Below are 72,089 nucleotides of genomic sequence, written 5' to 3'. Positions count from 1 at the left end.
TCTGCCGTCACGCCTCCTCTTCGACCCCCAGAGATTGCGTTCGGGGCCCCTCTGGCAATGACTGTTCTGACCCCGGCAACCAGACACAGACATCTCACCACAGCTGCGCATACTCATTCCTCATCTACATGTGTGCACCCACACCACAGGCGAGGGATTTGCGAGCTTGCGAAGAATTTCCTATGAATTCATGCATGCGTGTAGGTTTGTGAACAGAGAGAATGAGGCCACCAATGGGGTTGAATAGATTTCCTCTTCCTCTGCAGACACTCCCCCAGTGCCCAGGGGAGCACTGACCCTGGCAGTTTGCTGGCAAGCCGGGGACTGCCATTGATCACTTCTCACACTGTAAACAAACAAAATCTCAGAGCCAACGACGGACTCCAGGGCAGCGCTGGGCCGTATTACTCAGCTGAGGTTTGCTTTGAACTGATAACACTTTACTACAATATATAAAATAAATCATATGAGGAATACTTATTAAATTCAAAAGGCATTATCAGCACTGAATACACACAGCTTCAGAATCCTAATAGAATTTTTTTTGCAATAGATGAGAAAAGATCTTAGGTCGGAGGTAGAGTAGAGAGGCTTATTTTTTTGTGTATTTAAAAAAAAAAACAGCTCTGGTCAGTAAAGTTGATAATGTTAGATGATGCGTGTGGAGTTGTGAGTTGTGTTTACTTCCCGTGGGTTGCAGATCATGCTCTGCTCTACAGAAAAGATCGGATTTCATGCTTTGAACTCACTGGTCTGTTCCGTCCGCTTTTTCAGAACGATTTATCACCCACATCAGGAAAGATGAAAACCTCTGAATTTTAACAGATTACGCCAGGACGCCTGAGGAGAGACGTACCAATGACGTCACAAGATTTGAGCCATTTCTTCGTGATGCGTCGTGGCTGACATCCCAGCTTCTCCTTCGCTGCTCCCATCATTCCAAAATCCCCCCCCCCAAAAAAAACTCCAATGAAAAACACCATTGATTCAAGCCTCCCACCTACAGGTGGGCAAACTCCTTCCTCAGGGTACCACACTTTGTCCAACACATAAATATTTAATTGTGCTGAGCACCAAGAGAGAAATTCCAACACCAGCTCTGTATTCGGAGCGTTTCTGCCCACGAGGACGAATTAGCATTAAAGTTTCGTGAAACTTTCTCAAAGACTGGAGAACTACTGATAAACAAAACACTCTGTATAATTAAACTGCAAGTAGCTACACCGTAATTAAGACCTATGCTATCAGTTTTCCTTGACAACATGATACGAACCTTTTATTTTATAAAACTGAACAATAAAGGAGCTACGTTCGCTTTGTGGTTCGCTCTATTTCTGGGATAGAGGAAAATATAGTTTCTTTATTTTCCACAGTTTCCTGATTGCAAATGAGGTGACAATGTTCTTTGTATGCTCAATTGCTTCCTGGGTTGCTTATTTTCTCCTCTCACAGTGATGTCTCCCCGTGATCAAGGCGAATCAGCCTTGCAGAGAGAGACCAGCCGCTGTACCATTCACATTATTTGCACTCGCAACTCTTTTGCGTCTGACAACATAATTACCAAAGCCGAGGCCCTGTCCAATTAAAAGCCAGCCACTGCTGACAGTGAGGGCTTGTGTAGTGGGTACACGGCAGGGATGAAACAGGATCTCAACAGAGGTGTTCTTAGAGAGGAACGGTTCTGGTGTTTTGATGGCACTGGCAGCTGCGCAGGGTAGATCAGGTAAAGGTTTGCCATCTCAGCAGGACTTACAGGAATGACATGATGATCCTGAGATGCCCCTGAAATTATCCCTTCTACCACAAACCTCTTTTCAGAAGCAGGGGTGTTGAGAGAAGAGGCTGGAGGAACGAGGTGAGGTGTGGATTACGGGTGAATTTTATGTGTAGATAGAGAAAGTACTCTGAATTGTGTTTTTTAACTTTGCAGTGCCTGTTGGAGATGGCTCAGTTCTGGTTCTGGAACAAAGCACGCAGCTCACAAATGTTGGTCCTTCACAGGGCCAGGCTGAAGGACCAGAGCCTGATGCCAAAAACCTCTCAGAGACTTAAACTAATGATGTTTTCATGTGTCTCTCATTATTATAATTATTATACAACATTGCCAGTTTTTTTTTTTTTGCTTGGAAACTGTCCTCAAACACTGACTATGTAAAAATCACTGTAAAAAAACAAAACAAAAAAAAACTGCTGCAGTCCTCAGGTGCATGTGGAGAAGCACTGGAAATGCTACACGCCTTGGTGACCTGCCATGATGTCTAGAAACGCATACGAGCATCCAGACGCTGAACTGGGACGCAGCTGAAGAGAAACTGTAATGTTGTGTAACAGTCCTGGATAAAACAACAGCAGGACAATTAGATTCATCCTACAGGTCAGATGAGTCAGTTACCAGCTGACAGAAATGTCCCCTGGGTGGGGAGCTATTTAGATAAAGACACACACACACATATGCACCATACACTGAAAACTCACACTCACACAGGTCTGCCTGTGAGGCCAAGTGCATGAATGGACGGCCAGAGGGAAACAACTGTCACCTGCGATGTGTGTTAAGTCTGAATAATTGTCTCCCTGCATCTATTTTTATTGTAGTATGCGCAACCCTTCTGTGCAACCCTTATGTTTTTCTCAACATAAATCAAAAATATAATATTCACTTTTTAATGAAGAAAAATTACCAACTTGTGGCTGCACAGCTTGTTAGACAAACAAAATGACTGGAGTTCCCGTTGGGCAACATGGCTCCAACCTTTCCAAATGAGCTCTCCATCACATGTAATCAATAATTGTCATCCCTGGTTCCACTATTAGAGTGCAGCGGCTTTCAAACTTTGCTCTGTTCTGCCAAGCCGAGTGCCACAGCTACAGATTAATTAGGGCTTGCGTGCCAACAGTGTTGCTCTTAACAAATTATTTAAATGCAAACTCATTGGTCTGTTTTCCGGGTGGTGAGAAAATGACACGAAGAGGAAACACTGGAAGCATTTGTGAAGAAAGCACCTGTGAACAATCAGCTCCATAGGACACCCAGCAAAATCCATGTAGATGCGGCCCAGCTCTAATTACAAGACAATGCCTGAGCTGCTAAAACCCTGCATCAGAACATTAACTGCACTGTTTTCATAGTTTGGAAACTTAAAGCTGTATTTGTTTTCTTCAGTGCAGCTCTACTGTTCCACCATGTCAGAACAGTCCTGAACAAAACAATCAGCCCTGAAATAATATGAATTACAATATTTCGCCCCCTTGAGCTCTGTCTCATGGTGCAGCAAGAAGGAATGTAATAGCATTTTCATTAAGGAGTTTATTTGTTTATTGGCAGTTGTTGTTGAAGAGATATGATATTTGTTTAATTATGAAAAAGCAGAGAAAGGCAGTTTGGGTAGTAAACCAGCTCAAGAAATGAAAAGGGAGGCAGTGAGGCGTTAAAAACAAAATGTTCTGTGTATCAAGTCTGCCACGGTGCTTAATCATCCTCGTGTCAATAGAGCAGCTTTCTCTGAGCATGTTAACTGCTGTCTTCGCCTTTTATTCTCCATTTTTGCACTTAAATAACTTTAAAGTATTTGCTCTCCTCAACACTTACGGCAGAATCTTGTAAACAAAACCACAGAGGATGTTCTTATCTGAAAACCTGACTATCCAAACTAAAATTCCACTCAAATTACTCTAAAAAAGGAACTTTTCAGACACTGCAAATATAAAAGAAGCTTATTTTTTTTAAACAAGTGGGTGACCCGAGTCAAAAACCATTAACCATAAAGCAGCAGCTCAGTCTGTACGATGATGCCTGCTGCTGCTCAACCTACTAGAAAAGTTTGTTCTCTCCAGAAGCAGCGATAAACACAACATTTAACGACCTGCTCTGTGGAGTTAATAGAAATTGTCTGAGAGGTGAGTGTGGTCGGCTGAGCGGTACAAAAACGATGAATTAATAAGAACGAAAAGTCAAATAGAAACAGGGACAAATTCATAATGAGATACGAGGGCACGTTTACTATGTTAAATCTGACCTACAGTCAATTACCTCCATCTCAGTTCACAGCTGTTTATGCCAAAAAAACATACAGTTGTCCTTTGTTTTAACCTTTGTTTATTCAGTGTAGTAGTGTAGTAACAGAAGTAACAGAAGACACCTAAGAGAACAGGCAGCACATTAGCCTCACTTTCAACAGCACAAAACTGCAGCTCCAAGTTTTTACACCCCTCCTTTCACTTTTTCCATCTGACTCATCACCTGAAGGCCACCTGTTCTCTCTCCAGGTTCTCCTGAGCTGACGCTCTTCTGTCAGCATTTTATCCCAACTTGCAGTGACCTTTGAAAGTCTCAGTCAAAGCAGCAGATTGTTTTTTAGATCACAAACATCTGTGTGCTGCTGTGACAGATAGTTACCGTGTGTGAGTGTATTTGTGCAATTTACTCAGTATTTTTTCAGGCATAGTAATGAAACTTCATACTGTACCACACACATCATATCCACATCCAAATCATATGAAATCATATAAGATTTGATAAACTTAAAGGCTTAAATAAGGCTTCTAGGAGTTAGATGACACTAAATAAAAATGCAGCAGTTTTTCAACATTAGAAAATCACATCTAATTATTTTCTACAACTGGTGCCACAGTTCTTAGTCCTCTCTGGAGATGCCATCTCTCCATTTAGTAATTTTAACTTCTATTTTTAAACGTACACCGCCTCCTCTTCCTCCTGCTGCTCTCTTTTCTTCACTTCCTTGTGTTATCTCATCTTAAAGTACAGAGTGGTGATCAACGCCAAGAGATTGAAGCCAGTCTCCATTTCCGCTGAGGAAGCCACTGGCCTCTGAAGAGAGGAGACGGAAAGTGGAATTTATCTTTCTGCCACCCACTCCTCAAATTAAAACTAAGACGTTGGCATCCTCTGCCTCTATAGGCGTCCCCTCCCCGTTTGTCCCCGAGCTACGTGGAGGTTTCAGTGTAATTTGTTTGTACATGATTCTGGGAAATGGTGGCTGGAGAGGTGATGGTGGGGCTAAATGGCCTGGTTATAGTAATAAATATGACACATGTAAGTCAGCGTGTGGGCAGTGAGGGCTACATGATGGCTATAAGGTCTAATCGGCTCATCATATGTCTTGCAGATAGGCCAGAAGGCTGATCACGTGTCAGCTTCAACAGCCTATTTACCATAATAATGCCCAGTAATCTGCTATGTTCTCAGGGGTCAGAAATCTGCATGATACTGACATGTTCCCATCAATGTCATATGTCCACATCATGCTTCATAATTGAGGTTAGCAGTATAAATAAGGGTGCGTTTGTCATTAAATTAACCTTGGCACACTAATTCAAGTGAGCATCAGCTTCCCCAAGATCCCCGGGATAAAAACTGGGCAGAAACCTATGCCTGCTGTTCAGTTTTCCCTACCACTTGTAAAGATAATAGCCAGATGGTGGGACCATGAGGAATTAATGTGAGGTTATTTTAGAAATGAATAATCTTAAAGGAGAAGGATGGTTGGGAAAATAGCGTCTCATCCCTTCTGTTGGAGTCACTCTCAGTGGACGAGCAGCACCAAAGTGAGTGAAAGTTAACGAAACACCATGAGGGAGGCGTGCTGAGGATGGACAGAAAGCACAGTGAGAAAGTCCCCTTCAAAAAAAAAAAAAATAAAAATAAAAATAAAAAAAAGGGTCAGCTGCACTGCAGCTTGGTCTGTTGGAGTTGGAGGAGCAATAAAAGCTTCTGTCACACCCAGTTAGTTTCTCAATACAGGAAATGTGACCGAGAATCTTCTGTCAACAGTCGTCAGAAGTTCAATCAGTTTAAAGTTACTCAAATCTCTCATCAGTGTCTTTTGGTTCATCAATCTCAAACTCTTTGATTAAATGAGATGGTAAACTGACTTATCATCTCTTTATTTTATTACTCTGATCTGATGTTCCCCCGGCCATGGACATCCTGTGAGACTGACTTAGTTTCAGTGTCAAACACAATAAATGCCTCTTCAACTGAATACTTGATCGCAGCAACAAAACATTCTGACATCAAGTCAGCGTCATCTCAAAGTGACACAGTTTCCCAGGTGATATATACCTTCATCAACCCATGTGACCACTGAGTCAGGTGTCCTCAATCTAGGCAATCAGGGGAGTTAATAGCTCTGCCCCAGTTCCACACTACATTTCTAACTCTAAGTTGCCTCTGAGTATGTCGTGTGTTTACACTTGAAGAGTGACAAAATTACGTATAATCAGAAAGTCAGCGTGCATTCTAAAACGCTTGATGTTTGAGTGATGAATGCAATGCACCAAAGAAATAATAGGAGCTACTCACAGCTGCACAGCATGAAAACAAAAATGTGGATGGTGGTGAGGAACAAGGAACATCTTGAAGATCAAACACATGTATTAAGCCCTAAAAAAAGCATTCAATCTAAAATAATAAAAAAAAAAAAATCTCATAAAATCCGGCTGCTCACACGCAGTCCGGACCTCATTAAAGAAAAGGTGTAAGGATTAAATCTTTATTCATACCATTTGGAGCCTTGCTGTTAAACATGTAAGTCCATCTAGCCTCATGTTTCAAATTTCAAAAGCACCACCTTTACATTTTTAACACCATCTTGTCTGCGCCTTTGCATTTCAAGTCCTTTTCACTGTGGATCTTCTTTATGAAGTGCTCTGCAAGAAAATAATTAACATCACATCTTTTTATGCTGCTTCCGTGTTCTTTCAAACAAACTTTTCTTGAAGTTTTTCCTACATTATACATAGAGCAGTGAAACACTAGTCCATTAGACATTAGTACAGGAGTTCCTTTGACTGATGCACAGTGTTTGATTGAATCTTTTTCTTTAAAAAAAAAAAGTAGTTTTACAGTTTTTGTGAGACAAAGTCGTGTGACAAACGTAATATTTCCAGTCTTAAGAGTACTTAAAGAGAAGTCAACAAACAAACACATTCTCAGAAATACATTTCTGATTTGCATATGATTCATTAAAAAGTGATTACCGGTTTTGCAAGCCATCAGCCCTTCACTAATAACACTCCTAAGCCTCAGTGATGATAACAAGAGCAAAACACAGCAAAACAATGTGATTAGAAACGGCAGTTCTTTTAAATTAAACAACTGCATGCATAGTGGTGTCTGAGCCAAAAACCAAAGTAAAATATTCCCATCCAACAGCCAAAAGCATCGCATTTATTTTACTGTCATCACACCCAAACCTGAGGCTCCATGCGAAGCAGATGTGCTATGAAAGCAGCTGGATTGACTTTAATTACCAAGCAAAACATTTAATTCCTAACCTGCAGACAACCTTTCCATCAGTCGCTTGCAACAAATGAACCTTTTGCGTTCCAACTGTAGTCATTCTTCTCTTGTTCCTCAACATCCATTAGTACGAGACTGCGATGAAGGCAAACACCGAGCTAGGATGCAGCATTGATATTCATAAAGTGTACAGTAAAAGACTAAGGGACTGAAAAGGTTAATGGAGTGCACGTAATCTATTCTTCTCAAAAGATTGCAACTGAATTACCCTCCAAGCCTGGAGGAAAAGCTCAACTCTCAGTGAAAGAACAAAAGGGAAAATTAAGGTGTACAGTTATTTGCACCGCTGTCACTTTGCACAAAGACCATTGGAGCGAGTAAATACTTTACTTCCTCCTTTTAATTTCTACACCCCAAGCCTGTGCCATCAATTGGGCTTGACACTGTAATTTCAGCCCACCGTTTGGTCGCCCGCTACTGCACCCGTGATACGTCCGTATGGTGGTTCCCTCTAATTCCATCGGCAAGTAAAACACAAAGAAGACAGATGCAAACAAGCATAATCAGTCCCCCCGAGAAGCTTTTGCTGATGGGTTAAACAAGTGCCCTGGCTGCCAGTAGCCATTAGCCACTGCAGCTAGTGCCAGCTCTGACAGATCACGGGGATGGTTAGGACTCAGAGATAATTTGAAAAAAGCCCTGTAATTGGCTGCGATCTGTCTGACAGCTTTGAGAGGAAGTCCCCGGGGCCTCTGTATCGATGAATCTTCCTGATTTGAGACAGAAACCTCACTACCTTCTGCCGGCGGTACGGGGATCTGTTCCAGAAATCTAATGGTCATTGCTGGCAGCTGCTTAATCCTCAACTCCCTTTAAACTTAAGAGGCACTCTGTATCTGGTGAGGTGATCTGAAGAAGTTTCACTCTGTTTTCTGGGTACAAACAATTAGTCTACAGCTTACTTGACTTCGTATGTCACACAAAACCCAAATTAACCCCAGACTTGGGCAACTTGCGGTTATTCTCCCTAATCAGCAGTGATGGAGCCCTGATCCACCAGCCTCTGTAATGATCTGCTTCTCTCTCTCTCTCCCACAATGGGTCTTAGTTTCAGAGCTTGGTCGTCAGCCAAGTTATTCTCTTTGTCCACTGCCGCTGTATCCCTTGGAATTGTGTTGATATTAATTCAGCATTCAGCATCACTGCAGGACGTAAAATGCACTTGAAGTGGAAAGTGTGTGTAACTTTCCAAACATGGGACCATGATCAAGTGTTTTAGTTTCCTTATCCTTTACGAACTAGAACGAATGAGACAATAGGAAGGAAGGAAAGCTTGCTGTCGTGGAGACACAATAAAGCCACACTCTGAGGCAACAGGCACAGAAAGCGAAAGCAGCTGTGTAAAAAAATAAATACTTTCTCACCTCTGAACATGTGGCCAATTGCAAAAAATTAAAAAACAAACAGACTCTGTGGTTGACCATGGGCCCTGCCAATCTCTGGGGAAGTCAAACAACATTTCCCCCCCAAATGTTTTCTTCCACCTGTCAGTGTGGATCATATCCACACTAACCTCCTTGGTTACTCTTGGAAATAATCTGCTTTATAGAGCACAGATGTCCACATTTGCATGTGGAGACACAACAACCATCCTTCTACAAAACCACAGGACCCAGACTTTGGCAAGGGAGAATATAAACCTTCCCACAGCTGAGAGACCAAGTCCAGCAGCAGTACCACCTTTCCTGGCCTGTGGATCGCTATGAAAGTTGCAAGACCAGAAACCAATGAGAGTTCCACAGAGTTAGTATCTTTCAACATGTGGTGTCACTGGATAAATGAGTAAACAGACGTCCCACAACACGTCAGCAGACTGTCGACCATTCACCAGATGACGAAGCACTCCTTCCTTCGCCATGCTTTGCTCGGCCTCCTCCCCGAGACAGCTCCCTGCCAGCCTAACAGCACCCTGTGCGATAAAAACCTTGGCCTTGCCACACAGTAAAACCGGTACACTTTATTAACAGAATAACCCAGACAAACAACACTCCAGTGACTGTATAATGACTCGATCAATGCTTTGACATACAACCTGCCTGAGACTGCCAAGGAGGCCTCACCGCCTCTTTGGCCGTCTGCATAAAGCAAATAAAACTTCACGCCAGCTGCGACACACGTCGACATGTTAACGTTAGCACCCATGGGTACTCAGTAGTCTTTGAGTAGTCTTAAAATCCTTAAACTCAGCCTTCATTTTGCTCTCCAGTACACACCTGTAGCGTTTCGTGACTGTATCCTGCACAGTTGTGCTGCTGTCGTGGTGACAAAATCTTTACACAGACATATAAACACCAGGCAAAGTACTCAACGCCTCTGTGGTGGCTCCCGACACAGTAGGTGTCTCCAGGACCCCATTTTGCCGTGATGACACACACGCACACACACAAACAAACACAAAGACTCACAAGGTAAAAAAAATACCAGCCGCACTGTCATGGCTGGTAAAAACTCTCCACACACACACACACGTTGTGTGAGCACTGATCAAGCTCTTTTCTTTCACCCCCTGAGGGAGGTTATAAAGCTTTATGAAATTCTCTGTTGTGTATATGTTGATTTTTCACACACACACAAAAAAATCCAATGTTCTTTTGTTGTGTTTGTTAGTGTCCCATTACAAGTGCTGCTGAGGAGGAGTGTTATCAGTGTCTGAAGGACATTAATGTGCTTACTGCGCTGCTCTTACTGAGGCAGGCCTCTGCCACTGAGGCCACAATGGTCCTTGATGATTAAGCTTCTCAGAGTTCTTTGTGTCATGCTGTTGCATGTCCTTAAGAGTGCTCCCGCTCTCTCTCTCTCTCTCTTGCTATGAGTATCTCCTCCGTTCTACAGCTATTGCTTTGTGTCTTATTCACAATGTTGAAGACCACAGACATCAGAAACCCCCGGATACACAGGGACTAGAGCGACCTAGTGTGTGTGTGTCCTTCTTATTCAGTCCTCATTGACTCCTGCTAAGACAAAGGAGAGGATGGAGATGTGCTGTCATCGGATGGCAAGAAGAGAGATGATCATAATGCATGGAAGCATGGCAGATTCTGACATTAGTCAAAGGGGGACGACATAAGAGGAGACATCAGCCCCGTCGTAATAGACTTGGTCTTCGCCTCAAGTGCTACCTGTACTATTAGTCACCCAGTTCCCTCCATCACTCTGCCAAAGACAGACAAACAGCGCCTTGAGAAAATAAATGAATCAATAGGAAAAACAAAGATCTTTCAAAGATTTCACGGCACCACAGGCTACGGAGCGACTCGCACTTCATCTGGGCGCTCAGAGGGTACGGTGTCCTCATTCACTGTGACAAAGAGGAATGGCTGACAGAAGTCCTTCTTAAGACTTTGTGAAAGGATATGGTACAGCAAGTCGGCCCGGGAAAAAAAAAAAAACCTGAGAGGAAGACCTGTCGACTATTTGGTGTTGGGCAGAAACTAACAGTGGGTCTTTCTGACTGCCTGGCTGCCTAAGCTAATGTCAATTTATTTTTTTTCTCTTAGTATAAATAGGTTTGGCAAATTATTTCGTTTTTGTGGCGACAAATTAACACATCCCATCCGCTTCCACCGCCGTGTTCTTAGAGACACTTTGATCACTTGGTGTGTCGTCTTGACAGAAGTGACTGTGGCCTGTGGTTCCACATGGTCAGCGACAATGTTAAGGTTTCTATGGTGACCGTGCTCTACAGGTACAAGAGGATCTAATTTGTGGAAAGAAAAGCAACACCTACAACCCGCATTGTTGGCACCAGACACTGCAGATCCATGGATTTGTGCTGTTTACACCACATTCTTACCCTGCCGTCAGCATGTCACAGCAGAAGCACACATTAGGACCAGGTGCCCCCCCCCCCCGTGCCCCGTACATCCAGTTGTAGTGACAGGATTGTAACTCAGCCACTTTAGCCTGATCTTTTTGTTTGTGTCTGACAGAAGTGTAACTCAGGACAGTCTGTCACATTCTGCAGTCCCTGTATTTCTATGCTTGATTTCCTGAGGTGCCTCTCTTACTCCGTCTGCAAACCGCATGGAAGCAAAACACGATTGTGAGGAGCGAGCTGTAAAGCAAACACGATAATGGAGTTCAGCGAAAAAGCAAAAAAAAGCAAAACACTTGTTCAGAATATTTTGTACATTATACTGTGCTGTTTGTTTTACATGGAGCGTCTGTAATAAGTAAACCAAACATATCTAATTGCAGATTGCATCTGCCTATTGATGCCACATGGAACAGACTGTCTTGTACTTTTGAACCGATTACATAATTTGAGCAGGCAGCACAAAGGTTTCAGAGGTTCATTGGAATCATGATAATTTGCAGTGCTCTCTTTATGACTGTGGAGGGTTGAGATACATTTGCAATCAGAGCAAATGACGATGGATTAGTTACATTTAGGAAAAAAGCACCTGGAAGATCTATTATCTACCAGCTATGGTTTTTATTATGTATTATCCTTTATCATGTATTTAGTTCCATTTTTCAATATTTATATTCATATTCCTGTGAATCGTGTAGGCACATGTAGATATCTTTAGTGGCCTGCACTGCCATTCCCCATGTCATTGTTTATAACATTGTGTGGGACCCGCTGGGTGCCAAAATGGGCATCTCTTTGTTAAATCTCCAACTGGCTCTGCAGAAAAGTTTATAAATAGATTTATGTGGGCAACAGGAATTTTTCAAACCCACTGAAACGAAAATGTCAAAATGCAAAATGTTTCTTCAGACAAATTAGTCAGGCTGTCCCTGTGCTCAGCGCCAGACACAACCATGGCTGGCAGCCACGCTGCATTCGACGTGCTCAGCCGTCATAACGGTAATAATGAATCTGCTTTTATTTCCAATTAAAATGTTCCTAATAGCGTTGTGGTTGCATCGATTTCTCTGCAAATGGCTGTTCTGCTGAGAACATTTGCACTGAGGCATCTAGAGGGATTTGGATTGGGCTCATCACACACTGGCTCCGAGTACAAACAAAGAGGGACTGATAAGTAAATAGCCCGTAACAGATTTATGCTTATGCATGTGTATATGAGCATGTCAGAGCACAACTGCCTGCTTTTAAATGTCTGCTGCCATTTCTATAGCAGCCCAGTGGACTTTGGAGACACCGATAACGATGCAAATCTCCAACCCAAAGTGCTCTCAATCTTCCCCTGTCTAACTCCTGTTTTCCTGACGTACGGAGGTGTGGAGGAGATGGGTAGAGGAAAGGAAGGGCCCCTATCACTTCTTTTATTTGACAGCTGTTAGGGCCTGGCAGTGACAATTCAAAATGCAAGAGAGCTTATTCTCAGAAGACAGTCTTTATGCTATCAGATCCTATCATCCTCCAATCTCATTTTATTCAGACGGGTAATGCACACGGTACACACGCACTTGTACATGTAAAGACGCAAGAACACGATGCATGCACCTGCATGACACCTGTACACACCCACAACTTTATTAGCACAATTTTGCTGTGTGTTTTGACTGACATGACAGTTAGTCGGCTAAATTCTAAACTTTCCTCAGTGAACAGGATGTTCTAGCCCAGCTGGCTGTATCTTTGAATGACTGCTTCATCTGTGAGACATTGGGACGCAAACAGTTTTAATGAGCAGGCAGTTACATTAACGTGTTTAATTCACAGTAAAGTCCAGCCGTACAATACACCACGATACTCTGCATTCACAAAAGAACAAAAAGGCTGCTTAGCCCCCCGCGCCACTTCATACATTATTTAAACATCCCTCACTATTACCCTGTATACTTAAGCTACACTATTAAACATAAAAACAAGCAGTTGGCTCCTGTGGTCATGCAGGTTTACAGCCAATTTATGTCCACTTAGAATGGGCCACATGCAGGGAATATATATCAATTCTGGAGACTCTGGTTGGTTACTCTGGATCCATACAGAGCAGATACAGAGGTTCAGTGTCTCCAGTATAAAATCAACCTGTGCCGCATGGTTTGTATTGCTCCACAACATATTATGATTTGCTGATGGCTGTTGGGGATTTACTATAAACAAAATATGGTAACTTGGTTGTGGAATGAAAAACAGGATTTTTTTTTTTTTTACGGGAGAGTTTTGCAGAGGAGGTGCAGAGGTGCTGGCAGAGCCAACAGGTTGACATTCTTGTGTGTTTTTTAAAGTGACATGTCTTGACAAGTACTGAATGGATTTCCAGTTGTCAACAGACAGTGAACCATGACTGTGACTATGGAATTACAGCTCATCTATATTAAGGCTGCTGTATCCAGCATATTTTGCAAGATGAATTATCTCTTAGCCAGGGGTTAATTCATTTTTCAAAATTAGGAGGACCAGTGAACTGATGAACCTTAAATGTCCATTAAAAGCTGCCCCCACAGCTAAACGTGTCTTTTCAGAACAACGTACACAGAACGACCTACATTCAAACGTTTAATCAAAATACATATTTACTCAGTAATTTTCAATTTGTTCGTCTCCTTTTGATTTAATGGTTGATTTCACGGTTGGCTCACCTTCAGGTCACATGACTGCTGAACTACAACTCGGGAAATAAGTTATAGATTTGCTGAAAATCAGTCATAAGCTCAACTAATGCACAAGACAAGGAGTCAATAATAGATTAGAGAGAGGGGGAGCGAAGCAGGGAGAGATACCCAAAAGGCAATAAGGAGTCCATATTAATTATGCTAATGATTTGGATTTGCTACTTCATTAACCACCATTTTGAGCCGGTTGATCACAAGGGTAGCTCCGTATAAAGTCTCCGTGGCAACAGTGTGGAGAACAAAAAACACAGATGAGATGCAAAGTTTGTGTGTGCATGTATGTGCATGATATTTCTGGGCATGCATGTATGTGGGCACACATGCTAATTATTGCATCTGGTAATTACTGTAGAGACACTCTGCAATCAATTAAATCGATGTGAGGGGATTGTGCTGTATGTCTTTCAGCTGACTAACAAATAATCATTTAGAATCTTTAAAATTATTTTATATAAGTGTTATTTTCTATTTAGATAAAAAAAATGAGGTTGAATGATCATTTGTGGAACATTCCTTCAGATTGAGGAGATAATTTTCCGCAGTTTTCTTTGGAGAACAGCAGGTGGGAGCAGAGTTCAGCTGAAGTTACGCATGACTTCTCATCACACTCATCATTTCTTGTCAAAGTCTGACAAGATCCAAGAAAAGCTGATTTTTTTTTGTGACTTTTGGGGCTTTATTGTACATTTTTGTGGCGCAAAGAAAAAGAAAAGGTTCGAGAACTGCTGATTCGCACAGAACATGACCGCCGTGCCACATAAAGAGCGTAAACATGATACTAAACTAATGATCCTAAGCAGGATTAGTGTCTTCTTGAAAGGCCAGGAATTATCCAGGGAGCCTGTACAGCCTGTGGAAAAGCAATTGACTGACTAAATGAAAATGCATTGCAGAAAATCATTTCACATTTATCATCAGCAGATATCAAGATTATTTGCTGGCTCTACAAAGACAAAGGGAAAAAAAATGAGGTCTTTTATATTCAAGGAATGTCACTGTCAACCAATAGTGTACCTCGGTTTTACCCCGGTTGTTCAATTTGAAAGTAATTTAAATGAGCAGAAATAAGAAGGTATGGCCGATGGTCGGGGGGTGGAAGCGAGACGAGGCTGTCAAAACGTGGCCAAGTCATTTTATCTTGATGTTTGCCCAAGCTGCAATAATTGATTTGTCTTTGTTCTCCGGCATAGAGTATACAAACATGGCAAGTGGCCTAGAGAGGCATGTGTCTGTCTGATTAACCAAGCACTGCAGCATTCACCGAGCACTTCACAGACCTTTCTCGCTGTGTCTGAGTCTGCAGCTTCCCTCTGGATGTGCTCGTTTGACAGGACCTGATGCAACTCTTCACCACACACTACAGCTCAGTTACATGCTTCTATTGATTTCTCCCACTCACTTCTACCCCCATAGACTTTTGGCAGGTCCATCATTACTAACTCACGTCATGTGGACAAGCAGTGTTTAAACCCGCGGTGTCCAAACCTTGCATAACTTTATTTTATATTCTAGTCGAGATCCCAAGGTTTCCAAAGATCCCAGATGTGTTGGGATGAATTAAAGGGAAACGTGTGTGAAGCGGCTCACGAGGCATCTTGAATTTTCCAATCTGATGCAGTGGTGTCGCCATGAAATTCTCAATTTGGATTTAAAGTTCTGACTCAACATAACATGTTGTGATACAGCCTCAGTGAAATGCTGGGAAAAGTCGATACTGAACATATGGGTGTAATGATGTTATGCAGAGTAGATGTTGAGCTTTAAGGTCCTTGTTCGAACTGACTGTCCTTGATCCAAATCCAACGAGGAGTTGAGTATTTTACTGTGAGACTGGTTTTCTCAACCTGATTTCTGGATGGTTCATCAGCTGAACTACAAGGCCACATCACGCTGAGATTCCCTTAATGTACAGGGCAAAGCCACGGTACGTGTCTCGCAACAATAACACTGCTGTTCCTCTTGGTTTGTCAGGTCAGAAAAAGTATGTTTGACCTGACATGGCCCTCAACAGTCCTTTGTTTTTCAGTGAACTGTGGGCTGGAAAATACAGCGGACAACAGGTGCCAACTACAAATTTTGCAGCTCGTGATAATTAAAGTGCAATTTTAATGACTTTTTGACAATGTTCACAATGGTTCCACGTCACTAGACATGAATTCAATTTGTGATGCAGCGGCCAAAAAAAAAATGAACTGTTGAAACAGACTATGACAATACAAGGCATGATTACAATAATTTCCTGTGGATACCTGTGGATAGTGCAGCATTTTCTGTATTAGAACTGACTGTTCCATTAGAATATGGAGCTTATTTGAATCCAGACATCCAGACAAACCTAGTGGGAGTCAAAGTCAGTCTGTGATTCATAATGGAACAGCTCGAGGCAGTAGATTGGTATGACAACAAAGATTAAAGTCTGCAGTTGTTTGTTTGTTTGGGACATAGTTGCTTAAGTACAAATATACTGATTAGATCACCCACGGCTACAAGAATACCAAAGGTAAAATTTGTCAAACAGCATGATGTTCCTTGTACTGAGAAATTACCTGAGTTATTCAGTTATTCATCTGATACTATGGTAGACACTCTCGTTATGAGGGCTCAAATTAAAATGGAAAGGTCTGAGATGGTTTTCAGAGAAAACATGTTCAGAATAACAGAAAAAAAAAAAGAATTTTATAGATATTTTTATTTCTGTTTTTACAGACTTTTTGTCACAACAAAGTCAGCAAGAGCATCTTTTTTTTTTTTTTTTGTCCATTACATTGTAGTAATTCATTTGAAAGCAACCAAGAGAGGACAGCGACCATTTCATAGCGTAAAAGCAGAGGCAGTTTTGACATGCAGCGAAACAGGCGGGGCTTCTAACCAAAGGCAAGGGGAATACCAACAGCCCCTACCATCCAGTTTCAACTCCAACCCCCATTTATCCCTCATTCAGAGCCACCAGAGCCCATCAATTACAAAATACACGGAGAAGCTGCAACGAAAAAGAAATCTCACTCCAGGGGTGACAAAATGAACCAATTTCTAAAATTCCTCATCCTACTACGTGATGGTTAACGTTGCTTCAAAAAGGATTCAGTAACAAATTTCTAAGTGGTAACATTCAAGTCTTTTTCTAGTTAGCCAGCATGGTGATTGGTCAGAGAATACAGAAAACCTTTTATGCATTACCAACGTAAAATCTGTCAAAAAACACCGTTTGATATGTAAGTGATTCAGGGCCAAGTAGAAAAGGAAAATCGGACCTTTGGATCTCTCTCACCCAACATTCCCAAAATTTTAATATTGGACTGGAGGGACAGTTTGGTCTATTAAAAAAAAAAAAACTCAAGGTAAAGGAAGAGGCCACACATGATGAAAGGTTAATATAATGAAATAACTTTACAACCTTTCTTTTCAATCTATCTAGTATAGTACAGTGCAATTACTGTTCATGAGATTAAGCCCTGGCCACACAATACTTTTACTGAAGTTGTAAAAAAATATTAACACACTATTGATCTTATTGTCATTTGATTACTTTACAGTTTTAAGAGACAACTGCAAATGAAAGAGGTGTATTTAAGTGATAAGCTTTGTGTTTACGTTACAGAATTTGATTTCTAGTCTGCAGTGTTTTATTAGGATCCAGGAATGAGAGCACTCCCCCGGTGACTGGTCCCTAAGGGAGACATAACTGACAAGTCCTTCTGTTAAATGGCTAGAAACAGAGACCAAAAGAAGAGAAAATCCTATCCCAAAAAACTTGGGGAAAAGAAAAAAAATAAAAAAATAAAAAACAAGGTAAAGAAAATCACCAGACAGACAACATGACCGTCCAGCAAACAGACAAAAGCAGTGTTAAGACAGAGGTTGATAAGGGTAAAAGGAGTGAGTCCATCTTCTGTCAGGGGACCACTGCATCCATCTGTCTGTCTGTTCACCCACCTGTCCAGCCACCTCCCACACTGTGGTGTCTCACTTGAGCAGAGCCTTTATAGCATCGCTCTCGGCAGCCTCAAAGGCACTGATGCCGTCCGGTCCTTTCCGGTCTTTGTCAGCTCCCTGTGGAGGAGAGCGAACATGAATATGAAATATGCTGAGCAGGTGCATCAGGACCTACTCACATATGGTCAGGGGTTAAAGTGAGGAGCAGATACCGAAGTATCCAACAAAATAGTTCCAGGCCCAGGCAAATTAATAGGATAATGGGTTAAAACCAACAGCAGGCAGACAGCAGAGTTCCTGAAATGGTTCCTGGTTTACATGGGGTGACTGTGGCTCAGGTGGTAGAGCGGGTTGTCTGCTAATAACAGGCTTTCTATAATGCTTCCTACAAATATTCTGCTAATGGTCACAAGCCCTTTTGGGCAGCCACCCTGGCATGCTACAAAGAGTACAATATTTAAACTTTGGTCACTTTTACTTTCCTACAGCTCAGTCACTAAGCACTTCAGCCTGTCTTCACCCAGACAGGACATGCTAAACAAAGTAACAGACACAGAGTCACAAATCCATTTCAGCTCTGAGGGATAAACAGAATGAATGTGAAAGCGATGGGAGTGGATGCAATCATTCAGATTACTAAGGACTAAAAAAAAAAAAACAAAAGTGTAAGAGAGGGATGAGACGTGCAACATGTTGAATGTACATATAGTGACAAGATATTTAATGGGCAACGAGGGAATGGAGGCGCATGTAGTGGAGAAATGTCCCTTTGTTACGCCTGCCAACTTTAGCCTCTTAGCAAAGGGCTTAGAGAACCAAGGCAGAGAGAGTCTATTGTTGCGTGGAGAAGCAGGGCATCAAAAACAATGTGACCCAGTTCAAGTGCCCTGCAGCGTGAGGATGATTGTCTGGGTGCAAATTCCATGCCACGGGAGCAACAGAGCGCATCCCAAGCAAGAGACTGGGATGCGCTCAGCAGGCAAGGCCTCAATTATATTCCCTTGTGGATGTGCACACAGACGGCTACGGATACGTAGTTATTCTTATTATACTACCTTCTAATCTGCTTGGAATCCATGATTTGGTGCCCTTGTAGCGTAATGGCTGAACATTCACAGCAGATCAGTGGGTAAACAGACCTCACAGACCTTGCGTACGCCCTCTGAAGATGAAACATGGACCACTTGCTTGTTCGTTTTTTTTTTGTTTTTTTTTTGTAAAGAACAACTACAGAAAACTGGTTACAGGATCATATGTGCATGCTGTATACTTTAAAAGAGAAATGTTAACAACTTATTGGCTTTTTTTGCTGAAAATCAGATAAGAAGATACCACCTTCAAGTCACACTAAATATAAAGCTGCTGTCAGCCGCCGACTAACTTAGGTTAGCACAAATTAACCCTCTGTATCTTCTTTGCTTAATTTGTACAAAGTATAATAAAACCTGACATCAAGTTTTCAAAGTAGGTGTGCAGTAGACTTCATATTTCTCAACAGACACTGTGGTGTAGCAATAGATTCAAATCCATAAAGTCATGAGAAAAGTGTGAAATGTAAGCTTTTCTCAAAAAGGCTGTGGTGTTCAGGTCTTCAAATTTCGAAGAGGAAGACATGATTGTCCTCCCTTATTTTATCTGCAGATACACAGAAGGTTCCTTCAGTGTAATTCATCCTGTCAGATACAGGACAGATTCCTGGAGGAAAACCTGAATCCTTCTCCTCTGATAATGTTTTAATGTTTCTCTGATATGAACTGTTGTTTTATCCACGTGTAAAAAAAAACTGCGCTGAACCAAAGTATAAATAGTGAAAACGCTTTTGTAGTGTCAGTTTAACTTTTCCAACAGCTGCCGACTCATTCATATCAGGTGTCTGGTAACCAATCATTGTGCTCTCCATTCTGCTGGGTGCACGGTGGGGGGAGGACAGGAGGATAGGAGGAAGCCCCCACCCCCCTGACTCCTTTCTTCAGCTCCAGCTCTGGGGAAGTCATTAGAAGCTGCTTCAGGACCATACCAAGCATACCTCGTAGCCCACTCTACAGGCCTCATTTAGATGGCAGGAAACAGCGTTACACCTTGACCCTTTCACCATCAATACCATGCCTGCCTGGGAGCAAACAAACCATCCATCTGACAGACACAATTATATATCTTGGGTATACTACCATTTCTGAGGTAAAACAGTCTCATAATGATCGTTCCCTTCTGGTCACCACAAATCTACGTTGTCCTAAAAAAGTACTGTAGGGGGTCTGCCACAGATGGATTCCCCCTATGGGTATTTATGATAGAGTTACAATAACAGCCCTAGGCCTGACTTCTCCCCGTTACTGACTCTCAGTATACACCACGATATCCCCAGTGGCCATCCAGCTCAGCGGCATCCTCCTGACACCACTTACAGTAATGAGCTTTCCCCAACTTGAGTAACGACCCCTTATGAACACCTCAGTGTCCAAACATTATCCAGTCACAGAGAAGTTAGTGGCCAAGTGAGACACGACCTAATGAATAAGAATAGATTCCCAGGGTGTCTCCAGTCAAACTAAGATGCATCATCATCCTGGATTACAGAGCCATACAAAGCAGCACTGGGTCAGTAATGTAATGCAACCGACCTGCCAAGTGTCCATTAAGTTTTCATTATGCCACCGGTGAATGGAACTGAAAGGTCTCCCATGCATAAGTCTTCAAATATTGGGCCAGAGCATCACTCAAACCCTATTTGAAATGCAATGCTTAGATCAGACTATTGACCTGCTGGCAGCATTCAAACACTGCCGACCTGTAAGAGGGAAAAGTTTATAACTCCTAGAAATATATATATATCTATATGTATTGGAGCAGGCAGTGTCTGCTAGAGTACTGGCTGAGCTGAAGAAACTAAGGATGGGTTAGGCATCAGCACACTGCGGTCATTTTTAGGCTAACTGGAGTTTAGAGCTGCAATGCTTAGGAGATTAATTGATTAGTCTATCGTCATATAGTTCATTAGCAACTATTTTCATGATGGATTAATCAGCTTAGTCATTTTTCTAGCAAACAGGCTGAACATTCACAGGTTCCACCTGCTCAAATGAGAGGATTTGATGCTTTTCTTTGTCATACATGAAAGTAAAAACTGAGTGTTTGCTTTTTGGTCTGATAGTTGAATTGAACAAGCAATTTAGATGCAGGACGTTACAATGAGCATTTTCTTTTACTGTTTTCTGACATTTCACAGACTAAACTATAAATCAAGAAAATATTCTGCAGATTCATCTTGTGATTCTGCAAAAGTAGTTTATTTGAACAATCGTTTTCTAATAAACTAAAAATTGAGTTTGTGAAATCTTTTATATAGCCTTTTTGTGTGAATCACAAAATGCCTGTTATACTGCACATTATAGAGCAGAGCTGAAATCTAATTTTACTCACCATTAGTATCCCTTTCTTAGGTATACTAATCTAATCTAATACAATGTGCAGAAGACACAACTACAGGAGCAAAACAAACAAAATATATAAGCGAATTTAAGCCAAGTTAAATAGATTAAGTTGGCAAACTCCATGGGAAGATGATATCTACTAACCCGTTTTTTTTTAAAAAAAGAGAGACCAATTTCTACAGTGTAACATGAACACACTCAATAAAAGGAGGTGACTTTATAGTGTAAAATTTCAAAGACAAGGCAATAAACAGAATCTGACCTGACAAAACAATGCCTCTTTTCATCCTAGGTATGTGTTCATGTGTATATGCCGCTGTGTGCCCTTTTATTGTTGATTTAAAATTAACTGGCTGGCCTCTGCAGGCTGTAGTCAGCACTCTTGGCCGGGATCTTATGGCTGGGTCACCTACTGGGGTTAAAATGGCCTTTCATAATCCACTGCCACCAACAGCATAGCATGCAGTCTGGGGACACTCGGTCCACGACAGGAGAAAACCCGTGGGTTTGTTCATATCTTCACCTCTCACCATAATCCCTGTGCAGATGAGCTATGGCTGCCTGTCTTGTTTCTTACAATACCACAGACAAAGGATTTTCTTAGAAAGGTCAACCCAAAGGCCTTTCATTTCCAATGCAGAAACAGCACTTGCATATCTGCCTATTTCAGGTGTAGAGGAGTTTCTGGCTTTCAAGAGGATGTGCTGCAGCTGTGGACATTTAACCTGTAGCAGGGGAAATAGAGGAAAATAACCGCAATCAATAATGAAGTCTTTTAACTTTTTTTTTTCATAAAGAACAGTATGCTGGTTCTAAACCCAAAACCTATCATTTTGGGGTGGCAGCGACATGTGACAGTGTGATATTAAAAAAAAAAAAACAACAACAATAAAAAGCATCATCTGTCAGACAGCTCAGATATGAAATTGAACACCAGCCTGCATTTTCTCATTTTTGGTAGACCATAAATCAGACAATCAAGGAATGACTCTACGTCTCGTAATCACAATAATAAACAAAGTAAATACAGGTTACAGACAATAGCTGATAGTGACAGACCAGAGCCTAAGACTGAAAAAAAAAAAACATTGACAGAGAAGCTATAGTTCTGTGTTAAGAAGCTACAGACAGAACCTGCCCGTGCTCACCAACATTGTGCCAGCAGATTTTTATAGCAAAGTACTTGCTGAGTAGTAAACTGTTGTTTTTTTTTCCTGTTGGCACTGGCTTCTTCCTTCAGTTTATCTTTGAGCCAACAGCACTGACGGCCAGCTGACTGCAGTAGCCAGCTGCCGGCCAGCTGCTGGCCAATTGCGAGCTGCTGGCCGATTGATGAGAGGGCTGGGGTGAGCGGCTGTGTTTGTGAAAATGGGGAATTAGTACAGCCAATGCCAACAGGAATAAGTAAGCAGTGGAGCATCACCTAAATATCTCTCTAACCTAATATCAGTGTTTCCCGTACATTATCACTATTTCCTCTTTTTAAAAGTCTACGTCAAATTGCATTTGAAAAATCTGCCTGAATTGTGTAAATGTGACTGTACTGTGTGTATAAAAGAAAAAACAAACTTCCCTAATCGGTGGTGTGACTGAGCTTGTGAATGCCCCCTCCCCTCTTCCCATTACTTTTGCTGAGCCAAGATGATGCTACTGTGAAACAACTCTGTAGAGGAGCTTTCATTTACCCTGCCTCATTTAGCCTGGCTGGGAACAGACAGCTGCTCACTCACCCTCAGCCCTCAAATATCTATCTCTCCTTCTCATATCCACATCTTGGTTTGCAGCAGACTTTGACTGAAAAGCACCGCGTCACACTGTCCTTTAAGTTTTAGGGGTTTCTTTCACTGTGGCAGACCTCGTGCCATTAGCTGACTTTCTAGTAAAAGAGTAAAACTAACCAGTGATTCCTGTAAATGATGTGAAACCTGAGATTATGTTTAAAGCTATGCCGTGCCCACACCTAAGCTCACATTCTTTGCATGGATTGTGCTACAGATATAAAATGAATAAAGATTTAAAATCAGGACATTATCAGCTATACGCACATTTTATCCTACTGAAAAACCTTCAGTTTTAAATGACAGATGAGTGCCAGACACAAAGGCACGACTGAAGGAGGTACTGGAAGACAAGTAGCTATTGTGCGCCCCTTTTGTGTGACATTCATCGTTCACGGGGGCATTAATTCCACTGCAGTCTGGCTCATTTGGGCTACAGAGAAACAGAACTCCACCAGCCTACATGAACAGGAAATCTGTCATTTATATGCATGTGACTGGTGTGCACGCACTTCTGAGTCAAACGTTCAGGTAAGATGTGGAGGAAGAGGCACTGACTTTCCAAAAGAAAGCTCCTCCATCTACAAATGAGGCTTTCTATTTGACTGTAATGGAACAATACAAATCTGTTTTCCACTGCTGGATGAGGCTGGCTTGATTTATTATGGTATGCTTGTTCAGTTACATTACAACAGCCAACGCCAGCTGTGCCTGACACCGTACTGTTTCTCTGCTCACAGCACTGACTCTGTACGCACAAGCCCGTGTGCATCTATCTGACAGAGGTAGCATTTAAGATAGTTCCAGAGCTAAACAACTGGGGAAGGCGGAGATGGAAGGACGGGGCAGAGATTTAGATGGAGTACCCATGAATGAAACTGCTTAAAAACACAAGTGAACACAAAACAAGTGAACAGCAGCAATACTGTGCGATGCTCTATGAACATTCCAGCACAGCCTCCACAGGACTGTGTTAAAGGGCCTTTTGTCCAATGAGTTACCTCATCAGCACTCATGGCTCACATGGAGCCTCTGACACATCAACATGCACTGATGGGTGAAGGACACCGGGACACTTCTGTGTGTGTGTGCAGATGCATGTATATGCATGCACGAATGCATGCTCAAAATCGGAGTACCAACCTTTTCTAGCAGGACCTTGACACAGGAGAGGTGACCCTCGAAACAGGCAGAGATCAGAGGAGTGAGCCCATGTTTGTCAGGAGCCTGCAGAGGGAGTGGGAGAGGTGTGAGTGGGAGACATAAAAACAACAACAAAGCAGGAAAAACAAAGAGAAAAGCTTCATATATCAGCGGAGCATAGGCAGAGCCCAAATCTTACATAAGGGCACATACATCTTTTTATCAAAAATAAGAAACTAGAGACTTATGGGGTCACACTAGCCACAATGCCCATAAGTTCCCCATTGAGTGGATACAGATCAATCTACTACCACAACATAAGAACAAGTTACTGAGGCTCAGGGGGGCAATCAGGCTAAATGTGAGGTCTGGCAGGTCTAGACAACTGTCTCAACCCGTTCTAATAGAATGAGAGAATGGACAGGCTGAAATAGCATAGGACAGCCAGTTTGCTTTTGTTTAAACAAACTGATAATGTTCAAATAACATGAAGCAGTTTGACAATGGGCTCTGATGATGTGGGGAAGCAGACACTGTTCTTCTTTTTGTGATCACTGCAGCCCTTGGGCAGCAGGCAAATTAATGCAAAGAGAATGTGATGTGAGATAGTTGCTAAGGTTCTTACATTGACATCTGCTCCCTTAGAAATGAGGAACTCCACCATATCTGTCTGACCAGCATCTACAGCGTAGTGCAGAGGCTTCCTCCCACCCTCCAGGGTCCGGTTTACATTCTCAGCCTGAAAGAGAGAAAAACAACATTGACAGGGCTGAAATGAATAACAACACCAGTATTAAAGGGAGATGGGAGAGCTCCCTTTTAGTTAAAAGAGGAACAATCACTATCAATACAAAACTGAAATTTAATGTCACACAATTACACACATGCCATCATCTCCCCATCACTTCCCTGTTGAGGTGATGTTAGACCTCAGGCTGTCAACCTTAAAGCCACAAAAAGACAAGAACGCTCACCACTACCCTGTGCAATTACTTTACCACACTAACCAGACACACACACACACACACACACACAAAGGAGTGTGCACCAGGTGGCCCTCCAAATTTCCGACAATACCTTATGGAAGGCATACCAATCAATCAATCAATCACAGCTGTGGCTGTCAGTTCCAACTTTTCTCAAAACTGCATGTGATTAAATAATTGCCTGCATGAAGATGGAGGCAAAAAACATTAATTAGCTCAAGAAAAGGGCCTCTACAAGAGAATATAGGTGCAGAATTTGCTGAAAGGCTCGGGAAGGTACGAGTATATCTTGTTACACAAGACCCCCATATTAAAACACCTGATCTGGGGTTGACAGAGGAACCTTGGCTATCTAGGTCCCCTGGGGCAACTCAGAGCAAATGTAATAAAGCTGAGATGCCAATCAAATGAAGGAATGGGCAAATGAGTAGATTTGGGAGATACTGTGTATTGTTAATATAACACTGATGTGAAATAACATATGATCTGGAATTCTGGTTATAATATATCTTAAATATTGTCCTTTCACACAGAACCTGTTCATGTCTGCACCACTGCCTGCCTCTGACTGCCACTCTCTCACCTTTATCACTAACTCCACTGAAGGTCAACTGCAACACACTGACGACAATTCTTCATTTTACACTCATTCCCACTGAATCCATTAGCAATGATGGATATCGAATCTCAACCCGTTCTAATAGTGTTTAAATGTTACCTCCAATGGCTTCAGTCCCAAAGGCTCATAAAATTGAAATTGTTTCATTTCCACCATAGAGAACGGACAATGTGCTGCAGTTGTTTATAACCAGACCTCTGTAGATAATGAAATGGCTATGAGTTACGATAAAACCACCAGAAATGAGAAAACAATCCTTGTGGATGGAAAATTCACAGTCTAATTCACTAAACATTCAAACATTTTAATCTCGGCTTTTGATTAACTCTCTGGAATGATGGTTTATAACTCAGGTAAGACTCAGACTTCTCCAGGGTCTATGTGTTGAACTAGCTCTAAAGTGCAAGAGTGTCCTGTGCCTGGGCATCTTGTAGTGTGGCTTAAAAACAACTCTCTGTCTCACCAATATGTATTTCTCATGCCACTTGAAAGTTTCAAAAAGATATTTCTGGTTTTTACAAGAAGTATACAGGCGCGTGACAGGGGAACTGTGAACCGGTAAAAACCCAAATGTGAACTCTCAGTCTCAGTGGCTTTCTATGACCTTACTGTGGTGAAAATGTGGGTCTTTGGAACAAAGTGTGCATGTAATTGAAGAGAATTGGATTACACTGCTAGAGTAGTTTTTACAATTTATGCCCCACATTGGGGCATCAGACTATTGGCTGAAGAGGCTGATTGGCTGACATAGTCTTTGGTTAGAGTTTCCACATAGTTATAAATTAAAACTAGAAAGAATTTAATTTTGATTAATTTAGAAAGATAACTGGCTGCCTTAAAGACATGAGGTATTGCACTGTTGTATATATGAATTGTATATCAGAGCAACATATGAAGCATGACTGAGGAAGAATCCAATATGCAAGTAAAACTGTTATTTAACAGTAAGCCAATATCCAGTCAATGCTGACAATGAATGTAGGGCTGTTTGTAAAAGCAAAGATGGCTTCCTCCTACAGAGACGAGCACACCAGCTTGTAATCTTTTCAGCAGAAGCAGGGGACACTTTAACCTCTGTAATGAAGTCTGCATGGCCTAACAGCCACTTATATGTTAAGACGAACAGTTTTCTGACAATCTTTTCCAAACAGATTATGCAGGCTCTGCTGGATTTGCTGTAGTCGTGCCACCATCTCCCTGACTACAGCTGAGACCCCCGCCCACCAACGTTAGCTAGACACTGCCGGAGCCCGGGCCCTTGTTAGCTGGCTAGCAATAGGCTAGCTAGCCACTCTATTGATTATAATAGATTTTGTCCAATAATAAAAGCGTTGTAAACAACCATTGTCGCTGCTGTTGCTGACATAACAAAGGAGCACAGCTGCCCATGGTGTGTACCACGTACCAGCTGATTCTATTGTTGGTTAGCTAACCAACAGGTTGCTCTCTGCGGAAAGTGATGATGGCTATCCTACTAAACATGTTTCACAGACCAGGCCACCACGTTCAAAGTACAACACTAATGACTAAACATTGTACGGCTGGAGCCGTGACAGCTAGCAAAGCACTCATCCCGTGTCTGTTCTCCAGGTGAGAGTAGCGCGGAATGTCGCTAACTATGCTAACTTGGCGTTGTGACTTTATTGTAAGGTCCGCTACACAACGCGCTACGCCTCGATGTGTTTCGACACGAATTCGTGCTCCGTCAAAGCTCCGCAAATACAGTTAGCAAATACACTGCCAAACGTAAAATAATTACATTGCCTAACTTAACGTTGCACAACTCAAGCGACGGTTAGCTCGCTAGTTAGCCAGCGTACCACCTGGCGTTAGTTTCCTTAGCTAAGAAGCGAGAAAATTGTTGCACACACGAATAACCAGCGGGTGTCTTACCGTTACCAGTTTGGTTTTGACCTCGTCCAGGTCCCCGTTCTTCAATGCCCACATCAGTTCTTTATCTCCCATCTTCCTGTGTTTGCTCCGGTGCTGTCTCTCCCCTGTGGTGCTGCAGGGCAGTTGTCAAGTTGAATGCTAGTGCGTTAAAAGTTAGCTAGCTAGAGCTGGAAAACTCTTTTAGTCGTCGGGGGCGAGGACGGTCGTAAAACTCGTCTGAATACAATGTCGTTTTAATACTTGATAGAGCTATCTGCGTTGGATTTGGCGTGTAACTGGGCCCCGCCGAGGAAGAAAAATAGGTTGTAAAGAAGTTCTGAAAGGCAAAGTAGCAGAGAGGGATCCGCCTTTTTGCAAGCGAGAAGTGTTTCCGATGCCGTTACCCGGAAATTGACGTCCAAGGGGGAAACCGGCGTGTTGCATTTAGGTGCCAGTGTTCAAAAGAATAATTTTCACCTTTCCACGGATTTTTAATGCAAAGCAAACGCCACACTAATAGTAAAGACATTACTTACAGTTAATGATAATTATTTGTTTTTATTTCCGATTTAAAAAAAACTATGCAGTCAACAACTGGTCAGTAATTTCGGGCAGTTTAGGAAATTTCTACTCTTATATGGGTCATGACCGCATTATTGTTTTCCATGGCCAAAACAGTGGCCAAAACAGTGGCCAAAGCATTTTATTGTCACCACATCAGTCCTCCACTTCTGCCCTCCAGGACACACCCAGCGCGACAGTACAAACTTTTTTTTTTATTGCTTTTCCTGTTTTTTATGTTCTTCCTGTTCAAGCCGCAGTCAACACATCAAACTCAACACGAGATATGAAAAATAAAAACAAATTTAAATATATTCTTCACTATTACGTTACATTATATTAAGATGATATATTGCCAACACAGTTTGTCTAAACAGCTTTTTTTTTTGTGATAAGTATGTATATATATATTTACACACACACACACACACACACACACACACACACACACACACGCGCGCGCGGTTGTTACAAAAGACAAATGCAAACCAGGTTGACCCAAAAAGGACTTCACATGCGACACGCCATGTTACACCACAATAACATAGAAAGTCTTTAAATAGCTGTGACCAAGGAGACAGTTTTGACACTTACAAAGTTTGGTCACACACACTTCCGTTTTTATTAGGTTTGCTGCTGGGTTTGTGCTACATCATCTCCACATTAAATCAAGAGGAAAATGACTTTTTTTTTTTTTTAATTAATCAGCTGTCGAGGTATATTTTAATCATTTGGATTTATACATTTATTTACAATAAACTGTTTAGACTTTTTTTGGTCATATTGTTCTTTTTTGTCCATTAAAACAAATAAAACACTCTTAGCCAAGTCAAAAGAAAAAAAATCTTATTTTGAAATTTAATGCCTGTCACATCAATCTAAAACCATGCAATTTAGATGCTAATGAACACAAGTGAGAGAATCATTAAGTCAGTTTAAAAATTATTTCATGTGCATGTTAACCATGTGGATAGTGAAAAGATTTTTTTTTTCAGATGACCTGGATGTAAACCTTGTGACAGCTCATCCCACAGTAACATTCTTGAACAAGATACTGAATGTCTTCAGGTCCTGAAGCCGCACCTTCGACCTCCCAGCAAAGATCAATGAAGTACGCTCATACATATGTATGAGAGAGTATAGGCCTACCTCATAGAGCCAGGGGTCCTTATGACTGATGATGTTTTAGCTGAGTGTGGCATGTGCATCATTATTTTCAAGGCACTTGGGAAACCAAAGCATTCAATGCATCACCTGTTGGAAGCACTTTGCACTCTCAGGGCCATCTCCATTGTCATCCACCATTAGAAGAACTCCTCAATCAGTCCCTGATAAATAGCGGATCAGCCACAGCAACACAGCAGGAAACAATCATGACTTTGCCTTGATCTGTAAAGGATCAAGGGCAGAACAAACAAGTTCAAAGCCACGTAACTGTTTTGTTTTGTTTTTTTGCCATGGTGTCGCCACTAGAGCCTCCCACATCCACTCCCTCCCTTTGGAGCCGCTTGGAAAAAACAATCTGTCAAGAGGATGAAGAGGACAATAAAATACACCATTTCAAGAGAATTCAATATGGCAGAATGATGAGGATAAAAATGCTACTAATGAGATTCAGCCCCTCTCCCATACTCCTCCTCCTCACATTACAACATCCCTCCCCTGGACACCTCTCACCTCTCTCTCTCTCACACACACACACACACACACACACACACACACACACACACACTCACACATATTACAGACTGAGCGGCTGAAGCACAGGTATTAAAACTCTTTTATGTGATGGTAATAAACTGTCCTGCATGTGTACATTGAAGATTTTGCACCCAAATGGTAATAAGGACACAGATGATTACTGCCCAGGCTTCCTCTGCTTGTTATATATGACTGAAATGACTCTCAGAATGGGTAATCACTAGTTCATATATGGCTTAAATCAGTTGCAGTTGAACTACTTATGCCTGCAATAATGCATAATAATGTAGTTAGGGCTTTTTAGGTTTTACTGCTTTAGTATTACATATTCTCAAAAGCTATTTTGATCAGAAAAAAAATCTGTAAAGAAGGTTTAAATTACACTTTTGCTGTCCAAATAGCACATATTATAGCTGGTAATGTGGCAAAAGTAAGCACCTGTTATGTGAGTGAACAGCACAATGGGATTTTTTTTTTTTTTTTTTTAATGTACGGATGCCAGAGTGAAAGTTTTCCGCCTGACAGAAATGTTAAAGTAATTCTATCCACAGGCATGACAGCATGACACCTCCATTTTTCAGTCTATTAGCGGCGCTCAGGCAGCAGAACAACAGTGTGCTACTGTGTCCATTAAAAAGTCCAGAGGGGGCTCAACTAAAACACACCCTCTCCTCCCCAGACATTCAAAACATTCCTGAGGATAATACTCAATTGACGGTGCACATGCACTTTCCCATAACCAATAGAACATTCAGGTCCTCACCGATGATTTCAAAAGAACTGATATAATTAACCTCCGCAGTAAGTCAATTAGATATTTTTGCATAGATCAAATAAAACCGTTTCATGAGGATTGAGGCTGTCTGTGCTCCTCAATTATAGATTATAATTGATGCTTTAAGGCTGAAATGGTACATTTTGGGCATGAATTGCACTAATTGTGCACGAATGAGAAAGACACATTGTTGAATGATACCCAGCAGAGAGTACGCAAGACCTTCAGTGAGCGCAATTTTAAAGCAGCAATAGTTTATTAAAACATTTTGAGGCTTTGAGGCTTCATTTGCTGTGCTGAGACTTATCTGTCAGCTGTAATCATTAATTACTTTGCAGATTAACATCTCACATGCAAATCACATAATGAGCTCATAACATGATGTGTTATTTAAGTTGAATATAGTCACCGGCATATGGAGTCATCAGACTAGATACGGTATTAAAATGCTGCTCAGAGGAAAAGGCTTTGATCACATATGACACACTTTCTGCTGCTCAAGCTGAAGGTTATAGAATCTGTGCCAACAGATACTCAGTGCTACAGTTTTTAAAATTTGTGCTCGTCTGTTTGAAAAAAAAAAAAAAGACACAGTCCCGTGTTTTGAAAAAAATAAAATAAAGTAAAAACTTGTTTTTCTGGTTGTGTGTGTTCAGCAGCAGTGAAGACAGTTCAGTGGTGAAGTACGCCACCTGTGGAGCCACATGAGAATGTGCTAATGTGGGACTGAATACCACTGACCAACAAATATGCAATACAATATCAGTATATTTGTAGATTTTATGTTTTTTTAATACAATAGTATGCAACACATCAGTGCACGAAACTGATTTTTTTGGCCCCTTGAGGGCAGTGCAACAAGCTGTAAATACAACACTCACATATTATCACCAGCTGGTCGCTATCATTTAAACATGTCTGACAATTTTAACACAGCTTCAGCACATTTTTCTTTCTCGTTTACTCACCGTGAAGTTGCTGCTAAGATCTGTGTTGCGTCACAGGTTTAATGCAACAGCACCATTACCAAGTTAGGGCTGAAAGCAATTTCTTTGACTCCCAGTAAGACGCCACCCATGATTGATATAGACCTCCATCCTCTCAATCCCAGCTGGCCTCTTGTACTAGGATATTACAAAGGGAGCAAATATGGTTTCTAAACTGGGAATGTATTATGACAGGAAAGGTGAGCATCATCTGGTTTTTCAACTTCACGATTTAAAAACTTTTGATAAAGGGAGTACAACCACAACTCTTTCTGATGAATTCATAGAGCAGGAAGAAAAAAAAAACTCAGTTTGGAAAAGTGAAACTAGAAACTGCAGGAGAGCGTATTATATTTTGAAGGCAGAGGAAACAATAGTTAATAATATTCCATCCAATAGGCCCATAAGCTACGGAGCTCAATCTCAGGAGAAATTAAATCTCTGTCAATGCCAGCAATGCAGAGATAAAGGAGTATTATTTCACGAGGTAATGGACAGTCTATGGTAGATAGTTGCTAATGTAACTACTGTAGATTATACTGTCGAACAGAGCACCCATGGAAACACCAGCACATTAAAGTTAGAGGTGAAGAGCAGCACTCTCACACACTGCTGTCACTGATTTTCCTGAAAAAGGCTGCCTTAGAAAATGTACACACAAGCTGTGATTGGATGATCTGAAGGAGGACCTGGAGCTTTTAAAGACCTAAAGCCATCTGGGTCTTATTTTCAACAAATGGACACCACTAATAGCTAATTCTCTAAATATCCTGTTTGGCTGATCTATCAGAGGCTGACTCCTCTTTGTTAAAGAAAGCAGAATGTGGCCTCTGTGGGCAGACGTGCTGCTTCCTCTGACTCCACATGCTGCCTCCATCCAGAGGTCAGGCCATAGATACTGCCTTCCATAATGGGAGTGTGGGCAAGAGGAAATAAGCAAGGCACAGGACAGGACCTGTCTTCAAGCAGAGACACACTGACATGAACCGCATTCATATCTTCCTAACAGTCACCGTGAGCGTGGGTTTTGAGGCACCGAGGTGCGAAGACACTGCGGTCCAAGAAATGTTCTCAGTCGCTGCATGAGAGTGGACGGATCTCTAAAAATTAACTTGTGTTTTCATGGAGTCTGTGATGAAGTCACTACCAAGAGACCAGGGTTATCGCTGTAATTCTCGGATGCTTACAAGCTCTAATAAATCGAGGAGAAACCCCCGTGGCTGTCCATTGTTCACCCGTATCACCCCCCATCATCTGGCCCTCACTTCCATCAGGCAGTGCTCGCTCCCACCATCCATCACTCAGAGGTGTTGTCCACTACCAGCTGCCCCTGATCACCCCTGACTAGCCCTGACTGGGGGCCTGTGCTTTCTGTTGTAGATGTGAGTCCTGATAGGATGTGACAACTTTATTAGGCACAAATCAGGCGGCCGCGGTTTCATTCTCTGCTGGACGCGTGAGCGATGTGCGCCCCGAGCTGTGGTTGTCGTCACGGGTGGGATTCACTCTGTCTCTCTCTCTTTCGCTTTTTTTTTTTTTATCTATTTCTTTTTATTCAAAGCCTCCTGGCCTTTATCAGACAATGTCAGTCCCCTCCCCCATGACCATCAACTACTACTTTAGAGGACATATCGTAGGTCGCACTGTTCATCCTGTCATTGGTGAAAAGACAGGAAATAACGGAAACAACACACATGTCAGTTCTGACCATCGTTAGCTCCGAGTCACACCCCGTCACATGACATAGTTCATCAACCCATCCACACTGCACTGCACATTTGAAGCCAGCTGCAGAGGCTCATCGTAAAATACTTTTTACTCCTAATAAATTCTTTTGACTGTCATGGATCAGGAGGAATAAATCTGAAGGCGGTGAAAACATGATTGGCTTTAATGGTAATAAATGAGTACAAGGATAAATAATGGTTTCCCATATCTCCACTATTTTCCATTTGTCAGGTGAGATGATTTATTTCGACGCAACAGAGAAAGGAGAAATCCCCTCGTCAGTGTGTCACAGCGTTGGGTTAAGCAGAGGGAATCCAGTGGAGATTAACACAGGCATGTTCCCAAAGCTCCTCACTTGAGAGCAAAATGGAAATCATCCAATTTCTCTGGGAAAAGTTCAGGCAAATTGAACAGTGTTATGGACAGAGAGGGAAGGCGAAGAGGATTTGGTGCATAAACATTTTCTCTGCACTTCAGCAGCATTCACTCTGGCTTTGTTAACAGTTCATCCCCCAGGGGGAGATCAGAAAAGAGAGAGACGTGAGGACAGAAGGCATGGACAATTTCCATAAGTCTCTTCTTCTCTTCACATGTATATTCAAGTGAAAGGGTATTGTTTGAAAACAGGCAAATGATAAGTCCTTTGTACAGTTACAGTGTTGGGATGTTCTATTTTCAGACCTTGAGAGATAGACGTTAGATTGGCTTGTTGATTTCAGATAAAGCAGGAAAAAAACAACAATAACACTGTTCAAAGAGGTAAATTCATTGCCAATAAACAACAGGTCTCTAGTGAAATTTGTAAGAGACATTTACCCCACACCTCCAGGATTTGTTAAGCTGCATTGGAGGACAAAGCACATTTTCCCTCCACTGCCTGATTAAAGCAATGGATCTCACCTCCATCACAGGGGATGAACTTTGTTTTCCATAAAATAAACAAGAGGTCAGTGCATTGTGATCAAGAACACAACCACATATGGAATATTTTGCAATCTTAGAAGGAATATAAAGTAGGTGTTTTATCAAGCGGTGGCAGATTTCCAGAGATAAACTATTCCATTTATCAGTTGTTGATCAGCAGAAAGAGGAAACACTTGCGATATAAAGTTTTCCCTCATTTTTTTTCTTCCTAAAACAGCAGACTCAGAAATGAGAGCAAATAATTTTCCCAACTCTGTATCTGTGACGTGTTACTTTTCTTTTGGGAATGAATGAGAAATGATGAAAACTCTGAGGACCCAGTTGGATTTTGAAGGGATGTGCTTACATTTTCTGTTTCATTCTTCCCTTGTTTTCAAAGAGGCAACTCCATTTTGACACATCAGACTTTTTCCTTTTTTGGAGGGGGGACTAATTTCTGATATAAGTATTAATTAAACCACACGATTTTATCATTTTCTCTAATCTGGTTGAGATTTCTTAAATACTGAGGATGAGAGTATTGTAGATTTTTCGCATGTGACCTTCATGTTGTCATCCATCTCAGTTGTCATTTTTCAAGGTGACCCATATTGAATTCCCCTCTGCTGATTCGGCAGTGACTCACCAGTCCACAGACAGATGATGAAGGCACAATGAAAGCGATAAGGGAAATGATCAGTAGATAAGGAACATTACTTTTGAAGGCTGTGAATAAAAAGGGAGTCTGTCTTATTAAAAATAAAACACCTTTCTCAACATCTTCCCTCTCTTGCATCTCTGCTGAGATAACTGAACATAGCCAGATCACACAGTAGTTCATTAATGAACTGCAAGTGTAGCATTCTCAGATGATGTTTGCTCTTGTACTTTAGATATTAACATCTGTGCCGTGTTTGTTGGGGGAGGGGCTCGTAGATGAGTATCTTGACTGTGCAAATCAGTGTTCCTCCGTTTACGAGGAAACACAAGGGTGTGAAGTGTGAAACTGAAGAGATGGGATGTGTGTAGAAAATGTGGGCTATATCTGCAGCAGACTGTAGAGCTGCATACAGGTTACACACCCTGCAGCTGGGAGCAGTGGCACAGCCATGCAGACGGAGCTGAGGCTCCATGGAAGAGCCCACGCTCTAAATTAAATTAGCAGGAGATGGGCTCATTAGCACTTGGCTGGTTACTCGGGAAGCCTTCCGGCATGTACATGTATATGCTGTGGGCAATACAGAAAGGGCAGTCAGAAAGCAGGACTGTCAACCACCGAAGCAGATCATGCAGAGTGGACTGTATTTAAATTTCATAGTGAAAGTTGTCTAATCCAAACCTCTTGGGAACATAGTGAGACAGTTTTATGTTTATCATGAATAAAAAAATGGGTCATATTTTGGAAATATACAAAAAAATGTAATTCATATATTCATGTGAGGCTTGCCTATTAGATATACTCTTATAGTACACACCAAACTAAATATTCAGGGATTGCAAAATGACACTGTAAAATAAAAGTTCAGTTCCATTAGGCCTTTTTCACAGCAGATATTCAGACTTTTCATAGTGTGAAAAGTGTGTTGCTAATGACATTAACAATGGCTCTGTTCTTTTCAAGTGTCCCAGTGAACCATGAAAGTGTGACATTGGACCAGCACACACAATATCAGCACCCTGTAAGTTAAATGGATTTCAGACATAATTAATTTCATTACTCACACCTGTGCCTTTCCTACTGTGACGTGCCTGTAGTAGGTATTTTTGAGGGAAGGGGATATATAGCCCATAGTTCTGCAATTTTTATTCAATAAATACGTGGAAATACGTGGGAAATATTAAAAAACTGGGTAACAATTTCTTTGAATTCAAAATTCAGATTATATGAATGGAACAGGCAGTGCCCTGTACTGTATTTTTGTATCAGTAAGCTGCATTGTTGCTGTTCTCTTTGCTAACGTAAAATGTAGAAAACTAGCAAACTAGCAAACCTGCTAGCAAACTAGCAAACCTGAGAAGTAATGTAGGGAAGTATTTTGGATTTGTTTGCTGTTTGCTGACTTTGTAAACTGCAACTCCCCCTAACAGTGACGTTAGGTGCGGCGAATGAACAGAGCAAAATCAACCCAGTTTAGCATAAACCCATTTGGGCAGCACGTGACATTATTTTAAGAAAAGGTGTGTTCAGTTTAAAAGGATTCAAACTGGATTTTTCAACTTACATGTTTCTAGGCAATAACTTCAGCTCTTAGGAATCCTATACAGACAGTTATACCCATTAATTAGTATTTTTATTTTTAGCTGTGTCTGATGACAGGTGTTTATATTATTTCTGAGGTAGTAGGAACACTGAACATTAGTATTTAGCACTGTATTATATAATAACTGTGATTCACAAAAAAAAACCCATATATATTCATATATAACAGTGAGCGGTGGCAATGTGGCTGCACGTTGTGTTCAGCACGTTCACCCTTTAAACTCCACGCTCCATTGTATTCAGCGGTGCCATCGGAGCACACCTCATTGCAACTTGCTCTGCTCACTAATGAATTAGAGAGAACACTATCCTTTCATCAGCTGAGCCGCTCAAGGTTCCAGTCCAACACTCATCACCTCCTCCTAGCTTTCTCTTTTTCCTCCTAATCTCCACTCCCACCCCTCATTCTCCTGCTAAAGCAATCTAGTAGACTGATGCCGGAACAAGAGCGAGAAGATTGCAGGCCATTCAGAGAGCGATTCCTGGGAAAGACTCATGATTTCCCCCATCTGTCCATTTGTATTGGTGGACCATATTGTTTATTACATTGAAATGATGATTAACCCGACTTATTGGGTGCATTAGCATGATAATGCCTGTATATCTGCTTCGGCATGTATTTAAATGTACAGGTGAACCAGCTTGAGGCTTTCAGTTTGCCTATGTGGCATTGCTTTTGCTCCAGGGCCTGCCTATGTGCTTCATTTGCATAATTGTAATTGCCTGTGTGAGCAGAAGACCGGCTGCTGCCCCAGGTAACCATCAGATGAGTCCTTTCTCCTCCTGTCTTTCTTGTTCTGCTGTGAATCCCTTAAATTGCCCGGTCTAAACACTTTACACATTCTGGGTAAGTTACAACTTTAGAGGCCCTGCTTTCCTTAATGACACATTTAGCTGACTGCTACCTGAACAGGTTTTGGAGGAGGAGGAAAAATAAGGAGAGAAAATCAGCAATGTTTTATTCCTGCTGACCAAACACTTTTTCCTCTGAGTTGATGCATTGCTCCTGGTTTTCCTCCCGTCTGCTCCGCCGTCGGTTTCCAGAGAACATTCTTATTGCTGGCATGTACCGAGTTAATCTCATGCTAAGGCTAGTCCAGTCCCAGCCATTGTGGCTAATGAGCAAAATATTTTCCTAACAGATAAATCACAGTCACTAACTTCAAGTTCCAATATTTTTTCTGGAATTATTGTTTTTGTGTCACCAGAAGACAAAAACACAATAGTTTATTGTGTGTTGAGGCCCTTGCTGAACTTTCCAAACCTCACATTGTTCATTTAGCCTCTGTAGCATGGATGAGCCAACCAGACTTAACAAGCTTGTCTCATTTATGCCTTTTCTCCTCATGATTAAGCACATATGAAAGAGAATGATTTACATCATTTTCATGTGAAATGTGCTGATTAGAAGAATCACTCACTGTGCGTGGTAATAACCATGCAGCATACTCTGACTGCCAAAAACTACCAGCGCTTCAAAAATCACCTCTCTTTCATTTACTTCAACCTTCCCAGGTGGAAATTTAGAAGCGGATTCATCACGGCTCAAAGTGAAAATCGGATGAGACCAGCGTTAACCTCTGGAATGCAAATCAGGAACTTTTGACGTGAATTAATCCGTTAGAGCACTACAGAGCGAGGGTGCTCATCATTCAGCCGAGCTCTGAAAATGGAGAAAAACACTGTCATCTTTTTTCCTCCGGAATATGCCCACCCACTCTGAAAATGAGACTTGATTCATTGGCAGAGAGAGATCTCAAATATTTACTGTGCTCTGCGGTGTAACAGATACCTGGAGATGGGAGAGGATGAGATGATGAGAGGGAGAGACAGAGACTAATGGACAGATAAATATGCAGGTACATCCTTCTCTTGAGGCTCGGGGAAGTCTTATCTGGAAAAGTGCGCTGCTATCAAACGCCTGAACTCAATCAGAAGGTTTCTCATAACAGCCTTAGAACCCTCAAATGTCTTCTGCAAGGTGTGTCTTCGTGCTTCAATTTATTCACCTCGCCGACCCTGTCACCAAACGCTCTGAAGTATCTGGAGAGGACGATGCCTTTGCAGCAACTGAAACCAATTAGACTTAAAATATGCGATGAAGGCAATCTCTAAGTCTTTGCTTTTTACTTAGCTCTCACATGCCTTTGTTGAAGTTGCGTATGTTTATGTGTCTCCATAGCTCCACAGGCTTTGAAGTGTAGTTGTGTTTCATGGCACCTCCACTAGGAGGTTTGTCGTCATGGGTGTTGCTTTGTCTGCTAAATTTAGCCGGATGAGAACACCCAGTATCTCCACTCCCTACATACAGTGCATATGCTGCGTTTCTGTGGGGATAGAGAACTCTACTCCCAAGCAATCAATATTGGATGCACCTACAGGGACTAACCAAGCAAATGGCTCCAGGCTAGACCCAGTCCCTTCCCACCCATTTTCTATATATAAAACTGGCCTGGCATATAATGAAAAACATTACCTGCCACCAGGGCACATAACTCTACCAGCAGCAGATGGAGGAGTTATGGAGTGCAGGCCAAAGAATGATCCAATTACACAAATAGTATTTTTACACCGGAGGATCATTTATCATGGCACTGTATAGAGATAAATCATTGCAGCGCTTTGGTTTGAGATAAAATTCCCAGAAATCACTTGATAATGGGAGGTAAAGAGCCCATCGTGAAATAACTGAACCTGGCCTGGCCGTCGTGGATTTAGAGAACAGTATGTGTGTATTTCTCTGTGTATAAGCTGGTGTGTGTGTGTGTGTGTGTGCGTTTCCTGGTTCTACAATGCAGCCTATATGTGTAGGCTTGGGGTCTGTATAAAACAACAGCAGACTTGCTTTCCCTCCTTGAGACAGAGAGTAGGTCTCAGCTCAGTCACTCTCTGGAGAGTATCTGTCTCTCTCCTGTGGTGCTGCCTTGTTCCTGATAAACAAACACATATGACAGATGTCAGCACGTTACCAACCAGCCCTGCCGTGTGTCTGCTTCCCCCTGACACCTCGCTCATATGCAGGCACTGCAGAGTGGAGCTCCCCAGCACGGTCATCTACATAAAGAATAAGCCCTCACAGACAGTGGAGGGCAGATAGAGTGCGCAGACACAAACCTACCAGTGCTGGAAAATACAAAAAGTAATTTCTGTTTATTACAAACTCAGACTTAGTTTTGTACTTTGGGCCATCATTTCTGTAACAGGATTGTATTCTTTGAGATAAAAAAAAAACAGTCCAGAAGAGGAACAGGAACAGTAAAAAAAAAAGGAACAGTAAGGTCCCAAAACATCTGACAGGTTTTAAACAAACTTCCAGGTGAAAAGAAAGGCAAAGTATTACCCAAAGAATCAACTGTGACTAAACATACTTGCTGTGGTTGTGCGCAGTCTAGAGATGTAAATAAATACAAAAACACTTTTGGGATATGAACCGATAATGTGCTGTGAACAGAATTCAAACAGCATCTGTCAGAAGACGAGCTGAGATCATCAGTGCATGCAAAATGACCAAGAAAGCATTTCAAATTTTTGTCAATAGCTTTCTCTTTTTTTTCCATAAACACAGCCTCCACAGTTTTTAAAAGAAAAATCATGCAACATGGCAAAATGCAATTACTTCTTCTATTTTCCCAGAGTAAAAACCTGTGCTTTTTCCACTTCAACCTGGACTTTAAACAGTTTCACAGCTATTTTATAGACTCAGATTTACTTTTTTCTTTATTCTCAAATAAACACAAACACACGTAAAACTAAAGGTGCAATGAACTCAAATGATTCTTAAGCCTCAGAAAAACACCTTTCTGTGTATTATTCATCACACAACTATGAGTCCTAATGTCTTTTTTTCCTTTGTAGAAAAGGAACTTAAAAAAAAATCTTGAAACATTTGGAAATGACTGCACTGCAGAATGACATCTAACCCCAATTCACTAATGAGCCAATAATTGCAACCGTATTACCCTCTGTTAATGGATGATGAGGTGCATCTAATGACCACGTCTCAGCCATGTTCATGGGTCTGATGCTGTGGGAGCTAATCAAGAGACCTTTGACCACCAAATGCATAAGTAATAAAGCTGTCTTGACGCACTGATCGATACAGACTGAATACATTGGAAAGTACAGCCCCCTTTTAATAAAATTCTTGGAACAGAACCAACTTGAACGAATGTGTAGTTTAAAGGGTTGAAAAGAACATTTAAGTGGATGCATGCTGTTATACAAAGGTGTTCTATCTTCCTCAGCCATCAACATTTCAGTCAAAGCCACATGTCTTATTTTCCTCCTCAGGGCAGCAGTGCCTTCACTGGATCAGCATCTCTTTGCCTTTGCAAGTGCTGCTCTCTCAGCATGTAGCTAGCAACCTTTGTTGAGTTATGATCATGCCGCTGTAATGAGCAGGAACTCAAATCCTGTTGAACACACATCATTCTCCAGCGGTGGTGGGGAGGAAGGGGAGAGGGTTAAATATTCTACAGCGTGGTCCGATCTTGCCAGGCTTCAGAGAGTAATGAAGCAGCTTCGCAGATCCGCCACATACACCCCTATCTCTCTGCCTAATGAACGAATGAGCCGCACCCAGGTGAAAAATGAGCTGGCTCAAGCAGCCCCTTAAGAAAAAAAAATGGGACTCCTCTCCCTCGCTAAGCAGCCCACATCCCTACCTACTACTGCCTCCCCACCCCCTCCTCCAAACTCTGATTTCAGTGGGGGATGATTGATTAAACTCAAAACAGCACCCCCCCCCCCCCCCCCCCCGAAAACCCCAATCCTCTCCACTGCTGCATCTCTAACTAATTTGGTTTGTGCTGTTGCAGTGGGCTTTGTTTACAGCTTTGTGATTTCACCCACAGAGACATTTTTTGCTACCTGGTGCAACACAGCAGATCAGGTATTCACCAGTGAAATTAAGGTCTAATATCATTAGGGCACAGTCAAAGGGTAATTTTTGACAGTCAGCTGACTCAGTGTATGTGAAGTGAAACACATACTGAGTCATCAAAATGAGCTGCCAGAAAAGGTAAGTTTTCCAAACCAGACTAAGTCCTGTGCCCTTTAGGTTGTTTGCGATTTAATTTGAACATCATGATGCTAAAAAGCCTGAAGGGAAAGTATTTGAAGCAGCGAACAGAAAGAAAAAGGGGGGGTTCAGCATTTATAAAACCACGGCCCTGAAAGTCAATGAATGCAGTACTTCAGTCCCCTCAGGCTCAGACAGCGCCGAGATGCCCATCACAAGGCTTTGGTGCGTCCTCATGGTGTCCCGGTGAGGTCGTTGTCCAGCTGGTGTGCTGCATCTGATGTAACCTTGTGCGTCTCTTCATGCAAAACACTGCTGTCTGCAACTGCTTGTGTTGCTCTCGGCGCTGAAGAATGGCAACAGTTCAACTCGTCCTCGGAAAGAGAGAGAAAAGATCCCAAACCAGTCAACCTGAAAATGGTCTTTAGCTCTCATATCAGCCTTGTCATCTGGAGCTCAGGTTGACTCACCCCCTGGAAGAACATCAGTCTCTTTCCTTTGATTCCCTCACAGGGTCTAAGTTGTAATGTCAGCTGACTTGCAGTATGTTCTTATGCTGGATGAAGCCTCTGATGAGCCTAAGGGACTGGATCAAAAAAAAAAACAGTGCCAGCTGAAATCAGCAGCTTATCTTCCATCACCAGAATGAATAAGTTTTTAAACAAGGTGATACATTTTAATGCAAATGAAATGTAAATCAGGTATCTCGGTGTATAAGAGGCATCAGAAAGGCGTTGGATTAATCAAAGTGATTTGATTATTCTAAAAATCCAAAGCTGGAATAATCTTCTTAATATTGAGCCACCTTGTCAGGTCAGTTGCTGCATCTTTTTTTAATAACCTTTGTCTGCTGAACAAAAATCTGGATCATATTGACATTTTCAGTTCCCCTCTAAATGTAGTACTGAAACCTGGTTAGAATAGTCTGTATAGTTTGCCCTTTTGAACTTCTTTCTCTCTGTGGTTGAGCTAAGACAGAAACATGGTGAATGATTTATTTGTTCCCAACATTTATGTTACTGTACAGTATATTGAGCATTTTTATTTATTTATTTTTTTTATTTGGCACTGTGCAAAATTGATGTATTGATTGAAAGTCCTCAGGTCTACCTTTGCGGGTCAACTGAGAACTTGAACGATCACAAGTTCACCTCAAAGGGTCAACCCAGGGGCTCCAAGGAGTTCACTGGAAAGCTGGAAACATGCCTTATTAGTTGTGTCATTGATCAGTGCTGGACAAATATACTACAAGAGGAAACTGGTCTATACACTGGGGATGAAACCAAGTCTGGACTGGACTGTAAAATGCATATAGAGTTGTTCATTTATTCTCACTTAATCATATTGGATGTACATCATTAGTCAAGCTCTGTTTTGTGGGTATCACTACAGGGAGGGAGCAATTGGTATTATAGTGTATCTACTCAGACAAGTCACTCTGTGCTGAAAATGATCTACAAACCTTCAATGGGCCAATAAATATCCACTGAACTATAACTGTGCCTTTTATAACAAGCACCTCTTCTTCACGCTCTCTGTCTCTGTGGTGTGGAGGGCAGATGATGGGATGTTTCCGTAAATGAGTTTGGGGAGTGAGTGCAGGTCACAAGTGAAGAGGATAAGGCCGCTCACAGATGAGGCCATTTTTCACGTGAATGAGAGCAAACCTCTGGTCTGCGCTGGGATGCGCTGCATCATTGGTGCCTGATGTGGGCTCGTTACCACCCCACGGTCGGTATTCGAGAGGAAACACCGCAAGTTTCGGCACATTTAGGGGTCATATTTGTTAGATTATGTGGATATGTTTGACTGACTCACAGGAACAATGACTAGTGACACCTTGTTTGCTCTTTGTACACTTCAAATCATATCCTGTGGTGTATTAAGTGTTACTGGGCAAACTAATGCTGAATCTTTTCTCTTAGTTATACCACCTCACTGCACCACACACACTGTGTTCTCATGATTTTCTCATTGTGCACCTGAAGCAATAGGTAGCAACTGTTTTTAGCAAATGTCCAAATGACATAATGCAGTAAGAATATTATTCAGTGCTTTGCATTCATTCACTATAACTGAATTCACATTCAAACTTTAAACCAGTCTCATGGCTAAAGTTCACGTTAAATTACCACTAAAACAAATGGGATTCTGTATTCAAATCCAACTCTAAGGTAAACTGAAATTCACTTTTAAAAATAGAATAAATAAATAAAGCAAAAGTTCATTCTCTTCTTTGAGCTTATAAAACTTTGTATGTAGGCTGAAGGCGTCCTTGGGGAAAGGACACAGATGTTCAGTATCCAAATATCCAATCATAACCTACAGCTTTACTGTATGGCTGATGCATTTATATGACAGGCATAGCCTTCATTATATACATAACATAGGGGTCTATAAGGGTCTTGGACTCCAGCCTTAGCTGAGAGGATATACTACTGACATGCTTATCTGTGCCCTGGCAGCCCTTCTCAGCAACACAATCACACTCCAATACACTCTGAATTACTTTGAACAAAACAAATGGCATTTGCCATTCCAGGAGATAAGCAAAGAGGGCATGTGTGAAATAAACAAACAAACAAAAGGGAGAGTTAGAGGCAGCGGTAGAGTTAATCTTGGTCGGGGGCCAAATTAACGGCCGCGCTTGCATTTTCTTGGAGAATAATGGAAGGGGTCCTGTCCAAAAAGGGAGGCACTTCTGGCTACGAGAGCTGCAGAGAGTCAATGAAGAGAGAAATAACCAGGAATAAAGAGGACAAGCTTTGACTGGTTGAGTCAACATTTTCATTTCATGGCCTGTGGGGGCAGCTGTGGACAGAGACTGATTTCTTATGGGGATTTCATCTCAAACAATCCTCTGTCTGGATTTACGTATGTATTTCTATTTCTATTTCATTTCACCGCTGCCAGGAACATTATTATAAACATTATTTTGTAAATATGAGTTCTCTAAAACAACTGAACTTGGTTAGGATTAAGCTGCACGTCAACACCAGCATACTTTTTGCTTTCCTCACATTGCCGCCCATACTGTGAGAAGCCCTCCATGCTTGAGGTCTTCCAGAGAACACTGCAGGACCCCAAAATGGCACCATCCAATCATAGCCTGCCTAGGCAGCCCAGTTTCTCAGAAAAGCCACGGGAGGCACACTGATTAAGACCAGGGCAGTGACAGGAGACCTGAGTGCTGGACCTTTCAGTCGCTCTAAACTAAAAAAACCTCAAGTGCAAAGTAAGGCTGTCTGCTCAAAGACAAATGTGGATGGCAGAGGAGACCGGAGGAGCAAGTGAACCTGTCTGACTTTTGCTATTCTTGTTATTCCTACTGGCTTTTTTTTTTCAGTGGATCAGACCAGAATTGAGTTATGAAACCCAAAAGTCAGAGTTGTAGATTACCATGGTTTAAAAAAGTCATTCATAGAGAAATGCTTTTTAAAAAGCATGTGAAATACAGCCATAAATGCCCTTTAAATTTTATGAATTCTGGCATTTTTTAAGTGCACAATAGATGCGTTGCAGAATCATGGATCCTCTAAGCTGTATAATACATGGGTTCCTTTCAGCCAAGTGTTATTGTATTATAGGTACCAATTTTCAGATCATTTTTGTTAATGACAGCCTTAGCTAGCATAGCATTACAGGGTTAGGGTTATGCCATTCTATGAACAACATCTGCAGAAGGATAGCTGTCAGCATTTCAAAGCTCAGTTTTTTCCAACGGCACACTGAGACTTTGTTAAGCAGTTTCTTCATTAGCAAACACACTTGCTGGAGCATATCCTATTGCAGTTTTATACCCCTCTACGTAACGAATGCAGGAGAAATTAATCAAGCGATGAACCGTTCACTCACCTCCTATTCCTTTCAAGATGATGGAAAACAGAAGGAAAACGGTTTTGTGTCTTCTCTTAGCTGCTGTCATAAATCAAAATGCGTGCCATGGTGAGCAGCTGTCAGGCAGGTCCAGTGTGGTAATTAACACGCTCATCGCTGTTTTCATACACACCATTCCTCTTGTGTAGACACACTCGGTTTCTGACTGGAGCAGAGTCTAATTACAATTACTGAAACAACGTTGAGCACAATAAACATTTGAAAGGATGTTCCAGCTGAGGCTCAGATTTGTGATGAATTACCACGCAGCCGTATTATTTAACTCTGCATGATTAATGGTGATTTAAATAAATAAACTTGTCCTCATTGTTGTGCAGTTGCATTCTTTTCTCTGTGCATGCCTGAAATAGGTTTGTAATACAAGATAATAAGCAGAATGAAAAATGCCTCAAATTAAAAAGCCACTCTGACAGTTAATGTGGACATTGTGTTTTTTTTGTGAGGAATTGAAAGTCATTTGGGAAAAGCATGTCGCAGCAAAGCGGAGGTGAGCAGTGTTGACATCTGAACACTTGCTTGCTTGCTAATGACTGTGAATCCACTTCCCAGGAGAACTTACTGTTGTTCACTGTGTGCTGAGACGCCCAGCACCACTGAGATGCCGGCCGTCCCGTGCGCTGCATTTTTATTGATGATGTGATCTTTTTCCTGGTTGGTAATCTGACCTACACTGACCTTGGTGGCAGAAACATTACACCTTTTTTTTCCCCCGCATTCGCATTTTTTTAAAAGCTTAAACACCCATCAGCCTGATTTATGAAGTCAATATCAGACCTCACTGCCTGCACAGCAGGATGCCTCCAGAACTGAGTAAGACTTGATGCTGGCCAACCTGCCACGCAATAATCGTCCTTATGCCACTAATTATGAATATTGTCGACTAATGAGTAGATGAAATAAGAGAATTACAGTTCATCGCTAATGAGTTCACCTAATTAGGCCATTAATTAACTCCAGAAGAGGTACGTTATGGGGAACTTTGCTGCGTAGGCAGTTTGTTGAGAGAATGATGAGAGCCCAAAAAGGGGTTTTGACAGACATGGAGGGACACAACGAGAGGGGAGCACAGAAGACACCTTCTTGTCTTGACCCAGTCTTCACTCAGTGTTTAGGGGCATTGAAGGGGGATTATAGAGAGGTGGCCTCCAAATCCAGTATTTTTATGTCGAACTGAAAATTGCTGCCATGCATATCGTACGACTCACTGAAGAGTCCAAGAAGTAAAAATAAAAACGGATGCTACAGACAAGTTTGGCACATTATTCAAAAGGGAATTATTCATGAAGCTGTGTGAAACCGTTCAATTGATTCAATCACAATAATTCAACTCACAAGTAACTCACTTCACAGTGAACAGCGCCATAAAGAGCTCACATAATCATCCTTTGGCCCCTCGTACAGTTCTAGTTGAAGGCCAGATAATTCTCGAGGGACTGCGGATCGCCTCAAGGGTCAGCGCTCTTCCACACTTTGTGCACCATTACGCTCCCTTTAATTGAATTGCAGAAAGCGCAGTTAATTAAGTGATTAACGCCGAGAACATGGGAGCTATCAGGGAACATAAAGACCCCCCCTGATGGTGGACAGTGCAGCCACTGACCTTCTTTGGGGGATTCTGTCTCTGCCTCAAAAACTGCCACGATGCCACTGCTGTTCACACAAGAGCTTTTTTTTTTTTTTTTTAATTTATTTATTTTTCAGTATAAAGCAGCAATTAAGCTTTGCTTAGCATAGAACTCAGCACACAGATAAGTGTTAGATGTTACAATAGCTAAGATTTTCATAGTCTTTTCAGCCAACTCTACAGTATAATCACATTTTTGAACACATCTGGAATTTGTTCTCTGCATTTAGATTAATTTACATTCTAAAGCCGAGTGAACAGCTCCTGATGTAAGACCAGCACCTTAGTGAAGTGTAGTGTCAGAAGCATATCCTTAACAATCCTTAAGTCTTTTGATGTAGGAGGAAACTGGAACACCCACAGGAAATCCTCACGAGCATACGAAGAGCACGGAAACCTACAGAGAAAGGCCCCACTGGGGTTTGAGCTCAGGTCTCTCCTGCTGTACCAACGTACTATGAAACACTGCTAAACATAAGCATTAAAAACAGAAATGGTTTTCTGAACAGTGAGAAAGCTCCATTCAGAGGAAGCGGCGCAGCAGCCCGTTTGGTAAACATGAACAGGCAGTTTCTGAGCATTAAAGTTTCCAACAGTTGAAAAGTTTCTCTGTTGTGACACCACTAATGTGTCAGTCTGTGCTGTAAACACATCAGATTTCTTTGTACCTTGTCTAATTACTCTGGCACATCACTTCTTTTTTTTTTTCATCAGAATTGACGTTAAGCGCCTCATCTCACTGACAATTATTTTTGACAATATGTTACTGTGTGACTGCGGCGTGCTTGATTTGCTGTCCTTTCCTAGAAAATGTAATAAAGAAACGTAGCTTTTAGTTTAAGCTCAGTCGGGAAGATCATTCTTGCCGCACTCTCACGCTCTCTGGAATCTCAACCAGGCAGCCCACTCTGTCGTCGACTCCGGCTTTCAGCCAACAATTTTGCCTGTCAGATTGAATTTAAATTTTTCTAAGTGACACACTGTCATTCTGGTGAGTGTGCTGCTTCAACTCTCCACCACTTCATCTCCAGTGTTAAGACCCCCTCTACTGCTCCCCAAGGGGGGATCATCCTAAGTTAATTAATTTGTAGGGTTTTACCCCCTATAAATTATTCCTGCAATGGGATCAACACCAAAGCTCTTCCCTTATATATTTTAATAAGCACCTGACTTTGTGCTCCACTTTCTTCATCTCCTCTGACTGAAGTCTGTCTCCCCTGACAGAGCACATTTACACTTTGTTGTTAATATGACCAAATACGTTTGATAGTACCTCCAGTGAGGTTCGGATCATCAGATCTTCAGAGCCTCTCGGGTGCATCTGCACCAAGTCTTTGCTCTTCTTTTTTTTTTTGCTCCCTCTGATTACAATGATGCATTTTAAAGCCAGGTGAAAGGGGGGTCGTTGAGTAAGATGTGCAAAAGGGGAAACTGGGTTGCCGAGAGATTTGAGGCTGGACACACACACACACACAGTCTGTGCCTGTCGGCCTGGTGTCTGTCATCATAATGAAGTATCCAGAGAAGGGCCGCAGTGCCGTTAAGACAGATAGATGTGAGGGATGGAGGGAGTGATGCAGGGTGAGAACGAGAGAGAGTGGTTTGGGAACATGGGAGGAATCTGGGCAGTGGAGCTGCAGTCTGCCACCGGAGCAGGATCAAGCAACCAGCATGTCCGAGTTGAAAGATTACATCTGTATTCACTGTAAGCCGCACAACTTCCACAGCTGAGTGTGGGAGGGTGCGAGAGATGTCATCATGCCGTAACTGGCTGCAATACTGCTGAAAAATGTTTGGATGTTCTCTGGATGTACACCTGCAAAGAACGATGAAATCTGCCAATTACTTTTGAATTAGTCAAATTATTGTTCAGTGTATATAAAATTTGAATAAATAGTGAACAAATCTCCCACAGCTCAGGGTGACATGTTTAAATTAGATAGAGAAAAAGCTGTGAAACTGACATTTTCTTGTTAAAGAACTTAAACAATTATCAAAATAGCTGTTTGCATCTTACTCTGATGGAAATGGCAAACACAGGAGTGTAGCAGGAGCAAAGTTTAAGTGGCAAAGTCATGTTCTCTGTTAAGGAGAGAAGTGAGCTTGTCTTCTTCAAACAAAAGCTTTGATTTGATATTTAAAAAATGAGAATTCCCACGCCACATTCTCTTTTCAAAACACTTTTGCAAATGTCAAGAAGAGAAATGCAATTTTAGTGGAAGTCTGACTGCATAATAAGATGGGAATCCCCATTTTTCAAGACTCCTTCCTCCTCCTCTCTTGTCTAATGATGACTAATATGACTCGTCTCTCATCCAATTGTAATTTCAGAAATGACAAATGTGCGTTATACTTTTCACGCACTTGCCTCCGCTTTTTCTCACAGCCAAAAGTATGACAGCGACTGATGCTCGGCGACTTGGCTGCAACTCGCTGGCTTTGAGTGACACCTGTATCATTCGGTGGAAAATTCAGTTTAAAATAAGGCCTGGTTTACATGTATAATTAATTAGTCTCATCTCTCAGCCGAGGCATGGCAGGTAATCATTAATGGCAGCCGCTAGTCTGGAGAGTGGGTGCCTAAAGAGGAGTGGCTTTGCACATCATGGGCAAACGGCATGAAAATAAATGGGTGGCTTTCACACAGGGAAGGGGTTTATGCAGATAATAAGGTGCCCTTTTTCAAAAAGCTGGAAAATGGGCCAGACTTTTTTGGAGGCTCTATTTAGGAGTCTTTCTTAACCCAAACTTCTCACATGACTGGGTTTTGTAGATTAGACTCTTTAACTGAGGCTCTCAGGGTGGCTTCGCCTCTGGAGCCAAAGCGTCTGAATGTACTAAAGGACATGTGATGAGGCCTGCCTAATTAGAGAAAGGACATCCTATTCATGTTGACTCTAAGCTGGAGTGCTCGGGCCTCGGCCTCCTGTGATCAGGGTAATTTGTCTGTGCACCCTGACACCGCCCCTCTGAGTGCGTAAGATGAAAGACTGGAGGTCTTGCCAAACTGCTGGAGTATTATTGTGCACGGAAGCTACTCTCGGAACAGGTCTGCTGACCGACTGTGAAAAATCTCAGGGTCAGCACATTAACACATTAACCTCTAGCCCATGGTCATGCCTCAAGATTGGGGTAATGAAGCATCATTTGCCCAAGCACAATTCTGAGCCAGAGTGGGGACTCCTCTGGGATCTCTGGGTGTATTGAGGGGAAAAGTCAGCTTTAGCAGTTTACCGGTTTAGCTCTGCATAAAAGCATCAGAACATGTTTTCCTTCTGCCTTAGGATGCTTCGGATAAAAGGCTGGATATAGGATATGTGTGTGGGATATCATCCAAGTGGGAAATGTCTTATGGTTGTTCATGAGCCAATAATGCAGGGGTTAAGCACCATCTACACATTGCAAGGCAATTGATGCACAATAGCCTTTCAGCCCATAAGCAGCTAATGGTAAAGAAGACCTGAGGGCTCCACATTTCACGGTCTGGGCCGTGACTCCAGTTTTTCTTTGCGTTTCTGGTGTTTTCCCTTTCCCCTGTGTGTCCTGTCCTCCCCTTTCCCCTGTGTGTCTGTGTGTGTGTTGTGGGCGTGGCGCTCTTTTCTCACTTTCTCTCCCAGCCACCTGATTGCCAATCAGCCTGCACACCTGCAGTCCATCTACTCATCAGCCCAGCAGTGGATCTGCCCCGGCTCTTCATCCACTCTTTGCCAAATTGCTGTTTCAGCCAGTTTGGTTGGTAGTGTGTGTTCTAAGTTATTCCCCCGTGTTTTTCTCTGTGCTAATTATTGTTTCCTTGTGCTCAGGACCACTTCACGCCTGCCAGCTTGCCCACTCACCTCTCTGTCTGCCACGTTGGCGACAAACAAGCTTTGCCTCATGGGTCTCCGGCGTTCCTAAACCCACCACCTCGCCTGCCCCCAGCTCATTCCCCGCCCCTGCCAGGGCAGTCATTCAGCCCCACACGCTGCCCTCTGATAGCCTGTAACATGGAAAAACTCATATTCAGATTATTTTCTTAGACGTATTTCAGATGGACTGAAGGAAAAACCAGGAGAAATGAGTGCAGGAGCCTCTCTAAGTTACAAAGCATGACGTTCTTACAGTGCCGCAAAACCCTGAAGGGCGGAGGTTGGGCTTAACGGACGGGTAACTTTAACATCACAGTTCATCTCCTACCAATATTCAACATTAGTGTCTTCAAACCATGAAGGAGGTCTTCCCCTCTGAAAGGGGCTCTCCACTAACTCTTACACATCAAGATCAGCTAACCAGTCATGGGGAGCCTGTAACAGTTGTATAATGTTTTCTGTGCAGCTCTGTGTAGTTTGACTTTTCTGTTTCGGGATTCAAGCAGGACTTTCTTTTGCCTCTTAAGTTCACTTTGTTTTTCAGTGCAAAATCCAGACAAAACCAGCAATGTTCTTAGCAATGTTTTGTTTTCTGCATTGTTTGTGGAGCACACCTTTTTGGTCCCCGCAATTTATCACAATGTAAAACAGCTGAAATGAAGTTTAAACAGATGGGACCACAGGAGTTCGTGAGAGACTGGAACTAAGGGCAGTTTTCTATGAGTTTCTTCCTCCTTCGTTTTGAGATATGATTTAATTCCTTTGAAAACAAGGTTTGTTCAAGGTCACAGTTGCTTCTTTCATGAATAGCATACAAGTTATTAAATGGCTGCTGTGCCACAGAAAAACAGCCTACTCATGAAGGGATCGTTTGAAGTTACATTGTGATGCTCTCTCATTGTTATTTAATGAACTCGGTTCATTTTTCCTCAAGCAAAATCCATTAAAATCAATCATTTTTGCCTCTTTTTTCCCTCCTGTTTTTTTTTTTTTTTTCTCCTGTAAACCAAACTTGGGCGAAGGAGATGAGTGAAAAATCTCAGAGGCTGAGAGAAAGTAAATCAACTAATCTAACCGCAGCCTTCGTTCAGATCCAATTCATTACTTGAGCATATTGAGCAGAGGGAACAGTACGTACCCCGCAAGTCAGCCCGATCCGCTCATCACCCGCTAATAAACACCGGTGCATGTGTAAGCAGAGGAAATATTGAAAGAGCTCGCATTCAGATCACAGCTGCCCCCTACCTTTGTTGTGGATGGCAAACGCCATTCGGATAAATGCTTGACACACGTTGCTGTTTTAACCCAAATTACTTCCGCGCCTTAGATCTCTCAATTGCCTAATTAACAGGGGCAGAGTCTGAAGCCTTTCAAGTTCTGCACTTAAAACAAAGCCGGTGAGCAACGTAGTGAGTCTGTTCTTCACTTGTGCACCTGGAGGGAGGAATCAGCGGAGACACAGAAAGACGGAGGGTCATCACAGTGAGACAGACCCTCCTGCTGTTCCCCATTTCTTTCTCGCTATCTGTCGTTTAAAATGTGAGGTCTGAGGAACGCCCGAGGGTGCTTGAAGGGGTTCAAGGGGGAACCAGCAAAATGAGAAAGACATTTTCTGAATTTAAACACAGGACAGCGAGAATGATACGGGAATAAGATCAAATGAGATGTTCAGCTGTCCCCCATTATCTCACCTCCTATTGTGTATTTTGACTTAGAACAGTTTGAAAGGTTTTAGATCAGTGGTTCGCAGCCTTTTTATTCTGACGTACTCCTACATCCCCTGTCGGATGAGTGCAGGTACCCCTTCACTGACCCCACCCATCGTGCTTCAGATGTGTTCATTTCAGTTGGTGTTAAAATGGATGTTATGTTACATTCTTCCCAAATTAATCAAATTGTGTTTTCCATGGACCAACTGGCAACTGCACCAGATCCAGTACAGGTAGCCCTGGCTGGAAATCAGTGATTTAAATGGCAGCCTTTTGGGATTTTACCTGTTTGCATCTGCATTCGTGACAGAAAAACCTTCACAATAATTTCTCATACTTACATCAAAACACTGGATGCCATATTGTGAGAATGGAGATGAAAAGTGGAAAATGTAAGCGTACAAAGAGAGCAGAGAAAAGAAAAATGAAGACCAAAAAAAAAATTCCCTTTGGGACCAGAAGATGCATTTATGGAGGACTTTGATGTCTCTGAATTTCATGTTTTTCACTTACTCACGCCCTTCATCTTTGCTCACCAACCAGACTTCATGTTTCTTTTTCTTAAACTGTTGGTATACTTACTTTCTACACTTAGATCTTTTATAAACTCTGCAAGTTTTATCTGATAAGGTACACTGGAGCTTTGCCTTGGAGAGAGAGAGAGAGAGAGAGAGAGAGAGAGAGAGAGAGAGAGAGAGAGAGAGAGAGAGAGCCTGAAAAAGAATTAAAGTAACACAACCAAAACCAGCCAACCACTGAAGGCAACAATGTGAGAAATGGCAGAAATCGATACAGCATTTCAACTTATCCCCCCTCAAGTGTTGGGAAGAAAGGATGACTGAGAGGCAGCAGGAGTCTTAACATGGAAGAGCAACCAGATAATTGAAGGGAAAAGAGCTTGGCATCTAATTCTATTATCAGATGGCCCCTGTTGCAGACACTGTGTCGTGTGCGTGCGCTATCAAGGAGAGCTGGAGGTGACAGACAAAAACACATCTGTGTAGGTGTTTTCAAATCATCAGAGGAGCACATGAGATGCAGTACCACAAAAAAATCAATGGGCAACCTTTCTTGAACTTGCAGAATTTAGAGAAAAGTTCAGTTTGGGGTTGTTTTGGTCTTATTTTTATAGTTTTGGCAATCATTTCCAGGTTTAAGATTTTACTCACCATAGCACAGGAAGCCAGAGGGACAGCTAAAAATGATAGATTCTTGCCTTTTTACAGACAAACCATGAGTAGAGTACACATTAAATCAAACAGTCTCCAAAGAAATAACTCATTATCAGCAGTATTGGTCAAGTATGCAACCTGACCGGAGCCATCATAACGCTAAATACGTAAAAACGTGTCAAAATGATGGTGTCTTGAGCCGCAATATTATAGCTGGAGGATATTTAACTTGTGACCACTGCATTTCCTTCGTTTTGTTTGCTTTTTACTGAGAAACTGTTGTGGAGGAAGACAACACACTTCTGTTTCACCCCCCCTTTTCACCTTCTGATGCAGACATCAGGGAAAATCCCGGCACTTATTCAGATCACACAGAGGTAGAAGCAATTTTAAGTAACTTAATTTATGAGTCAGACAATCTGTTTTCTATTCTTTTTAAATTAATTTTGTTTCCTGATCTAATTTTCTGGCCTTCTAATTTCCAAACAGATACTGATCATCACAGAAAAATCATCATGTATTGGCTTTACATTTGCATAGGTGGTTCTGCAGAAACAGGGCTTGTAAAAAGTATAAACAAAGCTTTCATCAAGGAAAAACATGCATTTTCTTTTTTTCCTATCTATTAAGGATTAATCTGCTGTTGACCACTAACGTGGCTGCCAGTTGATTAAGGAAAGAGCTTAAAATTTGCATTCTTAAACCATGGGAACGATGAGGAATAAACTACTGGGGCGTGGTGGCCATGATTAATTTCTGCTAATGGCCTCATTTTGTTTGCAATTTTGCAAAGCAGTGGACGGGCTTGGTTTTCTGTTCCAAATAACTTGGCTTGGAAGTCAATTTAAAGTTGGCTTTTGTTTACAACGCTGCACCCCAGGTCACTGCAATGGAACTGATAAGTAAAAAAAGTTAGGATAGGAGAAAATAAGCTTTCTGTTGTTTAAGACAAAGGGGGAATTTACTCAAAGAGAAGTTTTTAGAGATAAAGGCGAGTTAAGCTGCTTGTGTTTTAGAAGAAAAATGACTCCTTTTGCAAAACGGCAGGAAGTTACGTGACTAAAACGTGAAAATGTAATCCCTGAAAAATCATGTGTCAGTGATCCATCATGACAGGCATCATCCCTGATGCATAAAGTAGGGATTATTATGGTATTACATAAAGTGAGGGAGACCCAACCAGAGAGAGTGATGACAAAGTGGTGACAAAATGTCACGCGGAGGCTTGCAGTGACACACCATCTCTCTATCTCTGCTCTCCCCCCCACACACAGCGAATAAATCCATAAGCACCGTGTTGGAGCGTGCTGCCATTTTCTGCTGTCACCATCATTTCATTCTCCCGTTAATATTTCCCTACCTCCCTCTCGGTCTCTCTCTCCCGCAGGCCTCGGCAGCCACATTTGCTCCACAAGCACAACATCCACCTGCTCCTGTCACAGCGCCTGGCATTTCAACCCCAACTTGGGGCAGGCAGGCAGGCAGGTATGGGGCATAATTGAAATTCTGAACAGTGTGTGTACATCGATATATACAATTACAAACAAGCGCTTATGTGGATGTTTAAAACAGGCTGCTGCATGTATGTGGAATATTGCACTGCACACGTGACTCTATGAATGCATATACTGGTGTGTTTCTGTGTGTGTGATGGATCCATTCCCACTCTGAGATACAGGAGCTCTATCCTAATAAGCCAACTGTTGACAAATATATGCGTCCCCACCGTGGGTCACACCGGTGACCTGGTTAGTAATGAGGAGAAGGAGGAATAAGGGATGAGACAGGGAGAGGACAGAAGTCAGACTGTTCTTTACTGAGCCAAAATATACTTGGAGTGTCACTGCAGGATATATTCAGTCCAGTTGAAAAATATTTATGATATATTTACGGTAAAGGGGAAGATCACAGCTTGAGGTGAATTAGTCCAGTTTATCTGTGCTACAATAAGACTCACTACTAAAAAAGTCTTTAATTCCGTTATTTTATTAGTATTACATTTCATATTTTTATTATAAAAAGTATTCTCCTTGACACCAGTTAAAAATCTGAATGCCTCATTTGCCTCAACATTACGCTTGTTTTTGGGTGATTTCTCTTTGATTCAAGCTTTTATTTATACTCTTGGTTTATAAAATCAATGAGCAAATTTAGTTCAGTTAATGAAAACTAAAACTAAAAGGGAAAATGATATCAAAAGAAAAAAATCCCTGGCACAGAGTTTTTAAGTCTTTAAGCCAACTTAATTCAAGGACAACAGGTGTTAATGATGAAAACTAATTAGATAATGGAGAGAGGACGTACAGACGGATTTGAGTTTGAGTCAATTTCAGCCCGAACAGCTTAACTTTCTCATCAATAACTAACATTATTAGTGAATCATATTATTCAGTAAGGCACTACAGCCCCCGCCGGCCCCCATCCTCCTGCTGTAGCTCCAGTAGATTACCCACATAAACCAGAGAACAATCTGTCTGCAGATGGGGTGACACCTTTAAGCTTAAGCTCCTCTTGTGTAGACAGAGAGCTTGTGAGGGTGTTAAAAGCCTGAGTCGTCTTTTAAAAGCATCAGGACCTGACCTTGAAGCCATTAATGCACTAATTTGACTGATAAGCGCTCCCCCAGAGTCGTTATCGTCTCTTAATCCTTATCGTCCCGTGCCCACCTGATTGCTCCGCAGCGGCTTGCCGGGTTTGCGATCAGAGGGAGTAGGAGGAGGGGAAGGAGGGACGAAGACGAGTGAAGGTGCTTTAAATAGAAGTACAGTCAGGCTGGTCCCCACGAGATGCACCTTCCTCGCTATATTAGGATGGAGTAATGATGACCACTTGGGTGCAAGTGGTTGCTAATTCAAGACCTGAGGTGCGTGAAGCTCTCAGCGTGGTTGGCCAGGAACCTGTGAGTGGAGAGCGGCTATATTGGGACATAAATTGCTGGGTTATCTGGTTTGAGTGTGTAGGTTGCGTTTGTGGAGGTCTGCGAATGTGTGCGCGTGCGGTCACGTGAAGCACAGTTGTCCCTGACAGACTTCTCCAGTTGAACCAAGGAGGAGGAGGAGGAGGAGGAGAAATGGAAGAGAGATGCCACCTCCTACACTCTAATACAGCTGAGATATTGTCTGCTGATCATCAGAAGGTGGTGGCTGGGTTGATGGGGTGGGGGTGGCGGTGGAGAGGAGAGATAGCAGGTTTGCGGCTGTACAGAAGTGTACAATAAAAAGCTCCTTTCAGCCTCGAATGAAATATCTGTCTCTCCCATGCTCTCCATCTCTGTCTCTCTCCCGGGAAGTGGGGGGGCGGTAATTGCTGTTAAAAATAGTCGTTTCTATAGTAGGTCACCATATCACACACTGCCGCCTTAAATAATGCATAAACAAAGCCTAAAAAGGAGTTCTAAAGACCCTATTATGGGTCACAGTATGACAGAGTGGTGGCCTCAATAATTCTCTAATCAGCTTTTTCCTCATCTTTTAAAATACGTACAGAAAAATTAATTTGAAAGTCATACACACACAAAAAAGGAAAGATTTGTGTCCGTGTACACAAATAAATAGATTTAAACTGCTGTGAGAGTGAGTTGGAATGTATTCAATTTCCAGCAATCCCTGGAGCTAAGCTGCTAGCATGGCTAAAAATATTGAGCCGAAAACACCGAGCCCTACTGTACATTAAGAATAATACATACAGTAAGGTCAAAGGTCAGAGTAGAAAACCACTTGCAGGCGTGGCTGTTTGTCAGCTTCACTCTCATGCCTGGGTGAAACCGGCTGAGCTAAATCGAGGGTCATGACTTCAAAACAATAACCATTACCAAACAGAAACGGCACCGACTCTCAGGAGCAAGGTCAAACTGAACTGCATTAGCAGGCGTAAGCCATGATATCATAGAGAGCTTTCCTTGAATCAAGGTCAGTGAAAATACAGAAATTCCAAGTGGCGAGGAGTAAATTATGAGTATACCCTGTGGCCTGAGCAGCCATGGCCCAAAGCTAAGAAGTCATTACTGTAATGGGGATGATGTTTGGGAGAGATTTTCACATTCTGCACCGAACACATTAAAAATAGATCAAGAATCAGTAACATTGTTTGGACAAAACTCTTTTCCACCACACTCATAGTCCCACCTCTTCATCAAGAACCTCATTTAATGCAGGGCTGTGCAGAAATCACAAATCATATCCCTTTTTCTTTCACCTTACACCTTAAACCATCCTTTCGTTTGATTCCAATTGACCAGTCAACGCGGCCTTGATTGGATCCTAGCCTTCCTCTTTTGAAGTGCTTGCGTTCAATTTCCATTTGCCGTTCTTGCTCTCTAGTCCAACGCTGACGCCACCTCTGCAGCTCTCTTGACACTCTGTTCTATTCAGGATTCATCAGGCCACAGCGATGGAGTGCAGCGCTGAAGGGGCCCTCGTTGCTGCGGCTTGCGGCGGCCGTACAGTGCGAGACAAAAGAGCCTGGGTGATGAGTAAAGGCAGACAATATGTGTTGACATCTTGTTTTATTGCTGGTGCCATCAACAACACAATGTTTACAGTGTGAATAAAGTAAAGGGCACACATGCTGCTGATAGAAATAAATAAATACAGTGTATTATGTGTTGAAGTCTTCCTCTGTCCCTGTCTGTCTTCTCCTCTGAGGACACTTGAGCGCAGCTATTGATCAACAGGCAAAGTGACAGCTTGGTCAGGGCCATTAAGATATGTAGGTGTAGACACTGTAGTAGAAAGACAACCCCGCTCGTCCCTGTTGTGTCAATCAGTTCCAGGAGCAGCAAATGATCTTCTGCAAGCAAGATGGCTTCAAAGCATCCGGCGACGGATTCACTGACAGTAACAAACAAATAAATACGCCTACAGTACGTCTGCGTATGGATACACACAGGCATCCTTTTTCAGGTTGCTCTCTCCACTCTAACAAATAAAGGTAATTCAACCATGCAACATGAAAAAAAAAAATCCTTTGCCTAATGGATGCTGTGATTGAAATGTCCTTCAAAAAGCATCTAATTGTTGACCTCACTCCCTCGGGCATCTGCTCCACCTCTCTGAGGGAAGGACGGGCTAAGCCACAGGCAGAGCTCAGCATATGTATGAAATCACTAATGTGGCAGTAAATGCTCCGACTGAAAGTCCTGGGAGCAGGGACTCTCGGGGAAGCAGATAGGGCTGCACTCCTCTGTCTTATATAGGTGGACGGCATAAAATCGTGCGACATTAATGCATTCCATTTATGGCTCAGCAGCAGATGTGTGCATAAAGGATGTTTAAGGTGTCACTCGGAGCCATGCCTCAGCTCAAGGCACGCCATACAGTATCACAGGTTGGGTGTGTGTCAGTTTAGGTGTATGTGGGTGGATAAATGTGCTTTAACACCTCATTAATAAAACTAGAGCGTTCAGATGAGGTTGGAGCCGACTCAAAATAGGTGGGCTTACTAACAGCTCAGATGGCTGATTGGACCAAGAGAACTTTGAGTAAACGCATGCCAAGTTATTATTGGCAAGATGTTTCTGTGGATAAATCCTGTGAGTGGCACATAAAGTAAAAGGCTGCAGGGGTTTGTGGTTTGAGGAAGTTGTGTTTTTTTTTCTGTGCGATTTGCCGGGTTTCTCATCAAACATGCATAGCAGATCTTTCTGAGAGCACAACTTAAACTGGAGCTCTCCGTATCTGGAACCTTGGCTCTTGTTTCTGCTTGTGTCCCAGGTGCATCTAGAACCTCAGGTTGAGCATGTGATTTATTTTCAACATGTAAACAGGGCCAGATTTCATCTAATGCTAACTAACGCCAGTGGAAACACTTCTGAAACCTGTGAACTTGGTATCATGGCATGTTTTTTGTCAGTTAGTTAATGAAAATTGTCCATTAGTTTGATGACACTGCAGTGTTGTGAATGTAAGTGTCCACAGTTTCTTGTGAGTTGGTGGTGGATTGTATAATAGGATATACTAAAAGGGGGGAGTGTAACAGTGCTTTTCCATTTTAAAAAATCCACTTTGGTGCCAGAGAATGCTTTGGCAGTCAGATCACAGCTTTATTCAGCGAAACCACAATTTGTTTCCTTGGCTGCTGGGGAGAAAAACACAATCGGGACTATGTTAGCTATGCACACAATCGGTTGGATAACAGCTACATCTTTGTAGTTACATATATGTTGAATTTCAGTGCTGAGGGGGTAGTATCTGTAAAATCTCCGGCTAACTCCCACAGAAGCCACAGGTACCAACAGAAAACTTCAAACTGTTTCCAAAAGCTTTATCCAGTTTGATAGGATCACGGGAATTCAATCACAAGAGAGTATGTCAGAAATGTGACGTTAGACTCTTTCACAATTCACCTGCCTGTGCTGTGAGTAATACTGAGGCACTGAAGCAAATTAAAACATCTTCCATTTTACCAGATAAGCCCCACTCACTAGACAATAGAACCAGTGGCCATAACTGAGCAAGCTGAGGGTAGTCTGCTTCAGCCATGCCGAGCACTTAGTAATGCACCCATATGGAGAGGCATTTGCTGCTTGTTTTTTTCCCTAATCACCCTGGGGCACGGTAACATTAGCTGAACGCCTTGAAAGCAAATACTGATACTACCCAGTGCAAGTGCCGGGGCTCACAGATGCACCAAGAGAGGAGCCAGCTGGAGGGAAAAAACAGCGGGCAGGCTGTAAGCGGGAAGGGAGACGGGTGTCAAGTTATTTCTTCGGACACCATGGTGCAGTAGCCAGGACGCCACGGTAACCAGATGGACTTACTGTGAGGCATATTTCATATTTCACACCACAAGAACTCCGGTTTGTTAGGCACCACTTTGGCAAAGTCTCATGGCAACACCTGACACTCCCGGGGTGGGGAGTGCAGATGTGTGCATGAATTTTGTAAGTATATCCACAAGTGCTGACCAAAAATCTGTATATGTAGGTTTTGAACTCGGTTCCCGAATAAAACTTGACTCCTCACTGGCACATTATCCCTTAACTGCCAAGAATTTCTACTATTGTGTGTTTCCCTGACTAATGCTAACCCTGCTCTGACTGGCTGACGACAGTCTTGGCCTTGCCAATTTACCGGCGCCTACATACCGGGGTGGACAGGTGGCTGGTTGGATGCCCAGCTCCTCTGCACCACAGTGGAAGATCTCTACCTTTCTGACTGGGCAGATGTCAGATACTTGGCAGGACTGCCACCCAGATTCCCCAACAGAATGTCTCCAGATGGGCTACCACTCTTCGCCAGAGATAAAAGTGGTCTTCCTGAGTCTGTTTCAGACACTTTTCCCCTCCTGTCTGTTTTCACTTGGCTGGTTCCACTTTTAATAGCTCACATAGTCAAGTGATGAAGACAGACTGGTGGCCAAGACACTGATCACTAATGAGGGGTAGGACTCTGACTTACCCACGTTCTGGGTTTCCTGCCTGGATCACTGCAGGGAGCCTCTCAACTCATCCTAACAATCCTGATAATGCTGTATTCGGACCCACTTTACTTTTCAATCGGTGCTTTGCTGCTCACATTTGCTCTTTTTTTCTCCTCCCCTCCCGCAGCGAGCGACTGTGTATTAAATCATTAACGGTTGTCCTAACAATGCAAATTCCCCACGTGCAGTGATCTGTCTGTGGCAGCCTTTGGCTTCACAGAAAGAGAGTGAGGCAGAGTACAGTAAGGGAGCTCATGAATAAGTGAACCTGACATTTCATGTTTTTAAAAGTCACACCATCTCCATTGTTATGAATATTTTCTCTTGTAACTCAGTTATTTTCACAGGTTGTGCCCCTGCCAACTCTTCTGCCTGCTGCTGACACCCAGCCTACACTCAACCTACAAATTTTTAGCTTGGCCAGTACATCATACCCATAATGTTAAAGATTTAAAGAATTAAATTAAACAGCAAATTTAAGATTAGAAAAAAAGGAAGATTGATAAAACAAAGATGATTAGGAATAAAGGCTCTTTCTCTGAAGTGGAGGTAACTAAAGCTTACAAACGCCTCCACTATTGGTGAATTAACAACTAAATTTGATCATAATGAAATGGGCCATAAAAATCAATCAATCACTGTGCCCTTCCTGGTGCCTCTAAAGCCTAATAATGTCCCATCCAGAGCTAAATATAAACAAAACCCACCTCCCTTGCAATTACATGCATGGACCCCGAGGCAGAATTTAGTCCTAAATCCAAAACTGCAGTTCCTGCCCCTTTTTAGATTGGTGGGCTCTGAGTTGATGCCATTTCAAATTGTAAAGTGATATCATCACACCACATTAGCTGCTCAGCGCAATGGGGGAGAAATGCAAATTGTTAGCGGCGTGTTCTGCCTCAGTTTGAAGAAGAGGGGTTCCGTAGGCAGCTTCCTCTCACCATATGCTCAGCCAGCTCAGCTCCGTCCTGCAGGAGCCACCTCAGCCCTGCAAGTCTGCAGAGGAAGCTGACATAATAGCCCAAAGTCACACATGACACAAAAACCCGAATACGACAGAAAACTCTGCCACAGCTGCTTCCAGCTACGGAGGGTTTGTGTGTGTGTGTTTGTTGTGTTTGTGTGGCGCTTTCACCAGGGTCCTAATGTCTTGAAACTTAGAATCTGTTCAGTACTATTTTCTGAATCATAAAGGCAGTGAGCTATGTTTAGTGATGAGGCCACAGAGGCGAGGCAAGAGAGTGGTTTTTATTTTTTTATTTGCTCCTGAACATTTCATGGCAAACAACACCAGCGATCATAAAGAGGCATGCCCCAAAGCTATTTCAGTCATGAGAGACTAATTGAAAGGAAGGCTTAAAGTGTTATTAAGAAATAAATCCATTTTAATTTGGTGTGCCCATTAGGAAAAGCTGTACAGATATGAGGGGAGTCTTTGGGGTTTCAACACCATTGTGATGTTCTCGCTTTACAGGGGGTGGTCACACCTGAGCCATATGGGAATGTCTCTAATTGGAGTTCAGACACTGGCTCCTCCCGATGTGTTAATGTTCACAGTCCATCGCTTTCCACCCGCCTCACTGTGACATCTGCCGAAGTCGAACTTTATCTTCATTCACATAAAACTAACTCTAGAGTCCGGAAAGACAGGAACCCTGAAGCAGGTGCCTGTCAGATCATGTTGCCGTCATCAGCCATCTTTCACTTAAAATTTACAACAGCAACATAATAAGAGCAGCTCCCTGTGTGAGCAGGTTGACAAACTGGATTTCAGCCTGTCCCCAAGATGAATTTGCTCTGCCAGTTCACGACAAAAAAAAAAAAAAAATCAGAAGACAAAGTGAGCTAACAGAAATTTCAGGTGTTGAAGTAGGTTGAGGAGTTAAATAGGTGTTTAGTCTATTTTTGTACATAACATAAATCATGCTCAATCAATATTATGCCAACCTGACCTTGGTTTTGTCAGCATCAAACATACTGCTGTTTATTTGTTATTTAGCCCAGCAACCTTGTTGGATGCTCTTTGAAATGGCTCGGATCATAATGAACTGAAACCAGTGTCATAACACTATAATTGCGACACGCACAGCCGCAGACACTGTGTCTTTTCAGAGCTAATGGCAAGGTGTACTTAGAGAGCTGCCTCTCAAAAGCATGGATGGATTACTCTTAACGAGAAAATGTGGTGAAGAGCGCACAGAAAGCACAGCACAGAGCACTTTGGTGTGACTGCGAGTTACAAAGTTACACAGTGAGAGACAACCTGAGGCTGCGGTCCTCGGGGGCGGGGGGGAGTGGTGGTGCAGCGGACAGTGATAGAGTCGTAAGCGAGGTTAAAAGGGGTAGAAGAGAGGGAGGAAGAGGCAGTTGATAGAGGTAGTGAAGTGCAGTGAGGTGAGGTTTAAAACAGATAACATTAAATCATTCTCAGCGACCGGTCCTTTAACTCTGTGTTCCTTTCGTTTCTCCCCTGAGAATAGTTAAAGTCCAGAGCGTGACCTGCTCTTAAAACGTTTTCATAACCAACTTCGAGGGTCAACTACTAAAATGAAAAAAAAAAAAAGGACAGGTGTTTTACTGCCAGCACAGAGTAATGCACAATACCCTGTATCATTATCTGGGAAAGCTGTGCTGTGCTCCACTGGCTGAAGACTGCGTGGAATATGTTGAAGTCATTAACCTTAGGTGCTGGTCGCTGAAAACAGGTTACTGTGGCTACAGTGAGGACTTTCAAAGTTGGACTTTCAGAGATAAATGAGGAGAATATGGATGATTTAAACTCCCCCATGGGTCAACGAAAGGTGATTATGTCCTGAAGGCTTGAGATTCATTGTGTGACGTTGGCTCGGAGCTTTGGGGACTTCAGGAGAGGCCGTCACTTATCGCAAGGGACTGGGTTTGCATGTTTTGGTGCAATGCTTTACAGGTGCCTGCGGAAACTATGCGTGGATGGTGAGGTAGGTGAGGCTATTTGACTCACCTACCAACAGTGGCCTGGAAATTTCCATTCTAGCATTGTACAAGCGAGCGATCTCTTTCCTTAACAACCAAAACGTGGATCAAGGGAAACTATAATGAAAGTGGGAGAAGCTATGCAAGACTTTGAACAGGCGAATTTCACCCAAGGCAGAAATCCAGCTCCCATCAGAAATAAAACACAAAGGATTACAGGGGTCTGTTTCATAAGGGAGGGTTATGAGACTGTTCAGTGTGCGCACATGGGTGAATGTGTGCCTTTTCTTGCGTTCCTGCCTGACTGGACAGATGCGCCGAAGGAGAAAGGGAACTTAGAGAGAGAAAGAAAGCTCTGAGGCTCAGATGAACAGGTTTTGTTCGGAGGCCAGGTGGCAGATTGCTGGAGTTGGGAGTTGAAAGCAGGAGAAGACCACTGATCTACTGTACAGCACACTGCTGCAGGAGATGGATAGCACCCATCTCTTCTATTTTCTCCCTCTCTGTGTTTTTCTCCTCCATGCCTGTGAGCGAGTGATGCATCAGGGTCAGGCGTGGTTGGGTGCTGGGAGGATCAGAGCGGCCGACGCCCACTCGCCAGGGCTCTAGACACATGAGGAGGTCAGAAAAGGATTTGGAAGAAGAGGGAGGGAGTGATGAGGAAAGAATGCCAAAAAAAAAAAAACATCCGCCAAGATACAAGAACTGAGCATCTCACTAAAAATTCAACATGTCTGGTATTAATGTATTTTTAGCTCATCTTTTTTTGGTACAGGAGTATAGAATATTTATCATGTACAAGTTAAGTGGGTGAAGTCTGACAGCTAACAGCGAAAACCTTTAACCTTTCCCACCGAGCTCTCAAACCTAGGACCATGCTCCGCTGCAGGACATCACCACGTTCGCCTCACCTGCAGTCATATGCATACATTTGCATACCTGCTCTCATCATCTTGCATAATCCAATAACGAACGAATGACGAGGGCTTCGCTTTCAGGTATCAGTAGTTGTCTGTCAAGAGAAAACTTCAGGTGCATTGCATCCATTTGCATTTCTGATGAGCTCTGGGGCATCTGGCAGGGCAAGTAGTTCATATTTTCTTTATGAGAGCGCATGCGTGTCGCAGATTCTCACCTGGGATCCAGCTGTTCACTCCGCTCGCTTTGTTTCCCCCCCACCTCTCTCTCTTGTGCAGCTATACATTATTTCAGTCTTGACATGACTGGAGATCCTTCTGTGTCACTCATGCCTGTTTTAGCCAGTTTCTGAAATGATGGGTTGTTGTATACTCTGTTTTTAGAAGCTATTGTGTAAACTGATGAAATGCACGATCTTTCTTTCACTGACTCTCGAGTCCTCTTTTCCTGGCCGCTGAAAGGACAGGCCATCTCACAGCAGCAGCGCGCACTGTCTCTCTGGGGAGCAACCACAAGACAAAAGGAAGAAGTGGTGGGAAAGATTTAGCAGGAGAGATTAAAATCTCAGAGGGTGTGCGAGAAAACGACCCCTTTGCTGTTCAATTTAACCAAGCTCAGTGGGGGACTTTATTATTTATATTCTTATTTACGGCGGCTTTGACATTTTTATCTCCGTTCCCACCGGCCAGGCACAGTCAGAGCACTGCTGTCGACCTTGGAGGAAGAATTCTTCGAAGCTAAACTTTTCCTATCTAAAATCACAACTTTGCGATTTTTGTGTTTCTGTTTTTGTGGTACCAAGACAAGACAGCGATCTGCTGAGCGTTTGCGCATTCCAATGAGAGCGGAAGAGCTTATTTCACAGTTGAATGGCTAATACTTCATATTGTCATAGGACAGCGAGCGTCAGAGATGAGGATCACTATTGTCCTCTCCATTGTGTGTCTCAGCTATTGTCATCAGCCGCTAATTAGTAAATAAGAGCTGTTGACACGCCGCTGCACAGTGCTAATGAACACAAGAGGTGTTAAGCCACAGGAGACGCAGCCACGGCTGTATTGTGGAGGTGGGTGGTGAGATAGCAAAATGGCTGCGTGGATGCATGTGTGCTTGAGCAGAGAGAGAGACGGGGTATTTGACATGCAGGAATAGCACATCTCTGATTGGATGCTACGACAATGGACGATGTAATGTTCCCCTTGTAATGCTCAAATGCATGTATGAGCTTCAGTCAGAAAGCTTATGAGATTCGCAAGACAGAGCTTTATGAGATGGTGGCGATGTGACTTTAGAGAAGCAGCTCTGATTGAGACAATAACTTGTAAGCTGCGCCTGCTGGCACCACGGTAGGAATGAATGCCTCTCGGGGAAGGAGACTGGATTGTATTGGGGACAAGGGAGGGGTGAGGAAGAGGAGGGAGGGAGATAGGGAATCTGTCAGGTATAGAAGAGAAGCAAAACAATAGTGCGAATGAGGAACAGGGCTGCCTGGGAGTTGACAGAAAGACATCAGTCCTTGGTGACAAGGACAGAAACCCTTATCAATGAGCTGCACTCTGCAGGGCCAGCAGAGACAGAAGGGAGGGGAGGCGCTGAGCTGCAGAGAGTTTGTTTTCCACCGATGAAAATCCACTAAAGACTCTGCCATGCCTCAACGGTGTGGATTTACTCTGGATTTGTAGTTTGTCCAAACACTCACCTCACAGCGATACCATGACGTGTTGAATTTGGGCTGTTATTTCTCTAACTGAGAAAGAAGTGAAATGCCTGTTATCAAAAGCAGCTGTTTATTATTTTTACATCTAAGTGAATGAAAGACAGTGAATTTGCACAAATTATAATAGTCCGTGTGCACACCAGATCATCCTACATCACATTAGGATATATCATAAAAATAGTTATAAAATACAAAGGAACACAATTAACAATAGATCAGTGGGTGGTAAAAATAACTCTTCGCTGCAGGCCTGACTGACACCTGTTCAGATCAATTCAATCTGTCATTTTGACATCCTGATGTATCCAGATCCTCTTGGTTGCAGCAAGAAGGAAAAATGGTAGCATGACAACTGCAGACCAAGTCACAGAGCTCCACGCCGGCTGTGATCAGTATTCTGGCTAGGTCCTCGGCCACTAAACTGAAGACCAGTCAGCAACTGTCTGTAATCTGCTGTGAAAGCTGAGTCCTATGAAGGAAACATCTCAAGCGTTCAGCTGGCGACGGCCGTCTGCTCCTTTCGCTAAAGTCAATCTCCCGCTTGACTCTCCTCTCCTGCTCTGATGGATGTGTGTGTGTGTGTGTGTGTGTGCGTGTGTGTGTATCACAAAGAAACACAAGCACACACCTACACACAGACAGATGGAAACACACGCTCAAACACAGAAAATTCAGTGAGTCATCCATGCAGGGCTTGTGCCCACAAGGTTGCCAGTGTGAGGGGGGGCAGGTAGACGCTGGGGGAGGGGGGAGGCTTGAGCTGCTCCGCCTGATAATGTCCCGTTTTACTTTCAAGCTCCTGTGAGCAGGTGATTGATCAATCAGAGGACGACTAGGAACAATAACACTTCAGCTTCAGCTGTCCTTCCTACAAGTTGTGATGGCGTGTCATGACATTTTACTGATGAAGTCTGCTGCCGAGTTCTGTCACAGCATTGTTACAACAGGTTGCACCCAAACATCGAGTTGAGCCATGCTATCTAAACCACGCATCTGTTAATTGTTTTTTTTGTGTACTTATTGTGTGTAATGCGTTTTATCTGTTAATCAAATTCTGTTTGAACAAACCCCAGCACGTTTACATTGTTGTCCAAAGTTGATTAGTGTGCACTGTCTCTAACGACAAGAGAAAAAAATGCGTATCACAATACTTTGTCCAGATGAGCCTCAATTAACAGTACAATGAAAACGATTGTAAAATATTACTTATAATATGTACTGAAAACTGAACCAGGATCTCACTGCACATTGTAATGGATGTCTATGACAGCAAGAGAGAGACTTTGTCAGCGAAATAAAACCAAAACTATCTGCATGTTTGATTGTAATTTGTGCAAACCAACCCTTTAAACCTCTCTACTCTGCAGGAGAAAAAAAAAATGTTTGCCATCAGCAGGTTGCTTGAACAGCTTAATCAGCTGTAGAACCAGTCAAACCGTTGTGAGTCAGGCAGTGACAGCACACAGGAAGGAGAGGATGAAACAAAAGGTGTCTGAATGAGGAATTCAACCTGTGCTGCAACTCAAGCATAAATGTGGTTATGGGAGGAGAGTGCCTGTCACAAACCCACCTACTCTACAAATGTGTGAGTCTTGTTTAGTTGTGTGTGATTGCAGGAAACCCATCTGTTCTCTCATATCTACTGTACCTGCCACGCTGTTTGCTCAAAGGAGTCCATGCATCGATAAAACAGTAATAATAAATAAATGGCTCACCACCTGGAGTCTGTATTGATGGATTTGAAGGTTTAACCACCCAGGCGGTTTGAACGAAGGGCTGAGTGTTGTGTGTCATTTGGGCATTTTTTCCTGCTGCCGTACGCTGGACAGAGATTCTGTCAGAATTCTCCAGTGAGGCAATGAAACGAGGCTTTTAGTCTGCTGTCAGAGACATGAACATGAAGAGAAAAACATACATGCAGGGACAGAATGTACAAAGCAGAGCTATAGAGTCAATGCAGCCTGGTCGGTGCAATCGTGTGTGTGTGAGTGTGTGAGGTGCTGGCTGACGGAGTGTGTCGGAGGAACCCAGGGGAGACTGGTAAGACAGCTGGATGGAGTGGAGGCTACTGTCTTACATTCACAGCACAGCAGCGAGCAGCTGGCCACCTCTTTTCTCTCTCTCTCTCTCTCTCCGTCTCACACACACATGCTGGCAAAGAAAAAGCATGTATGCACAGACAGGCACAGTGATACAAGCTGAGGGAAGGGAAAACCTAAGAGTCTGGTGTGAGATTTGAGTACAAGTGATGTCCCTCGCAGTGAACACAAATTGGTACTGAAATACACTGCCACCCTTTAGCCTGCTTCCTAAGTCAGAGTCGCGCAGGTGAAGCCAAACAGCTGGAAAGATGGAGAAGACAGCGAGGACAGATAGAAGAAGAAGGGGGAAAAAAACGGAGCCAGTCTTCCTGAGAAACCGATTCCAACATGAAAGCGGTGCAGCGTCACACCGCGTTAAGGTGGATATAGATTGAAGAGGACGTGCATACCAATATTCTACACAAAAACTGCCTGCCCTGTGGGCTTGTGCATGCGGCCTCTGCAGACCTGACAAAACACCCCACCCACAACTGAAATCAGCAAATTGTATGCTCTCACCTGTCATGCCGACATCAAAGGCAGTTTCCTGTGTTCACGCTGTCTGAAACAATCGCTTTTAGTTTCAGTAGCGAGGCAAACTGAGGGTGAGTGTCACCTGTTCTTTGTCTTTTTTTTCTGCTACCATATGCTGCACTTCTCATCAGTTGACAGGGATAACTTTAACGTTATGTAATGAAGCAGCATAGTGGAGGGAGTTATTTTGGGCGTCCAGGGCTCTGGGAGTACAAGTCCGGTTTATTTTCTGTTTAGAGGATGGTAGGTGACTGACAGATGGAGGCTTGGATGCTCCTAAAACTCTCGGTTGAGTCAACATTATAAAACATGAGCAACTGCTACAGAGAATACTTAGTTCTTTGATTAAAACAAAACAAAAAATAACAAAAAAGCTTGTGTACAGATAAATTAAGGAGATAAAACAGTAAGCTGAAGTCACAGACTACTCTTTTTATACTTTGATTTTCCTTTTAAACCACTTCACTGTTAGATTCTGGGTAAATTTAGCATAAATGTATAAAACAAAAATGCGCAGCAGTTCAGTATAGTTCTGATTCACAACCACTAACTAGCATTCTTGCACATGGACATGGCAGTATTTAGAGCCATTTGCCATACGGACCTGACAATAAAAGGCAGAAATAATCAATGGCTAGAACATAACCCTATACCAGTGTTAAATTACCCAGGAGACGCCCATGCTGCTATAAGGAACACTGAGGTTATCATTAAGAAAAGCCCTTCAAATGCTAATTTACACTGAGGGGAAAAAAAAAAAAAAAACACTTCTGGAACACATGACTCTGCCCACCTCATTTCTCTGTTAGGGCTACGGTGTGTTCACAAAAGTGAGACACATTTAAAAAGCACACTGTGAGAAATTACATAATCTCCCAGAGCTTTTTGCAGCTTCCTTTGATATCTAGCTGCTCAGACAAGGGCACTTTCCTCTTCTCCCATGTATCTAATTAGCAGCGGCCGGTCCCTGCGGCGGGGACTGTGAGGTGGTCTCACCATTGTCATTAATCCTCCAGTCCTCCTGCAGAAAACCACTGGACTGAACAGACCCAGCGGGGTCACAGGTCAGCTGCTGATAGCCGCCCCCAAACACACATACACACACATACATACACACACACAATCATGCTCATGTGCAGGCATGCAAACACACACGTACGCACACTCTCTAAACAGCATCTGGTCGACTGCAAGGTGAGTCAGGCCTGTTGTTGGCTGTGTGCTGGCTGGTGTCTGCTTTTAGACCGACGTGAAACAGAGCAGCCCACTTGTTTTTTAAACAAGATCCTGAAAGAAGGTAAAAAAAAAAAAATTACAACTATAAGCACTCACTCATATACGCACTTTCCTTTACATTACATGCATGTGTGCTAACGGAGTGCTATTCTGGGTCTAAACTCATTCAGACCTCCTTGCTAACACTTTTTACTGTGGCACCTGAGGATCACACTTTTTCTGCACCAACAATATGGTGCCATTCAACATAATCTGCGTGACACGGTGCTTCCTCCGAAACATCTGTAAGATGCAGGACAGGAAATAGATGCTTCACTACTTTTAAAATTTCATTGCAAAAAGAAGTATTCCATCATATGAACACAAAGTCTACTCTGATAAAACTCATGCAGGGAGGAAAGAAAAGCTCATAACTGCTTATTACTGTAGTCAGATATCTTGAATTCTTAGCCCTTGACTCGTGCAATAAAAGCCCTGCCGTGTCTGAGACACAATCCGAAAAGAATAATCAAGAAATTTCGGTGAACATCTTGGCCTCTGGCCAAAAATTTGAGCTTCAGCACGAATTGGTGTGTGAGCAATAATGGATAGATAAGCAGTGTGTGAACACTGTGTGAACACTCCACCAGAAGCATAATTCAGGTATAAATCTCTGGTTTATGTGGTGCATAAAAGGCAGGTTGCAAAATGAGAATTTGAGGCAAGTATCTGATTCTGTGATGCAGAGACTGAGCTGGAGGGCTGAGGCAAGGCAGTCACTTTGCTGTGCATCTGGATGTTGCAAAGAGACAGAAATGGAGAAATGGAAATGGGGGAGGGGGGGAAGTGCAGGTAAGGTTGGACGGACTGACAGAAAAAGAAGGAGTGGGGCATGAAATGAAGGAATGCTGACAGTAAGGGAGACTGAGGGGAGGGATAGATGGAGGTAAAAAAAAAAAAAAAACAGTGGTCAGAAACACTGCAGGGTAATATTGCAGAAGTATGGTTGAGATATGGCCAGAATATACTAAGCAGGAGCCAGTATTTTCTTTAACTCTGTGTGTGTGTGTGTGTGTGTGTGTGTGTGTGTGTGTGTGTGTGTGTGTGTGTGTGTGTGTGTGTGTGTGTTGAGACAGCAGAGCCTGAGGCTGTACCTGCTGAAAACAGTTAGACTGGGAACCAGACGGTTTTCTGGAGACAGTTCAGCACAGACTGGGAGAGAGATGCTCGTGTATAAACCTCAGAGTCCACGCATCGGATTTGCAGCACATATTAACAGTCAGGATACAACATGAATGCAGTTTTCTCACACAGAGCAAACATAACATTAGACTTTAGGCTTTGACTCATTATACTTTAATATTTCCCTCAAGTGTTTACATGTAAAAATACCATCTCCTCTATGTCAAGCAGCTTGGAGAGGGATAAAGAAAAGGAAAGGAGGTGGAACAGGAGGAG

At 42.6% G+C, this 72,089-nt stretch overlaps 1 protein-coding gene across 1 annotated transcript; it reads right to left on the bottom strand.

Annotated features, from left to right (window-relative positions):
- Positions 1-16,557: 16,557 nt before the first annotated feature.
- Positions 16,558-28,005, bottom strand: mtpn (myotrophin). Its single transcript, XM_041030471.1, has 4 exons — positions 27,633-28,005; positions 24,760-24,873; positions 24,135-24,218; positions 16,558-17,899 (listed from the first exon to the last, which is right to left on the bottom strand). Exons 1-4 carry the CDS (start codon positions 27,702-27,704, stop codon positions 17,813-17,815), a joined length of 357 nt encoding a protein of 118 aa, XP_040886405.1. The 5' UTR covers positions 27,705-28,005; the 3' UTR covers positions 16,558-17,812.
- Positions 28,006-72,089: the final 44,084 nt, after the last annotated feature.

Source organism: Toxotes jaculatrix, chromosome 22 (assembly GCF_017976425.1).
Source record: "Toxotes jaculatrix isolate fToxJac2 chromosome 22, fToxJac2.pri, whole genome shotgun sequence".
Classification (NCBI taxonomy): Eukaryota; Metazoa; Chordata; class Actinopteri; family Toxotidae; genus Toxotes; species Toxotes jaculatrix.
The sequence above is the reverse complement of the archived record's forward strand: the minus strand, read 5'-3'. Positions and strand labels throughout refer to the sequence as shown.

Coding starts and splice junctions, on each gene's coding strand:
- mtpn (XM_041030471.1), bottom strand. CDS start 27,704: ATGGGAGATAAAGAACTGATGTGGGCATTGAAGAACGGGGACCTGGAC. Junction 24,874..27,632: donor TCAAAACCAAACTGGTAACG/GTAAGACACCCG, acceptor TCTCTCTTTCAG/GCTGAGAATGTAAACCGGAC. Junction 17,900..24,134: donor TCAAGGTCCTGCTAGAAAAG/GTTGGTACTCCG, acceptor TCTCCTCCACAG/GGAGCTGACAAAGACCGGAA.